Raw genomic sequence first — 72,089 nt, forward strand, 5'->3', positions numbered from 1 at the left:
TTGGGAGAACACCCTCTCAGAGTCAAGGTGGGGAATAGGATAAGAAACTGTGGGCAGGGAGTTGCTGTGAAGGGTGACAAGGGTTGGAATGTATATAAATAAAATTAATAAAAAAGTAAAGAATACTATATAATGAAAAAGCTATGGCTTTTTCCTACCTGCCTTTTCATTGATGGAGAGGGGGTGAATCTACCTCCATCTTGCGTTAAAGTGTCTGCCATTATCTACTGACAGTAAACCCTTGACCCAGGAATTCTGAAGGTCTTTATTGTCAATTTCAAACTGCCAAGGCATACAGCCTTGTGAACAGAGCAGCTACAAATTGCACAACTGTTGGGTAGGGACTCTGTCATCGTTCACACACTCTGTGTCTATCTCTATGAACTTCACCTGAGGGAGCTATGTACTTTCCTTGGTCCTGTGTTTCTAATACTTTCTTGGACCTGGTTTCCCTGATATGGTTTTAATATGTTCATGTGCCCCTATAGTCCAAATTCATCCAAACAGGCTTATAGGTAGGCACCATTTTCACTTCCAGGAATAATAATCTGTGCTACGTGTGCAGAGCTGAATAAATAGTGGCATAGTATTTACTCTGGTGCATGGTTATCCTCCAACTTCAAAATGGCATCACAAGCTGTTTGTAAAATAGTCTCCTAGGACAAGGCACACTCTGCAAAGTTCTACACTACATGGAGCCGCTTGGCAACACCAGAACAAAATATTCTCTTGGATTCAAAAGTCCCCGTGGTTTAAACTGACTCTCCCCCATAGTTAGACCTGTCTCCAAAGGTCTGAGCTTCTCAGAGGTGGCAGCTTGCCCAGACAGTATCATAAGAGGCTTCTGCATTCAAGTTAAGAAGCGTTTTACTTCTAGATCTTCAGGGACCCTAAACAAACCAAATTAGCTTCCCAATTTCCATTTATTATATTACTGCTTATTGAAATTTACTTTTTAAGCTTATAAGGATCTCATTGAAATAATATCTGTAGCAATGAAGTAAAATTTATTTAAAGTTCAATGATTCCTTCATTTTCACCTGTTTATATATTTTATTAAATCCAAGTAAAATAAAATTTGCTACCCTTGCTATAACATGGATTCTTTTAATTTGGTTTAGTTTTATAAAATAAATTCTATCTCTATCTTGTACTTCTATCATTTATAAGGAGAGCAACAATATATTTTAGATGAATAATTTATTTTCTAGAATACCTAGTTTCAAACTCACATTGGTATTAACTATTTGATGCCTTGAACAGTTTACCTAACTGATTTATGCCATTATTTTCTTAAAGAAAGATAAGTATAACACCTACTTTATTCATTCCTTAGAGTGATTAAGTGAGTTGAATTTATTAATTAATGTCTTAAATCAGTAATTACATAGTTCAAAGTTCTGATCATCTCTGTTATACTAAGAATTCCCTCTTTTGTTATTGCATCCTTTGTGGTAGTAGTTTCATGGGGACAAGACAGATCACGTACTCATCATGCTATTTTGGGAATATTTGCAGCATGTTGATTGATAGTCACAACTTAATAAAACTGAAAGAAGTTTATTAGTAAGTGAATACAATGATGCCCACAGTGCTGTTTCTCTAAGCATGAGATGACACTTTCTGCATAATGACAGACTAATTTATGACCACACTATGTTTCAGAAGAGTGTAATTAAACTCTTTTCTTAAATGCAAGGATAAGGGTTTTTAAGGGTGATAAATATGTAAAACGGACATGAACATCTATCATAGTTCCTTAGGAAAAAGCAGTTTGCATATACAGGGTATACAGTGTATTCAATATTCATTTTAAATGCTGTACTTTGTAACTCTTCATTAGACAGACTTTAGAAATAATATTTCCTGTCTAAATCTCTGAGTGCTATTATTCCATCATTCTCCATTGACAGATATATGCAGGAGATCTGTGAACAACTCTACAATTGCTCACTGTGAAAACACCTTTCCTTAGCTTGTGTTTCTTTCGTACAGAAACAATTCATACAATGAATACCTAAGTGCTCTGTGGCTTCCTGTCTATAGAAAACAAGTGCTCACAAACAAATTCAGCTTTGGCAATTTTTTTTCAAATAGGGAGTGCTAAATATCCTCTTCACTTGTCTGAGTCAGACACGTCTTTTCTCTTGTACATTTCTTGTTTTCACACTCTGTACCGGAACATGATATTTTTCAGTGAACTGTCTCTGAATTGATTAAGATCTACTGCATAAATGCCAAGAGCCCTCTTTTCCTTTCCAGGAAATTCTCAAAGCACTTTTTTCATGCTTGAGCCTATCATCAGATTATCAGTTACAGTGTAAAAGCTGGATTATCTGTAATGATACAGTTAAAACTTTACATGTGTCAATGCTTTTATTGTGGTGTAGCTGTGCTAAACACTATAAAGTATTGACAGTTACACAAATGTATGGTCATGGAAATGTTTATAAAACTCAAGTGATCATTTTTCCATTTCTCTATGACTTTGAAAGTCAGGGTTGCTTTGTGTTTATGGACACAGCTCAGAGATACAGTTGACTACAACTGTCTAGTTTTTTTGATTCCTTTGGTATTTTAGGCAGTGTTCCCAAACTATTCTAACTTCAAAACAGTCTTCTCACCACTGTCTCTTCAGTGTGCCATGCACAATGAAGGTTTATTCTTATGAGTTTTCTTTGCTTTATTATTTTTCATTGACTAGATATAATGTAAGACTGGTATATCTGTATCCCATTTTACATAATTATATTTTCATTGAAAACATCCAGTTTGAATAACCCATTTTGAGAATAGTAGACCTGATATGTAAAGCTATCATTTTATTTACCTAGAATATTTGATCCTGTTGATCTACTTCCTCGATCCTTGAGCCTTTCTATTATCCTCTAAGTATATTTCTTCTCTTGGTTCATAAACACATATGCTATTGTTCTCATTCTGACTTCCAGAACATTTTCTATGATATGATTCCTGTGTCTGCTGCAGATCCTCTGCTAATTCAGACAGCATCCCATGGTTAGATGGACATGCCACCCCATTAAACACCCCAGGCTTCACCTCACAGTCACAGTCCTGTGTTTCAGGACTGTGACTCTTTCTTCATTCCTTCCTTAATTCCTTTGTTCATCCCTTCTTCCTTTTCTTCCTTCCTTCCTTCTGTCTATCTTTCTTTCTTCTTCCTTCCTTCCTTCCTTCCTTCCTTCCTTCCTTTCTTTCTTTCTTTCTTTCTTTCTTTCTTTCTTTCTTTCTTTCTTTCTTTCTTTCTTTCTTTCTTTCTTTCTTTCTTTCACTTATTCTTTGGTTATATCCCACTTTAAGCCTTGTTCCCTTCCAATGCCCTCTAAGAATACAACCATTCTTTTACTGCCTTGTTTAAATGTAAAATTAAAACCATGGATTTAGAAACGGAAGGTGCTTCAGAGACCTTGCATTTCCATCCCTCAGTGAGGCCTGAGAAATGTAGTGAGTTCATAGTTTATCCTACCCAGTAGGCTGCAGAGTTGAGACTGAATTTACTGCATTAAGGTTTCGTATCACATGATACAACTTTTCCTTTGGTCCCATGCGGGTCCCATGTTAAGGCTTTGTCATTTACCGTTTATTGTAATGTTAGGTGTTGTTCTCTAAGATCTGGTGTCCAGACTCTGGGACTGGCCCCCAAGTTAATTCTCATTGGTGAATGAAGATGTCAGCAGCTAATGGCTAGGGAGAAGAGCCATAGGCAGAGTTTATTTAGAATTACAGGTCTTGGGACCATGAGAAGGAGGAATGAAGGGAAAAAGAAGAAGCAGCCATGGTCTAGAGAATATGTGCAGGAGAGAGAGGGAAGAGGAAGCTGCTGTGGAAGACATCCAGGAGGGAGGAAAGCCACCATATGCTAAGGGCCTAGAGAATGTGGCCCAGAGGGCTGCTCAGTTGGGTCAAGAGCAACTTAGTAATTATTATGTTAATTAGCAAGTTAGTAAGTAGAGTAGCATCACGCAGTTCTCAGTAGGAAAGTAGATTCTAAGAGCATGGAGGGTAGGCAGTTGCCCAGCTATGGTGCTGCTTAAGGCTTATTAAAATATAAGGCTGTGTGTGTGTGTGTGTGTGTGTGTGTGTGTAAGTGTGTGTTTCATCCGGGGAACACAAATGGTCTAAGGCAGGAAGGAACCCTGAGACGGGATTTCTTAATATTTTTTTACAACACCGTGTAATTTTGTTTTGATATTAACTTCAGTGTGTTACTGAACCATTTTGTGTTTTGTTTCATAAATCTTGTTTCTTAGTTTTGTATCATCTAATCCCCTCACATAGTCTAATCTGTGGAGAGAATCTATCTCTTTTCTCTCTTTCTATCTCTTTTTCCTTCTTCAACCCACAAAAAAAATTACAAAACATAGCTATGAATTGTATAAAAATAACATTGTTTACATAAGCAACACACTATATACAATAACACCCCAGTAAGCTGTGAACATAGGCTGAGGGTGCAGTAAGATTTGTGTAGGTGTCTCTATAAAGTCTTCACAAAAACAAATCACCTAGCTGTTTATTTTCAAAGGACATCACATCATTAATTTACTCGTGATTCTGTGCATGCATGCATGTCTGCAAGTGGTACTCAACTTAAAATTACAAACTTAGCTGAATTCTATTTTTAAGAGTTTAGTAAAGTATCTGTAATCTCAATTTAGGTTCTATTAGTGAACTTTGTGATTCTATAACTCCTTGGTTTAGGAGGAATATTAACTACAAAATGTATTGAATGATTCTATATTTTTCTCTCCCGTTTGCTATCCTAAATTATTATTCCACAGGCCCATTGCTCTCCTTTAGTTTGCTTTCCATTACAATATCAACAGTCACCATCTCTCGGGGACACAATCTTTTGTTTGTCCTCCCCATGGGTGAGGGCCCCAGCTTTATGTAGCAAGGCATTATGGGCATGCTTCAGGGTTTGCACACTGCACTGTATCCCACTTACTAGTTTAGGTTTTGCTTTCACAGGGCTATGAACTGATGTAGACCCTGTGATCATTTGGGCCATTACACTTTTATAGATTCAAATGTTTAAGTCCTCTTTGCCAGTAGTCTTGGCATAAATATGTATAATTATGTTCATAAGCGAGGGAATGTATATATGTTGAGGATGGAGAGGCAAGGCAACGGCTGTTTTGAAATAGTTGTGTAGAAACTGCACGGCTGAGTCATGAAATGTCCTGCCTGGAGTGAGAACAGCTTTGAACACTGGGAAGCCTCCCAGTGAATTGCCCTTTCACAAGAGAGCAGTCCCTCTGGAACGTCAAGTTAGTAATCAAAACTATACTTTACTATTAAAACTGCTCATGCTTATAGTAAGTTGTCTTAGTCAGTAATTAAATCATAAAACCACTGAATAAACTAACTGACATCTTTGTAAAGTGGGGATCTAATTATAAACTTTAATTTTGGCATTGCTACGTGAAACCCAAAACTGTGACCATGAAAGTGTATCCTCAACCAAACTAAGCTCTCCATTCATTAGAAGTGCTTGCTTCACTTAGAGTGTTCTCTTCTCTAGCTGTTGGCACATAGACACCCCTCCTTAACCTGTGGCTCCTTAGGCCTTTTAAACATGTCTTCAAATATGGACCCTGAATTTAATAGCCTCTCAAACAACTGACGATTTGAAAAACTACGGTTAGCCTGAATTTTAACTTGAAGAACTATTTTTTGTTTGTTTGTTTGCCTGATGGGAAGATTTTATTTAGCACCCAAGCTAAAGGGTTCTCCCACAGTCAATTTGTTAAATTTGGGAACGTTAGTTAGTAAAGCATGACAGGAATTGTTGCTCCATCCAGCTCTCAACTGGAAGTGCTAAGTAAAAATACTTTAGGCTTTATTTCCTTTGGTAAGCCATCCGGTACTACTAATTTTAGAACACTATTCTCAGTGAGACACAGATCTCGAAAGATGTTCCAAAATATTTTCAGGAAGTCTAACACTGGTATTTTAGATGATCAGATGTGGAGGAAGACACCTAGATCACTTTAATGTAAATGTGATACAAGAATTATGTATTTGGATCTACTGTAACATTTTTTTATATTAAAACAGATTGATGTAATCATTTAAAATAGCAAAATCATCATCCAATATAATGGATATCCATTATTTTGTATTATGTGAATGCATGTAAGCTATAGTAATGATTTATGTAATTGTTTTTTGATAGTCATGTTACATCATTGATTGTTACATTGATTTATTTTTTCTTTAATTTATTCATTCAATTTACATCTTTTTTCTTTCTTTTTTTTATTTGATATATTCTTTATTTACATTTGAAGTGATTTTTCCTTTCCTGGATCCCCCCTCTATGAAAGTCCCATAAGATCTCTTTCCTCCCACTGTTCCTCAATCCACCCCTTCCCACTTCCCTGTCCTGGTATTCCCTGACACTGCTGCACTGAGCCGTTCCAGGACCAGGGGCCACTCCTTTCTTCTTCTTGGGCATCATTTGATATGTGAATTTTGTCTTGGGTATTCGAAGCTTCTAGGCTAATATCCACTTATTAGTGAGTGCATACCATGAGTGTTCTTTTGAGACTGGGTTACCTCTCTTAGGATGATGTTCTCCAGTTCCATCCGTTTGTCTAAGAATTTCATGAATTCCTTGTTTCTAATGGCTGAATAGTACTCCACTGCATATATAAACCACATTTCGTGTATCCATTTCTTCATTGAGGGACATCTGGGTTCTTTCCAGCTTCTGGCTATTATAAATATGGCTGCTATGAACATAGTGGAGCATGCATCCTTATTACACACTGGGGAATCTTCTAGGTATGTGCTCAGGAGTTGTATAGCGGGGTCCTCTGGAAGTATCATTCCTAGTTTTCTGAGGAACTGCCAGACTGATTTCCAGAGTGGTTGTACTAGCTTGCAACCCCACCAGCAGTGGAGCAGTGTTCCTGTTTCTCCACATTCTCGCCAGCACCTATTTTCTCCTACATGGATGGTTTTTGAGCTTAGCCATTCTGACTGGTGTGAGGTGAAATCTCAGTGTTGTTTTGATTTGCATTTCCCTGATGACTAAGGATGTTGAACATTTTTTTAGGTGCTTCTCAGCCATTTGATATTCCTCAGGTGAAAATTCTTTGTTTAGCTCTGTACCCCATTTTTAAGGGGTTATTTGGCTCTCTGGAGTCCACCTTCTTGAGTTCTTTGTATATCTTTGATATAAGCCCTCTATCAGATGTAGTGTTGGTAAGGATCTTTTCCCAATTTGTTGGTTGCTTTTTTGTCCTTTTGACAATGTCCTTTGCCTTACAGAAACTTTGTAGTTTTAGGAGGTCCCATTTGTCAATTCTTGATCTCAGAGCATAAGCTATTGGTGTTCTGTTGAGGAAAATTTCCCCTGTGCCCATGTCCTCAAGGGTCTTCCCCAGTTTCTTTTCTATTAGTTTCAGTGTGTCTGGTTTTATCTTGAGGTTCTTGATCCACTTGGACTTGAGCTTAGTAAAAGCAGCTAAGAATGGATTAATTTGCATTCTTTTGCATGCTGACCTCCAGTTGAACCAGCACCATTTGTTGAAAATGCTGTCTTTTTTCCACTGGATGGTTGTAGCTCCTTTGTCAAAGATCATGTGACCACAGGTGTGTGGGTTCATTTCCCGGTCTTCAATTCTATTCCATTGATCTACTTGCCTGTCACTATACCAATACCATGCAGGTTTTTTTTTTTTTTTTTTTTTTTTTTTTTTTTTTTTTTTTTAAACACAATTGCTCTGTAGTACTGCTTGAGGTCGGGGATACTAATTTCCCCAGAAGTTCTATTACTGTTGAGGATAGTTTTAGCTATGCTGGGTTGTTATTCCAGATGAATTTGAGAATTGCTCTTTCTAACGCTATGAAAAATTGAGTTGGGATTTTGATGGGGCTTGCATTGAATCTGTAGATTGCTTTTGGCAAGATGGCCATTTTTACTGTATTAATCCTGCCAATCCAAGAGCATAGAAGATTTTTCTATCTTCTGAGGTCTTCTTTGACTTCTGTCTTCAAAGACGTGAAGTTCTTGTCATACAGATCTTTCACTTGTTTGGTTAGAGTCACACTAAGATACTTATATTGTTTGTGGCTATTGTGAAGGATGTCATTTCCCTAACTTCCTTCTCAGCCTGTTTATCCTTTGAGTATAGGAACACTACTGATTTGCTTGAGTTAATTTTATATTCAGCCACTTTTCTGAAGTTGTTTATCAGCTGTAAGAGTTCTCTGGTGGAATTTTTTGGGTCACTTAAGTATACTATCATATCATCTGCAAATAGTGATAGTTTGATTTCTTCCTTTCCAATTTGTATCCATTTGACCTCCTTCTGTTGTGTAATTGCTTTAGTTAGAATTTCAAATTCTATATTGAATAAATATGTAGAAAGAGGGCAGCCATGTCTAGTCCATGATTTTAATGGGATTGCTTCAAGTTTCTCTCCATTTAGTTTGATGTTGGCTATTGGTTTGCTGTATACTGCTTTTATTATATTTAGGTATGGACCTTGATTCCTGTTCTTTCCAAGACCTTTAACATGAAAGGATGCTGAATTTTATCAAATGAGAAGAACTATTATTTATAAACATGATTAAAATTTCCCTGTGATCAAAATTTTACTACAAAACTATGATCTTAAATACTTTTAGTAGAGTTAAATTAGAAAGAAACTATGCTTGCTTGATGCAAAATAACTTTCCATGTAAGGGTGTTTATTCCCTCTGGTAAATGAATTGACTTAAGAGATGTACTTTTCATTGAAGGCACGTGAATCCAAAGCAAAGTTTATAGTCATTTCCTTGATATCTTTGAATGTGGGAAGTTGTAGAAGAATTCCTTCCACAATTCAATCAAATCTAGGATTTGGCTGAAATTAGTAATAATTAATCTAACCACTTTAGCAATGTTCCTGCAAATTATTGCTTAATGGAACGTTTCTTGCTATTGCTTAAGAGAAATTCCCTTCCAGGGAAGTGCCTGGTCTCAAGCCCTTTCTAACTGTCATGAACACCCTGGGATCAGTGGTAGTGAGCTTCTGTAGAGATGTTTCTGAGAATATCTTTTGCACCATGGTCCTGGATGGAATGAGAAGAATGTTTGTTGAAGATAATGTGTGGTACATTGCCGTGGAACTATGTCTATGGTATGTCATTCATACCACATTCATACCAACTATGCATGCCATTCATTGCCCATGGATGGAAATCAAGTGGTTACCAGTAAGTAAAAGGCAATGACCTGCTATGTTCTTACCATGAAGACACACTTGCACTGACCACTGGCTGTTTCTACCATGTCTTTTGCAACTGCCCCCATTCTTCAATGGTATAAGAAAGGGATAGCTTATCCTTAGCTAACACATAACAAGAAAACCATCGACCTCAGAGTACAGATCTAGTTGGAGAATTTCCTATTTTTCAGTTCCTGATTTTCATCATTCAAATTTCATCATTCAAAGTCAGTCATATGTAACACATAAACATATATGTGGGTATAATATACAGCATATTTTTACATGTGTGGCCTCATTTTCTGATGTCAGAGTCACATGTTTCCCAAGCTTGTCTTTTATCATAACTTTCTTTATTATTTTAATAATACCTTAGAGCATCAATGTCTAGAATGAATCTCTTGGGTATCAAAATACATTGGTGAAAACTTTTTTAATTTTGGAAAAGCTGTGTTGAAAAAAAATCACACTCCATGTCCATGTGATGCAAATGAATAGTATTAGAATGAAAGAAATACTCAAAGATCACTGTTTTTCCTAGTCATGACTTTTGTTCAATTCCTCTTGCTTTTCATAATCCCTGACCTTGTCATTCAATTTAACTTTGGGAGAGAAGAGAGTGTTAAAACCTTTTCTTTCTTTCTTTCTTTCTTTTTTTTTGTATTGAATATCGTCTTCATTTACATTGCCAATGGTAAAACCTTTCCCGATATCCCCCTCCCCTAAGAATCCCAACCCCTCTCCCTCCTCCTTCCCTGCCTCCATGTACATGCCTCTCCACCTAACACACTCCCTCCTCCCCCCACCTCGGTTTCCCTTTGTTCAGGCCTCTGTTGGGCCTTTACCTGACCAAAGACCATTCCTCCCACTGATGTCCCTCAACAGGAATGGATATAGAAACTATGGTATATATACACAATGGAGTACTATTCAGCTATTAAAAACAATGAATTCATGAAATTTTTAGGCAAATGGATGGAACTAGAAAGGGTCATCCTGACCGGGGGCAACCCAATCACAAAAATGTGGCAGAGAGTGTTAAATCTTAAAAGCAGAATATCTGTCTTCTGCTAGCACAGGGCATCTATTGTATTGAGATGATGGCATTTATCAGGTGCCCTGTTCTCTGTTCCTGCCTCCCTGCTGTCAGGAAATGTACATTTTTCAGTTGAGGCACTCAGTCTCTTCTTGTTATCATACCCATTACCTGTCCCTAAGAGCTGATGTTCCTAGGCTGTGTCACATTAGAGAACATCTGACTCATTGCCAACCTCTCTTCTGGTATTTTCAACAACTGATGACTCTTTGAAGAAATGGAGGCTAAAACAAAGAAAAATTTCGTTAGAAATTACAACCAGAAGTTTTCCAGGACAACAAGGATGAGTAGTCGCTCTTTCAGATTTCAGATCCTGAAGAGCAGTTGGGCACCACTGACACCACAAGATCTTACACGAGCTCATTTCTCCTCAGGACAAGCAGTCATCTGTTAATTGCCCCAAGGCTCAGAAGACATCATTTTTCTGCATTTCTGCATCAGAATAGGAATGGTTTTGAAAATGCAAGCCCTTGAGTTCCACCTAACATATGCCTTCACATCACAGATGACAAGGCCTGGAAAGCCACATTTGTAGCAAATACCTGTATTTGTGTATTTGTGTTAGAAACAAATACACTGAAGAACAATAAAATTAGGGGCCTATGTCTTTCACGAGTACACTTATAGAGTATCAAGAGAGAACAACTATATTTTTTTTCAACTGTCTGGATAACATTTAGGAAACTGCAGCATTTAGCAAAAGCCTCACTCTTCTGCAATGCACAAAACTTTAGAAAAGGCAAGCTTGTCTTCACAGAAAGGTGTGAATTGTATGTGTGCCCCAGAGGCTTAAGACACTGCTCCCTTAAGTAGGTGTCTTAGACGTCTGGCTACCTTGTGTTCCCAACATTTTTGTCTTCTTGTACAACTTCTCTCCTGCTCTGGGTCAATGATTATTGTCCTCAAAGCCACGGGAAGTTTCTTTCTTTTGTTCATTCTTAACAATAATTTTAAAATTCTTCACTGCACTTACATCTGTACCATGTCCTGAGCCCTTTGACCAAAGTGGAACTCTTTCATTTCACTCCTGGTCATTTGTCATTTCTTCTGCCTCGTATTTACGCCATGACAGCTTCGGCCCACTGAGAAAACTGCATGTTCAGATAACCTCCTCAGTCTCTGTCAGCTACTCTGTGCAGGACTTCCAAGACATGGCAGCCTCCACATTTCCTTTTAGAGAGAGGGGGTTTCGTAAAAGAAGGGGGAAGTAACAGTGGCTATAATTGCCTTCTGCTTATGACTCCATGTTTAAAGTACTTCATTTAATTTCCAGGTATTAGCGCGGACATACCATTTTCTAGACAGAACACTCCTCCTATTTTAATGTCTGTTTTACTTTTAAGAAAAGCCTGATGGAAATGTCTCGTTTTACTAAAACTAGAAATTTCCACTAGGTGGCACTACTGAGTCAGTTAAGTTTTCCATTTCCAGCAGTGCAGGGCTAGTGCACTAAACTGTGAGCAGGGAAGAGACACGTTTTACTTTTCTCACATATCCATCACCTATATGTAAGTGTGTGTGTGTGTGTGTGTGTGTGTGTGTGTGTGTGTGTGAGACATTTGGAAGAAGTAAGAGTCTTAAAGGAAGTGAAAAGAGTGTGTAGTGCGGTCTGGTGTGTGTGTGTGTGTGTGTGTGTGTGTGTGTGTGTGTCTTGAGGGAGAAGAAAGATTTAAGGGAAGTGAAAAATTGAAGGAAAAGGAATAGCTGTAATAGGAGAACATCACTTTGGAGAAACTGAAAGAAAGAAGGAAAACTGAAAGAAGGTAGATGGGGCTAAAAAAGTAAATCAAACAACCATTAAAACCCATGTATGAAATCCATTATTTTATATAAGTGTATATATCTGCATCTGCATCTGCATATGTATATGTATATGTATATGTGATAAAAATAAAATCATATATATATGATTTTTTATTTTTAAAGCTTTTTAAATTTATTCACTTTTAATATTTTGAGAATTTTATACATGAGTACACAATATTTACATTATTTTCATCCCCTCTATTTCTTAACCCTTTTGTGTCCTCATATCCTCCCCCACCCCTAGAATTTATGACCTCTTTCATAGATATGTGAAACATACTGAGTCCAGTTCCTGTTCTTGTTGCCTGAATATTCTAATGGTTAGGGCTGACCACTTAGCTTTAAATAACCTATTAAAGGGTTTGTCTGTGGAGAAGACCAATTCTTTGTTAGCAGCCCTGATTGCCAGTCGTTTTTATTTTTATCTTTGTGTGCTTACCGCCTTGCATGTAGTGACCTGTAACAGCCAGTAGAGGTAATCAAGTTACCTGGAAATGGAGTTACAGGTGGTTATGACATGCTTGATGGGAGCCAAACTAAGTTCACTCAGAACTAGAGCAAGAACTGTTAACCACTGAGACATCTTTCCAGATAAAATATTTAAATTAAGCAGACTGTACTGGCTGGTTTTGTGTCAACTTGACACAGGCTGGAGTTATCAAAGAGAAAGGAGCTTCAGTTGGGGAAGGGCCTCCATGAGATCCAGTTGTGGGGGCATTTTCTCAATCAGTGATCAAGGGGAGAGGGCCCCTTGTGGGTGGAGCCATCCCTGGGCTGGTAGTCTCAGGTTCTATAGGAGAGCAGGCTGAGCAAGCCAGGGGAAACAAGCCATGCAGAGAGGCAGATGCTAGCCCCCAACCATAGGACTGGGCGTGGGGTCCCCAATGGAGGAGTTGGAGGGGGTTACAGCACCAAGGGAAGAACAATGAAGTCGGCCACCGAGACGTCTAGGACTCCCAGGGACTAAACCTTCAACCAAGGGGTACACCTGGTTCCAGCCAAAACTGTGGCAGAGGAATTCCTTGTGGGGCATCAGAGGAAGGAGGGGCCCTTGGTCCTGTGAAGGCTCAATAGATGCCCCAACCAAGGGAAATGGGGGGAGAATGGGAGTGGCTCAGGTGGAGGGGCATATACTTGGAGGCAGGGGGTAGGAGTAGGGGTTGAGGGTTTTCAGGGAGGGGGAAAAGAGGAAAGGTTTTAGCATTTAAACTGTAAATGAATTGTAACTTGTTTATTTTGAGCTTTTGGGCTAATACCCACTTATCAGTGAGTGCATACCATGTGTGTTCTTTTGTGATTGGGTTACCTCACTCAGGATGACACTTTCGAGTTCCATCCATTTGCCTAAGAATTTCATGAATACATTGTTTTTAATAGATGAATAGTACTCCATTGTGTATATATACCACAGTTTCTATATCCATTCCTCTGTTGAGGGACATCTGGGTTCTTTCCAGCTTCTGGCTCTTATGAATAAGGCAGCTATGAACGTAGTGGAGCATGTGTCATTATTACATGTAGGAGCATCTTCTGGGTATATGACCAGGAGTGGTATATCTGGGTCCTCAGGTAGTACCATGTCTAATTTTCTGAGGAATCACCAAACTGATTTCCAGAGTGGTTTTACCAGCTTGCAATCCCACCAACAATGGAGAAGTGTTCCTTCCCCCCCGCACCCCCCCCCGCCCCAATCATCTCCAGCATCTGCTGTACCCTGAGTTTTTCATCTTAGGGATTCTGACTGGTGTGAGGTGGAATCTCAGTGTTGTTTTGATTTGCATTTCCCTGATAGCTAAGGATGCTAAACATTTCTTTAGGTGCTTTAGAGCCATTTGAGTTTCCTCAGTTGAGAATTCCATTTAGCTCTGTACCCCATTTTTAATAGGGTTATTTGACTCTCTGGAGACTAACTTCTTGAGTTCTTTGTATACATTGGATATTAGCCTTCTATTGGATATAGAATTAGTAAAGATCCTTTCTCAATCTGTTGGTTGCTGTTTTGTTCTATTTACTGTGTCCTTTGCCTTACAGAAACTTTGCAGTTTTATGAACTCCCATTTGTTGATTCTTGTTCTTTGAGCACAAGCCATTGATGTTCTATTCAGGAACTTTTTCCCTGTGCCCATGTGTTCAAGATTTATCCTCGCTTTCTCCTCCATAATTTTCAGTGTATCTGGTTTTATGTGTAGATCCTTGATCCACTTGGACTTGAGCTTTGTACAAGGAGATAAGAATGAGTCTATTTGCATTTTTCTGCATGCTGACCACCAGTTGATCCAGCACTATTTGATAAAAATGCTGTCTTTTCTCCACTGGATGTTTTTAGATCCTTTGTCACATATCAAGTGACAGTATGTGTATGGGTTCTTTTCTGGGTCAAAATAAACAAGTTACAATTCACCCAGCACAGGAAACTCAAGAAGAAGGAGGACTTAAGTGAGGGTGCTTTGGTTCACCTGAGAAAGGGGACAAAATACTCACAGAAGCAAAAAAGGAGACAAAATGTGGAGCAGAGACTGAAGTAAAGGCCACCTAGAAACTGCCCTACCTGGTGATTCATCTTATAAACAGTCACCAAATCCTGACACTACTATGGATGACAAGAAGTATATAACAAAAGGAGCATGCCATGGCTGTCTCTGGAGGGTCCTTGCCAGAACCTTACAAATACAGAGGCAGATGCTAGCAGCCAACCATTGATCTGGGCATGGGGTCCCCAATGGAGGAGTTGGAGGGTGATAAGAAGGAGCTGAAGGGGTTTACAGCCCCATTGGAAGGACAATGATGTAGACCACCCAGATGTTCCAGGACTCCTAGGGACTGAACCATCACCCAAGGGGTACACATGGTTCCAGCCAAAAATGTGGCAGAGGAATGCCTTGTTGAGCATCAGTGGGAGGAGTGGTCCTTGGTCAGGAGAAGGCTCAATAGATGACCCAACAAAGGGAAATCGAGGGGGGTAGGTGGGAGTGGGTTGGGTGGAGGGGTATATACATGGAGACAAGGGGTGGAAGGAGGGGGTGGGGGTTTTTGGGGAGGAGGGAAATCCGGAAAGGCTTTACCATTGGCAATGGAAATGAAGATGATATTCAATAAAAAAAAAAACTAAAAAAATAAAGTGTAAATGAAGATTATATTAAAAAAAAATAAGAATCATCCCTCCATGACCTCTGCATCAGGTCCTGCTTCCTGCCCTGTGTGAGTTCCTGTCCTGACTTCCTTTAGTGATGAACAGCAGTGTGGAAGTGTAAACTTAATAAACCCTTTTCTCCCCAACTTGCTTCTTGGTCATGTTGTTTTGTGCAGGAGTAGAAACCCTGACTGATAAACAGACAAAAGACAGTGGTGATTTTTCCAGCTGCTGACTACCTCATGTTTCTATGTTTTATGTATTTTTGTGTTGAGAAAATGGTCTTTCACACATTGATTATTTATAGCTGTATGATATTTGAATAGCACTGATCCTATTCCCTTTTCCAATTCCCAGACTAACTCTTTTATAGAAAACTACATATGTTGAATACTAAATTTTCTAAATTCAATTACACAGCTAGTTTTGATAGGGTCCATAGATTTTTTTTAAACATGTATAATCATATCGTTTCCAAATAAAGAGTTTAACTTTATTTTCAGGATTGCTTTGGGTTGTTAAAATACTGTTTTTCCCCCAAAAAATTGTTTCTGAAAATAAAACTTGTGTTTTATTGTTGAATCAGAGCTAACTATGTTGCATTTCATGTGAGTGATCATTGTAAATCACGCACACAGAAGTAAACAGCTAATTACTTCCACTGGGTTCCTCAACTCTATATTGTTGAATAATAATGAGTGCAGCCAAACACTGTCCCCAGAATATCACCTTGGTCTTGCTGTTAGTCCCATTGTCACATCCCTGATCAACTATAGCTTTTCCTCCATTCCACGGTTAGTTTCCATCTGATATCACAGCTTGGTTTTACATCTGATTTCACAGGTTGGTCACTCATCTGATGTCTCAGGTGGGTCCCCGATCTGCTGTCAAAGATTGGTCTTCTGTCTGATGTCACAGGTTTGTTCTCTAATTGATGTCAAAGATTGGTTCCCCCATGTGATTTCAAAAGTTGGACTTCCATCTGATGTCATAGGTTGGTCACCTGTTTGGCTATCACAGAGTAGTCTTCTTTATTGCTTGTGGTCCAAAGCAGTGTTGGCTCAAGTCAGTTAATTCCTGAACTATATTTCCTCCCCCTCTACCCTACGTTTTAAATGGGTGTTAGTGAAAGCTAGAATTGGTGTCATAGTATTACCAGGTTATCCAACTTAAGAACTGTTATTTACGAAATTGAAAGCAAATTACACCAACTCCAAACATGCCCATCACCATTAAAGAAATGGGTAGCCATGGAAGCTTGGGACCAAACAATATGACTCTTTTTCTTTTTCTAAGTCTCAACTTGGCAAATTGTGGCAAATTGAGCACAATGTTCTTTAAGTCATTGGGGATTTTCTGACTGAGGTCAAAGAATGAAATAATGTTTCATCCATGGAAGCCAAAGTATTAATAAGTTATATTCTTTTATAAAATACTGGAAACCAAAACCCAGATAAAAATTTCAAAGAGAATGCTGCAAGAGAGAGCATAAGACAGAAGTAAGAGATTTGCAGGGAGAAAATTAAAACCGATTCAAGCAGGCAAAGGCATGGTCATGGAGACCTATCTCTGAAGTGGAAGTTCTGGGTTCCTTTGGAAACTCAGTTGTATCATCTGATGTTTTACTGGAAGCTATCTTGTAAGAGGATGTTTTGCTGAAGCAGAGCTTGAGAGGGCCTGTAATGTTTGGGAAGAAATGCACTAAAGAACTTTTTGTCCAGTTAATTCTTACCACTTCCACTGACTCTTGTGGATTCAAAAGAATCTTACAGTGCTGACTGGATCAAGCTGCTGCTACTCATTCCTGTTTGGTGTTCCCTCTTAGACTGTACTGCTGGTATTCTGGCAATGAAGAGTGGACTCATCTACCCAATACTTTTAAATAAGCCCACAACCACTTTTCCTAGAAACCTTTTCTGCCTACCTCTGGTCGGTGGGCTAAAAGGGAGGTTAAAACATTCAAGAATCCTAAATAAAGTAGGTAGAGGAAAATCTCAGCCTACACATCTATTCTTAACAGTTAATATATTCATACCTATTTGCCTAGGCAAAAGGTGAGGTAACTATAAATATTGCTGATATAAAGAAGACCAATGAGAAACTGTTCCCCTCCAGAGGTGGATCTGGGCTTTCATCTTGAGTAAATAAGCAAGTGGAAAAGGAATGAATGTATTTGGGACCCTTTTAGACTAACACTAGAGTTGACACCACACTTTAGAATACCTACTTCTCTGCTCCAGTTTTGCAACTTAAAATATATTTTTATAGTAAAAGGGAGGATAGACAGTAGATGCAGCAAAATAAAATTTAGCAAAACTACAGAAACAAATGCATACATTATGCTTACATTCAGAAATTTTGCATTATTAAGAATTAGTAGGCATTCTTATAATACATTCGTTATTAAGAATTAAATTCACTAGCAATATTATTAACCCTGCCAGCAAAACAGCTTGCACTTGTTAGAAAGAGTACTCATTGATTAATTATTCATTTTTTAAAAGGTCTTTGATTGCTACTTTATATGGGGCTTCAGACTGAGAATTCTAATGGTAAATTATGTTTCCATACCCATTCCTATGAAGGAAACAGTCAATGTTTAGTACCCTTTGATTAGAAGCGTAAAAAGTCCAGCCACTCATGTTTGCTTCTCCAAAGCGACTTGCATTTTCTTTTGCTTCCACTTCTGCTTTATACAGTAATACCATTTTAAAAATAGAAAATATATTTTAATATAGTATATTCTGATTATAGATCTTCATTTTCATAAAATAAAAAACCACAAATTCCTTTTTCATCAGTAAGACGCAATAAATAAAAAAATAAGAATCAACATGAAAATAATTTTTGATTTACATAAATTTGATTTACATAAATTCTCAGTGCTGGAAAATAAGACTGTCAAATGATTTTTCGTAGGCAACAATGTTTGAGAAAATGTAACACAGCAGTCTAGTAATTCTTCATGGATCACAGCATAAAATAATTCCTAGTTGAAGTTGTAAGAGACTGGTGTGACTGTCAAGCACTCTTAATAAGAGTTTCCTGTTAATAAGTGTCAGAATGTCATGCTGTGATCACTTACCATGAATGAACCTGAGATACCTTCACTGAACACTGGTCTGGGGCTTGGAGCTGATGATTGACTCACTCCAGTGATGCAGCTCGCAAGCTCAGGCTCTAAAAGAAAAATGAGGAATAATTACAGTTCTTGCATCAACATTCACAGTAAGTTCCTCATGTACTCACTTCCAAAGCAAACCCCAAATTGAGATGTGATGTGGGTATTGAGAGATTTACAATGTTCCTCTCATTCGTTTTAAATGGCAAATTTAATTTTATCTGTCACTTGGATTTGAAAGAAATTTATACTGAATAACTCATGGAACAGTATACTAGAAATAATAGCTTTGGACACACTGCACTTTGTAGGTTAATTGTTCCCTTCTATAACTTCAATAATAGCCAGAAATCTCAAAAATATGTAAGTGGGCCTAAAGGGATAGCTCAGCTATAAAAGACTAGGCTGTAAAACACTAGGCTCACAATGACCAAAACTTCAAAACTAGGTAACAAATAACACTGTAATTGACATAATAGTCGATTAAATTCAGATGAAAATGATCAGTCTGGTAAATACACATGGCTAGAAAATTTGCTATTCACAAATATTTCCTTCTAATGAGCTTCTATCTCTCTAGTGTAATCTTTTAATACATGTCTTCAGAGTATAAAAGATCAATTTGTTGTATGCAGTTATTAAACCTGAAATATGATTATTGATATCTTGCTATGTAGATGAGTGTATTAGACAACAAAATTTCCCAAATACGTGTGGTCTGGTTTCTATTCTTATCTTGGCCATAGTCTGTCTGGATTTAACAAGATGGCTCTGTCTGTAATTGAATGAGCTCTCCCTCTGTGCACCATATGTGATTTATAACTATAACCTTTCCTGAAATGCTCTGTAAAGGCAGCATAGGAATTATAAATCTTTACATGATGTTTTAATCATGTCTTGTTATTGGCATAGTGAATAAAAGTGTACTGTAATTTCCTTCTGCTTCTTAGTGCTAAATCATGACTCTGCTTTCTACAGTGGCTGTACCTTTAAACACAGAGTTTGCAGGAAGAGGCTTGAGAGTCTGGGCATCCTTTCTGTCTACTCACTGGTTCTCAGTCCAGAATGGACTTTGCAATTACTTGGGGCATTGACAAAAATGAAGCTTAATCTTCACAGCCAGTCTGTATACAGTAACAGTGATTTCTACTGTATAAATAGAAAATCCTTGTCTGAAAAATGAAACTAAAAAAATATGAATCTAATGAGAAACTATAATGAATTAGTATCCATATTTCCTAGGCAGAAATGCATCTTAATTAGACATTTGCTTATCCAGAAAATGGTAGGTGCTTCTAATTTAAGCCTTCATGAACTGAGGTAAGACAATTGTAAGTTTAATGATCAGCATTAGTTACATAGTAACATACTAAGATCTTGTCCTCTTTAAAAATTTAATCAAATCCGGGGAACAGGAGAGTGCCTTGTTATAGCACAATTATTTGGCTCTTATTCTAGATATCTCTTCTTTCCTTCATAGACATGTAAACTAACTATATAAACATGAAGAAGAGCCTCCTTCAGTACATTTGTGTGCTTTTAACCTCAAGATCATTTAGTCTAAACTGTCATAAAATGGCAGCAATATATCATTGACAGTTTTTACAGCTGCCTGTGCAATAACAGTTCACCAGGACTCAAAAGAACCTATGACTTTGGTGGACTTTAGTCATCAGGAAACTCTGCTGAAGCTAAATATCTTTGCTTATTGTTTCATCTACTATTCCAGCATCACTGTTCTTAGTTGGGCCCATAAGTCATCACCTCCGTTTCCTTGGTTACACTTTAGATAATTGGAGAAACTCACAGGTTCTTCTGCTTCTTATAGATGACACAGTCTTAATCACTTCAATGGTTCTGCCTTCAATGCCTGGTGGTTTAAGAAGATGAATGGAAATTATTTCCTCTTTTATGCCTCAGGAGGTGAATTACCTATGTGGCTCTGTATGGGCTTGCAGCTAAAAGTACAACTCTAGTGGTGCTATGTGAATTTCAAGGCTAAGTCTTCTAAAGGCATGCAGCTCTTGCTGTGTTCCCTAAACATTCCTTGTTGGAATCATGAGATTAAGAATTTAAGTCACATGCAGTGAACTCCTCATCTCACTTTCCTCACAAAGTCCCTTCTTGAGCAGCTGACTCTTCTGAGTTTTCATCATTAGCACCCAGAACTCAACAATTGCTTCCCCATAATTCTATGTCTAAGTGTCCACTCACAATACTAAAAGTTCTGTTTCTATCTCCAAAATTTTGTGTTCAAGTTTTCACTCACAAATAAAAATAGTATGCAATGATATTTACAGCTTCACCTAATAAGTTTTGGGATAGTTGCTCAGAAGCAACTACTAACCGAATCTTGAATTTGCTATAGATGTTTGGCTACAATGTATATTCTTATTCACCACATTGGTACAAAACATCTCAAAGTATTCCTGCTGTTATTTATAAATTAGTGTAGAGGAATTTTAATCCAGCATCATGGGATAACATCCAAAGACCTTCTAGGTCTATGTTATCTGGCTAGAACACAGACACATATTTCATCCCTCCATTGGAATACAGACACACCATTAGTGCACATCTTTAATTTCTAAAAGGGGAGGGCAGTTGAGGTAGTAGAATTCAGCAGAGTTCATGCAATGGAATGGAGTCAGTTGAGTTCAGTTCAGTCTAGTTCTGAGCAGTTCAGCTGAGTTCAGTGAGTGTAGTGGGGTTGAGTTTGTTAGGATAAAAAGTTCAGGAAGTCATAGAAACCATAAAAGAGGAAATGTACAAATAAAAGGGACAGGGCAAGGAGAAGAAATCCAGGTGAAAGGTACAGAAAATATTTTCAATAGCATCACAGAAGAAATTTTCCCTAACATAAAGAGTAAGGTCTCTATTAAGGTATAGGAAGCATACAGAGCAGCAAACAGACTAGATAAGAAAAAAATTCTCCTCAGTATATAATAATCAAAGCACTAAGTTTACAGAACAAAGAATATTAAAAGGTACAAGAGAAAATCATCAAATAACATGTAGAAGAAGACCCCTAGAATAACATCTGATATCTATTTAGAGACTCTAAAAGCCAGAGATATTCTGAACAAATGTTCTATAAATTCCAAGAGACCTCAAATGCTAGCCCAGACTACTATACCAATCAGAACAGTTGGTTACAATAGGTGGGGAAATAAAGAAATTCAACAATAAAACCAAATCTAGATCTATAGAACGGCCTAAAGCATAAAATGTCAACCTGAAGAGTTTAACAACACCCAAGAAAACACAAGGAATAGATAATCCAAGACCAGCAAAGCAAAAGAGCTGGCAGGAAAAATGCATGAATAAAATATCACAAATGAAGAAACAATGCTCACTGATAACTTTCAAGACCAAGGGTCTCAATCCCCCAATAAAAAAGACACAGAATAACAGAACGGATGGAAAAAAGGTTCCATCATTCTGCTGAATCCAAGAAATCCATCTAAACATGAAGGATAGATATCTATCCTCAGGGCAAAAGGATGAAAATAGATATCCCAAGCAAATAGATATAAGAAGAAAATAGGTGTAGTAATTTTAAAATGGAACCAAATGAAAGCTAAGCAGAAAAGATAGAGAAGGACACTACACATTCATCAATGAAAAAAAAAAAACAAAACACAAAGAGGACATTGTATTAACATACATGCACCAAACTCAATGCACAATGAAGTTCATAAAAGAAACACTACCAGAGATTAAATCACTTAAATTGATCTTCAAACACAGGTAGTGGTTACCTTCAGTACTTCACTCTAGCCTATAGATATGCTATCCAGAAAATACTAACTGATGGAGATAACTGGCATTATAATCCAAATGGAACAAACAGATATTTACAGAACATTTGACCCCAAGCTCAAAAGGATATGCCATCATCTCAGTAACTAGTAACTAGTGGAAATTTCTTCCTTTTTTTTTTTTAATAGTATAGAATACAGTTTATTCAGGGCATGGGTAGGGGAGCTAGGAGAAAAGGAGGGAGGGAGACAGAGAGAGGGGGGAAGGGAATGGGGAAAGACTGGAGAGGGGAAATAGAGACAGAGCAAAAGAGTAAGAGGTGCAAGAGATCCTGAAATTTCTTCTAAACTGATCACATACTTTGACATAAAGCAAGTCTCAGCAGATTAAAAGGAAAAGAAAATAAAAAATGTAACAACAGTCTAGATCCTCACTGACCACTACAGATTATAGCTCGATATCAACAACAGAAAAACAAACAAACAAACAAAAAAACCTTACAAACTCCTGGACACCAAACAACTTACTGAATGGATAAAAAAGTGGGTCAAGATAAAAATTAAGAAATAAAGTAAAAAGTGTCTAGAATTAAATAAAATGAAAATATCACATCCCAAACTTATGGGATATAATGAAGACATTTACTAGAAATGAGTTCGTTGTACTAAGTGGCTACATAATTTTTTTGGAGAGATTTTATATTAGTAACTGAGCAGAATACCTGTGTGCTCTAGAAAAAAAGGAGACAGCAAGCAGATTCAAAAGCAGATAACAAGAAATAATAAAACTCAGGGCTGAAATCAATAGAAACAGACAGCAGCAAGTACATGCAATATAAGGAATCAACAAAACAGAGTGGTTCTTTGAGAAAATCAGTACATTGGAGAAACCTTTAGCTAAACGAAGTAAAAAGCACAAAGGGAAGATTCAAACAAACAAAATTAAATATAAAAATGGTAACATAGCAACAGAAACCAAAAAATAAATTTCAAGGATCGTTAGTACATACTTTAAAAACCTAGACTCTCCCTAGTTGGAGAAATCTGAACATCTGATAATTTTCTCATTACAAGCCTCCTCCAAATGTTAAATTAAGATCAGATAAAGAATTTTTGTAGACCCATAACCAACGAGGTATACAAACATCAATTAAAAGTCTTCCAGCCAAGAAAAATGTTGCCAGATAGCTGAGGCACAGAAATCTGCCAGACTTCCAAAATGAGTTAGCATCAATATCCCTCAAAGCATTCTACCAAATAGGAATAGAATTAATATTTTGAGGTTAATTTTATAAGGATGCATTTACCCTGATATCTAAACCTCATAGACGCCAATATCTCTTATGAACATAGATGCAAAAATTCTCCTTAAAATATCATGCTCCAGAATGAGTTTATAGATAGCACAATTTGAATATTTTCTATTTAAAAGGTGAATGGAAGTACTGGGAAGTGAGGGTGGTTGGGGTGTATGATGTGAAAGTCCCAAAGAATCAATAAAAATACTATGCTAAGATATTTTAAATCGAATTCAATAAATATCAAAAGACCATTCACCTAGGTCAAATAGGCTTTCTGATAAACGTGTACTGATGATTCAGTATACATAATTCAATTGATTTAATCTGCCATACAAACAAACAAACAAACAAACAAAAGACCAAGTCACATGATGATCTCAAAAGGTGTAGAAAAATTCCTTGGACAAAATCCTATACCCCTTTATGATTAAAGTCCTAGAGAGTTTAAGGATACAAGGAACATACTTATACATATTAAAGCCAATTTACAGGAAGCCAATAGCCAATTTAATTGAAGAGAACCTCAATACATTTGCACTAAAATCAGGAACAAGACAATGTTGTCTACTCTTTCCATACCTAGTCAATAAACTTAAAATACTTAAAGTCTTAGCTAGATCATTAAAACAATTGAAAGAGATCAGGAGATACAAAAAGAAGGGAAGAGGTAAAATTATCTTTATTTGCTGATTTTATGATAATATAAATAAGTGACCTTAAAATCTCTATTGGAAAATTTCTTCAGCTGATTAAAAGTTTCAGCAAAATAGCTCGATATAAAAGTAAGTCACGAAAATCAGCAGTCCTTCTATATACAAATAACAAATGAACTAAGAGTACCAGGACAGGGAAATGGGAGAGGGGTGATTGGGAATTGGGCGGAGGGAAGAGGGCTTATGAGACCGATGGGAGAGGGGAACCAGGAAAGGGGAAAGCATTCAGACTGTAAACAAAGAATATAGAAAATAAGAAAATAAATAAAAATTAAAAAAGTAAACAACAACAACAACAAAAACAACAAATGGACTAAGAAAGAATTCAGGGAAACAACATTTTTCACAATAGTCACAAATACTATACAGTATCTTGGGGGTAACCATATCAAAGCAAATGTAAGATTTATAGGATAAAGAAATTGAGAAGATATATCTGACGATAGAAAATTCTCCTAATCACAGGTGTCAGTAGGATTAACATGGTAAAAATGCTCATCCTTCCAAAAGAGATCTACAGATTCAATGCAGTCCCTTCAAAATTCCAACACAATTCAGAAGGAACCTTAATGGCATTTTTCAGCTTCATATGAAACATAACGATTACTGAATAGATAAACAATCCTAAATAATAAAAGAAATGGTGGTATCATTATTCCCAAACTCAATTTGTACCACATAGCTAGGGTAATAAAAAATATAATACTGGCAGAAAACCAGACACACTGTTGTTCAATGAAATTTATTTGAAGACCCAGACATGAATCCTCCCACCTATAGACACCTGATATTTATAGGGAAGCAAGAAATACACACCAAGAAGAGAAAAAAAAAAGCAGCATCTTCAACAAATGGTGTTGGTTAAACCCCACGTCTAAATTTTGAAGCTTCAAGTGACACCTCATGCTTGGGAGGAACACTGCTCCATTGCTAATGAGGGTGCCATCTTTTGTAGCTACTTTGGAAATGAGTATGTGAATACTTCTTTAGGAAGGTAGAACTAATCAATGTACTTCAAGATCCAGGTATACTCTGGCTGATACCCAATGGATGCTTCATCCTACCACTGAGACATTTGCTTAACTATGTTAGAGACTGTTAAACACTTAGATGTCCCTTAACAGATGAATGGGTATAGAAAATGTAATAATTTACATAATATAATATTACTCAGCTAATTAAAATTATTGCATAATAAAATTCTTGTGTAATGGAGAAAACTAGAAAAAAATCATTCTGAGTTAGGTAGTAACCCAGACATAAAAAGGTAAATATTGTATGCATTTACTTACATACACATATTAGATATTTTCTATTAAAGATTTACTTATTATATGTAAGTACACTGTAGCTGTCTTCAGATGCACCAGAAGAGGGCATCAGATCTTGTTATGGGTGGCTGTGAGCCACCATGTGGTTGCTGGGAATTAAACTCAGGACCTTTGGAAGAACGGTCAGTGCTCTTAACCGCTGATCCATCTCTCCAGGCCCCACATATTAGATTTAAAGTTAGGATTACCTACAGTCCATTGTCCCACAGTACTTAGGTATAAAGTGACTAGTGGGGATAAAAAGGTGTCTTTAGAAAGCAAAATAGAGTAAGCAGATGACTAATGGGGTGAAATAGGAGGATCAAAGTGGTAATGAAAAGGAACAGGGGGACAACTAATGGTCAGCTAAAAGTAAGGGCCATTTGAGCTGCAGTATGGAAACTTAATGCAGTGAAATCTTCCATATATGTATATATATATACATATATGGAAGGTGATCTAAATGAATTCATAAATAATGGAGAGACAGAGCCCCAAATGGACATCGCTCCTCACCAAAAGAAACTTCTAGTACCGGGACTTGATTTTATCTAATGTGAGTGTCAGTCTAAATGGGGTCCCTTTTTAAGCTCCAAACAACCTATGATGTTGTCAAGGATCTTCATAAACCGAAATCATTGTTCTATTACTGAAGGCAACAGCTACACAACTCACTGAGCATGAAGAAGTTGAGTTAATGTCTACAGAGAGCTTGCACTTCTACTGGCTAATGTTCATGGCACTGCAAGGGACTTTGCATTATACCTTGAATGCAAAAGGTAGAAAAATGCATACTCTTCAGTTTACCATGCTGTCCTCTTTGCATTTTATGATCATGCAATGGTGACACAGACAGGTGTGAGTAACCAAGCAATGTCTGATTTGATTTTACGGCCCACTCTTTGATGGAAAATCCATACCCTACTCTTGCATGTGTGACCAAGAATCTGATACTTCTGTCCTATTAAAGAAATGGCAGTAAAATTACCTCTAATAACATTCTGCTATATTCACAAATGAGTACCATGCTCAGCCATCAACAGAGACACTTTCTCCTGCAGCAGATGGGAGAAAACACAGAGACCCACAACCAGACGACATTTAGAGTGAGAGACCTTGGAACATTCAGCCCTAATGGGATATCTCCATCAAATCTCTCCTAGGGCTCCAGGAACCCTGCAGCAGATGAGGCTGAAGGAGTAAAAGTGCCAGAGGTGGTGGAAGACCGATGACACAAGGCTTTCTGAACACAGCAGGCCTGCTAAACATATGAACTCATAGAAACTGAAGCAGCATGTGCACGACCAGCACCAGATGGGACAAGATGATGTCCTATAGCTGAAAGAAATAGAAACAAGCTCCAACCTACCTAACCCAGAGCCATCTTCAATTGATAGCTACTTGTTTAAAGAAAATTTATTTTTCTCCCAGAGAAGCTTAACAAGGGAAACAAACTACTCTTAGAGGTAGGTGGCATGCCCAGTTGTCCCTTCCCCTACAGCATTGAGCTGGGCTTCACAGCCCATTCGATCAGTCTGCACATTCCTGGCCGCCACCCCCAGCCTTCCCTTGTGTTATCCCTGGCCTTTGTTCTTCTGAGAACCATACAGCTGCTTTCACCTGGAAATCAAGGCTGCCTCAGGGCAGTCTCACCTGGAAACCTCTTGGGACCGGTAAGACAGGAAGTCCTTTAATCCCAGCAGGCGACCTGCTGAGAAGAGGAGCCAACAATTTCTTAGTCTGGGGAGAAGGGTTTACCCAAACTGTTAAAAGGTCTGACTGACATTAAAGTTTTGGCCTTGATCAGTGAAGCATTGTCCTGGGCTTCTTTCTTTTCACCCCTTCCCTATCTATCCCTCAGCTTCTGTTCCAGTAACCCAGTTCGTAATAGCTGCAGGCAGCTATGGAATACAACACCCAGTGATAGATGGCCAACAGAAAGTATGAATGGCAAATTTGGAGGTTCTCTGTCTTACAATGTCGTGTTTGCCATCCATGCTCTTTGCTTATATATTATAGCCTCCAGGTTTGTATTTTTAGTGCATTCCTAAGTATGTAATCAAGTGAGTCTCTGTATCTATATCTATTTCTTGTGCCTCTTGGTTCCTTTTCTTTGGTTTGTTTTAGTTTATTCTAATTTGGTTGTTTTTGTTTCATGCCATTATATTATATTATACTCCCTTAGAAGCTTTTAGTTTTCTCACAATGGACAGAAATGTGATTGGATCCAGATGGGAGGGGAGGTTGGATGAAACAGGGAGGTCGTGTGGGGAGAGAGAGCTATAATCAGAATATATTGTATGAAAAAAAATTCCATTTTCAATAAAATTTAAAAATGTGAAACTTATCATTTAACTTTGCAGTGGTAAACATAGAATAGTTTCTTTTGCTTATATCTCCCAGTCTCTTTGATTTAATTATATTTTATATTTTCTTTTATAGGGTTGAGTTCTGTAGCTGCTTGTCTTCTCATGCTAATTATGTTACCCTAAAATCTGTTTGGAGTGTCCAGCATGTAGGCTAAAGGAAGCCTGCCCCTGGTTGGCTCTGATTGATAAATAAAGTTGCCAGCAGCTAGTGGCTAGGCAGGGAGTCAGAGGTGGGACTTTTAAGATTCCTGGGCAAGAAAACAAGGGAGAAAGAAAGGGATTCCACCTTGAGACAGGCTAGGCTACAGGCATAGGAGACAGACCACACTGGGTAGGTGCAGGAGGGAGAGATGGCTGAAATGTAGGTACAGAGGGGAAGGCTGCCCAGAAAGAGCCATGGCAGCAAAGATAAAATATAGAATTAGTAAGTATTAACTCAGGAATATCAGAGGGGAGATCAGGATTGGTCCAGCCATTAATCTAGCTAAGGCATATTAAAATTAAAATATAAAGGCTGTGTGTGTGTGTGTGTGTGTGTGTGTGTGTCCAGGATCCAGAGAATCTGGGTCTGGCAGATTCGGGAGTTCAGAGTGGTTTAAAGACTTACTGCTTCAGAGTTCAGTCTTAGAAAAAGCAGAAGGTATGGACATGTGATGTAGGACACCTTTGTGGTTCTACTCTAGAAGATTTCTATTCTCAGTTATTGTCTCAGTTAAGTTCAAAATCAAATGTCTCTTCTTGTTAAAAATATCCATTAATTTTATGTTCTTGTCTTGCATATTGCTAAGTGTGGCACCTATATAATTGGTTATAACAAATAACTAAAACATAATTGAACAAAATATAAAATTTTGTGAATTCTTAAATTTTGTAAACTTTTAAATGTGTAATTGTTTAGTAAGGGTGATTTATAATTTGTGAAATATTATGAATGCATACACATGTGTTTAAAATACTTAACACAAAAATCTGTTAGCAGTAATTTTAATGAAAAATCTTTCTTGATATATCTCTAATTGTACCACTAGATGGCACACCTTGATAGAGAGAACTAGTGAAAAGTTGGAGGTAATATTTTCTAACATACATTTCTTTGACTTATGAATAAAATAAATTAACTCTCAAAGTATAAATAAGACATATAATAAAATTTCCTGCAGAGCTCATTAGTATTAATAAGTTTCAGAAAATGTTTTTCATTTCTCTTAAATGAAATCTATGTATAAATACTCAAAACTGTAGTCAGAATAAAAGTCTGGTTCCTTAGAACACACATTTCTTAATATTGTATAAGAATATTGTCATAAATATTCAGAGCACATACACTCTGTTTTAGCAAGAACATAGTTTGAAAATTACAAATTGAAGTAGTAAGTCATTAAAAACTAGATAGGTGCTTTCCTAGGACATTTATCAAAAGCACAAAGAGATGATTGTCACCTATTTTAACCGTACAATTCCTGTTGTTAAAAGCAATGAACAATCTGGAAGACACACAAACATGTTGACCACTGGTCTGGCTATTTGTATATAGTTATTGCTTTTATCATGTGATCAACATATGCAATTCAAAATAAAACATAATAAAAAGAGATATGAATCAAATCAGGCTTTGTGCTTAGGGAGCTAGTTTTGAGTATGCCTATGCTAATTCAGCATTTGGTTATAGGTCATAATGTTCTCACTTGTTCATTAAGAGTAATTCTAAGCCTAACATAGTGGGGGGAAAGGTCTCTCTAGCCAATTATCTTTTTATCCATTCAATTTTGCAATCCTATAAAGAGTATTCAGCAAAGGTCTACTAAAGTCAGGTCCTAATATCAGCTCATGGATGCCAACAAAGAATATTCATCACATGAAGTTTGAATGTCATCTGATGAACCACAGAGCTGAATCGGAAAAGAGAACTGGATTAGTAATAAAAGGTCTTTTTCAGAAAGTGGTACTCAAAAAAGTATACTGAACAGGGAGGAGGAAGGAGTCAGAAGAACAGGAATGTGGTTACACTGAACCACATACAGATAACAAGTTTTATTAAAGTGTGCAGTAAAGTTAAATCTCACAGCTTAGGCATCAATTGCTCTTTCCTGAAGTCACAACCTCAGTACAAGTAGGAAGAGAGGCTAGGATGCTGAGAGGTCTAAAGTGAGCGCTCTAATGACTGTCATTCATTGAGCTGGTATATAGTCTTCATGAGTGCCCAGGACTACAGCCTAGAAATCTAGGATGATTTTCTCACAAGTACCAAGCTCCCAACAACAGAATTTGTAGTTTAACATATGAAAATTATTTGAGACCAGATACCCCCTGACAAACTGGAAGGATGGATATGAGTGGGTCTGCTATAGTGATTAGGAGAAATGATGATTATTTTCTTGCCTTTGGAAACACAGGTCAGAGAGCAGCCAGGTCAGGAGCAGCTCTCCTAGTCTCTTATCAGACAGAACACAATGATATTTAACAAATTAGTAACTTAACTGACCTGATTTGAAATATTGATTTATTTTTATTAATGATAGAAAACAGATTATCAAGAGTTTCTAATGGGGTTATTCTCTGAGCTGGAAGCTAATATGTATGCCAGGGAGCTTCTTTTGTCCCCTGTATTGCCATGAGTGACTACAGTTCCCAACTCCTGGATGATGAGGGAATGTCTAGAAAAGGCTGAGACGAGAGAAAGAAACAGAAAGCAATACTCAGAGCAAAATGAGAGCAGAACAGGAGCTTGTACAGCTTCATATCTTCCCTCTCAATGTTTGCTTTAAGCACAATTAAATATCATAACATACTTGGCCTTTGCAGCTCCAAAATTAATAATCTGCTTTATTACGCTGGGCAGGAGAAAGCACAATTCCAACTAAATGAAGAGAAAGAACAAAGGTATGTGTTTAATGTATTGTATTGGCACAAAGTCTGATTATGTCATTATTTCAGGTTGGAACAACAAAATATTCGGCATAAAGCTAAGCCTTTTGGCTTTCATCTTGTTGATGTTCTCCAGATAATTGTTAAGTTGTCATAATCAGCTATTTCTCAATGTTCTTTTATGCCTGAAGTCAACTTCGTGGGGCACACAGACTGGTCAGGCTTCCCTTAGCTGGAGATAATTCCAAAAATGGGTTACCTATGTGTTGTCTACAGGATGCACATAGACTCCTCCAGGATTTATTGTCTTGTGTTAAATCCTCATATTCCAGTGTTCTCAAGTGAAGGGCCTAGAGTCTGCAGTGTCCATAATCATGTGTGATCTTTCTTAACCATCCCTGTACAACAATGAAAATGTTATTGGAATGAGTATCTTGGGAAAAAATATCAAAAACTACTTTAAAATACTTCTAGTTATATTTCTTAAGAGAAAAATATTACTTTGTAGTTGTGCTTGTTTAAGTTTGTGGGGTGGGGTTTCTTGTTTGTTCCCCAAACTTTCTTCTCTACCAATAAAACATAAATGTGGGAGATTTCTTGATTGAATTTATGCTATATGAGGTAAGACAATCCAACTTTTGTAGGAGGACTTGGGGTTTGAGGCTATATCTTGGTTGGTAGAATGCTTTCCTATGATTTGTGAGGACCAAGAGTCAATCTCCGTATGCATAAATTAGATTTGGTGGTTCAAACTTACAAACACTGGACATAGCTCAGAGAAGAAGTCCTGCTGGCAAAGGGAGAAGGACTTTTTGTGCTGAGTTCAGAAGGCTATCTGGATAATGGTAGACTTCAACCTTAATTAGCATGGTTTCTCCACAAGCATGCATCTCAGGATCTGCAGCGATGGGGTATTAAAGGTAGAAGTAGAGTATACATGTATTAGGTGATAGAAAACTTTCTATCACTTACAAACTCATCATGGTAACAACTTCTAGAGAATCTGCTTATTAGTATTAATATCATTTGACTCAGGTGTTAAATTCATAAAACCAATCAGCCACCTATGTATGGGAAACATGAAAAATGAGATGTTATTTTCTTGCCATTTTCAATAACATTTGAAGCCACCAATGTTAAATTGAATATCAGAATTAAAACACATTTGAAAATGTGTTTAAAAGAGCTGCAGGCAAAGAGGAAATGACAGCATAGGATGAAAACCAGTGTATGACTGCTACATGAAGTTGAGAAGTGCCACCCTTAATATCAAGAAAAGACATGCAAAATATATTCCTTAAAGATAGCTGAAAGAAATTATTTACCTTGGAAACCTTATCTTATTTCATACTTGTACTATTCAGGATTCTTTAGAGTCACAGAACTTATGCAATGTCTCCATATATTAAGGGGATGTTTTGTAAAGACTTACAGTCTGCAGTCCAACTAACCCAACAATGGGCAGCTGTGCATGGCATGGGAAGTTCAAAAATATAGTTGTTTCTTAGTCTCACAAGTCTAGTTGTTTCAGTTGGTCCTCTCTATAAGCTGGAATCCTGAAGCTTCGACTGATATGCTGGCTGGTAAATGCAATCATGCAAAGAAGAGTGAGTCTTCCTTCTTCTGATGTACTTCTGCAGGCCCCCAGCAGAAGGTGTGTCTTAGATTAAAGTTGTGTACCACTATGCCTGGATCTCAAACTTGCTTTGTTCCAGGCTGGCCTTGAACTCAGAGATGTTCTTGCCATATCTCCTGTGATTAAAGGCATGTACTACCTTTCCTAGGCCTAAGCTTTTAAGGCCACCATGCCTCAAGATCTTCATGTCAAGTTCCAGATCAGAAACCTGTGTCTTCCAGCCTCAAGATCTGAATCACAAGTGTGATCCAGATCTATTTATGGATCACATAAGTATTTGTGGATATTTATGTAATTTCATGTTTTCTATATAAGGGGGACTATGAAAAATGAGATGTTATTTTCTTGCCATTTTCAATACCATTTGAAGCAACCAAAGTTAAATTGAATATCAGAATTAAAACACATTTTGAAAATGACAAGCACATCTCTGAGTTCAAGGCCAGCCTGGAACAAAGCAAGTTTGAGATCCAGGCATGGTAGTACACAACTTTAATCTAAGATACACCTTCTGCTGGAGGTACAGCATAAGTACATCAGAAGGAGGAAGACTCACTCTTCTTTCTAATTATGGTTTGTAGTAGCTGTTGAGCAGCCATGGGAACTGCGTTTACCTGAAGGGAGGCTGGAAATGAAGGTAGGGGGCAAGAGAAGAATGAAGAGAAGAAGAAGAGAAGAGGTACTGGTCAAGGCTCCAAGTTTAATAACAAGCTTTGGGTTTATACAGGGAAAAAAAACCATTTTCTTCTTCAGCTGCAGTATGTTGTAGAGCAACACCAGCACAGGCAATCAAAATAGCTCAGTTCCCATGGGAACCTGCAACTGCAGTTAAGATAGATCTCTCTGTCCAGGTTGGTAAGACCTATCCTGGCAAATGTTCAAGGTCTTCTTACCTTGCTCAAGAGTCAGGAAACTTCTCAGCCTGATCAAGGGTGGGAAAGGCCGACTCAAAACTGGAATGTCACAGGTTGTAGTTCCTTCCAGATGTGGTCAAGCTGACAACCAGGAATAGACATCAAGACTTATGTACATATGTTGGGATTATAGTGAGAAAATATAGTAAATTGCAATTCTTCCAATTCTTTGTAAATGTAGAAGAGATCATATGACTATGACCATTCCTTACTACAATTTGAGCAGTTGTAATTTATTATGCAGTAAACACTGTGATAAAAAGCTCTAGATTTGTAATAGTTCTCAGCAGATAACACTGGTACCAAAAACATACAAAGATCCAACAAAGAAAGAGAACTTCAGGCCAATTTCCCTTATGAATATCGATGCAAAAATACTAAATAAAATTCTTGCTAACCGAATCCAAGAACCCATCAATATGATCATTCAACATGATCAAGTAGGCGTCATCCTAGGGATGCAGGGATGGTTTAAATATAAGGACATCCATCAATGCAATCCACTATATAAACAAACTCAAAGGAAAAAAAATATGATCATTTCATTAGATGCTGAAACAGCCTTTGACAAAATTCAGCATCCTTTCATGTTAAAAGTCTTGGAAAGAACAGGAATTAAAGGCCCATACCTAAACATAGTTAAAGTAATATACAGCAAACCAGTAGCCAACATCAAACTAGAGAGAATCTTGAAGCAATCCCACTAAAATCAGGGACTAGACAAGGCTGTCCTCTCTCTCCATATCTTTTCAATATAGTGCTTGAAGTTCTAGCTAGAGCAATTAGACAACATAAGGAGGTCAAAGGGATACAAATTGGAAAGGAAGAAGTCAAACTATCACTATTTTCAGATGATATGATAGTATACTTAAGTGATCCAAAAAACTCCACCAGAGAATTCCTACAGCTGATAAGCAACTTCAGCAAGGTGACTGGTTATAAAATCAACTCAAGCAAATCAGTTGCCTTCCTATACTCAAAAGGATAAGCAGGCTTAGAAAGAAGTTAGGGAAATGACACCCTTCACAATAGCCACAAACAATATAAAGTATCTTGGTGTGAATCTAACCAAACAAGTGAAAGACCTATACGACAAGAACTTCAGGTCTCTGAAGAAGGAAATCAAAGAAGACCTCAGAAAATGGAAAAATCTTCCATGCTCGACGATTGGCAGGATTAATATAATTAAAATGGCCATCTTGCCAAAAGCAATATATAGATTCAACACAATTCCCATCAAAATCCCAACTCAGCTCTTCACAGAGTTAGAAAAAGCAATTCTCAAATTCATCTGGAATAACAAAAAACCAAGGATACCTAAAACTATTCTTAGCAGTAAAAGAACTTCTCAGAGAATCAGTATTCCAGACCTCAAGCAATACTACAGAGCAATAGTGTTAAAAACTGCATGGTATTGGCACAGTGACAGGCAAGTGGACCAATGGAAAAGAATTGAAGATGCAGAAATGAATCAACACACCTATGGTCACTTGATCTTCGACAAAGGAGCTGAAAACATCCCGTGGAAAAAAGATAGTCTTTTCAACAAATGGTGCTGGATCAATTGGAGGTCAGCATGCAGAAGAATTCGAATTGATCCATTCTAATCTCCGTGTACTAAGCTCAACTCCCAGGGGATCACGGTCCTCCACGTAAAACCAGACACACTGAAACTAATAGAAAAGAAACTGGGGAAGACCCTTCAGGACATGGGCACTGGAGAAAAGTTCCTGAACAGAAGACCAGTAGCTTATGCTCTAAAATCAAGAATTGACAAATGGGACCTCATAAAATTACAAAGTTTTTGTAAGGCAAAGAACACTGTCAAAAGGACAAAACAGCAACCAACAAATTGGGAAAATATCTTCACCAACCCTACATCCGATAGAGGCCTAATATCCAATATAAACAAAGAGCTCAAGAAGTTAGATCCCAGGGAATCAAATAACCCTATTAAAAAATGGGGTACAGATCTAAACAAAGAATTTTCACCTAAAGAAATTCGGATGGCCGAGAAGTGCCTTAAGAAATGCTCAACATCATTAGTCATTAGGGAAATGCAAATCAAAACAACCCTGAGATTTTACCTTACTCCAGTCAGAATGGCTAAGGTTAAAAACTCAGGAGACAGCAGGTGTTGGCGAGGATGTGGAGAAAGAGGAGCACTTCTCCACTGCTGGTGGGGTTGTAAGATGGTACAACCACTCTGGAAATCAGTCTGGCGGTTCCTCAGAAAACTGGACATGACACTTCTGGAGGACCCTGCTATACCTCTCCCGGGTATATACCCAAAGGATTACCTGGCATGCAATAAGGAGACATGCTTCCTTATGTCATAGCAGCCTTATTTATAATAGCCAGAAGCTGCAATGAACCCAGTTGTCTCTCAGTGGAGGAATGGATACAGAAAATGTGGTATATTTACACAATGGAATACTACTCAGCAATTAAAAACAATGAATTCATTAAATTTTTAGCAAATAGTTGGAACTGGAAAATATCATCCTAAGTGAGGTAACCCAATGACAATAGAATACACATGGAATGCAATCTCTGATAAGTGGATATTACTTAGCCCAGAAGCTCTGAATACCCAAGGCACAATTAGCATAACAAATGACTCCCATTAAGAAGTAAGGAGAGGGTCCTGATCTTGGAAAGGCTTGATCTAGCATTGTAGGGGAGTACCAGAACATAGAAAAAGGAGGGAGGTGATTGGAGAATGCATGGAGAGAAGAAGGCTTATGGAACATATGGGGAGGGGGGGCCTGGGAAGGGAGAAATCATTTGGAATTTAAACAAAGAATATAGAAAAAAATTTTAAAAAGGCAAATAAAATGACCTAAGATTAAAAACCTAAAAGAAAAAAAAAGAGATATGGTGCTTTTAACTTGCCAATAGATTAAGTAATGAACTTACATGGTGGTGGATTTCCTTAGAGTAAGGAGATAGTTGTCTGTTCTCTAGTTGTCAAGCTGTATTCAGCTTAGCTGTTGATGTGATTGAAACCTGAGAAGGATAAATTATAATCTAAATATGGTTTCTTTCTCTCTCTTTTTCCTCTCCTATCTCTTCTTTCTGTTAGTGACTTCCCAGGCCTTGGTCTTGGGGCCAGTGAACTAACAGAAGAGCAGCTTCCCACTAAACTGCATTTAATATAATATAATCTGGCTTGAATTTGTCCATCACACTGGCAGGGAAATAGCTTATCATTAATGATATTTTTTAAGAAGACCCAACACTACACTCTGTTATCAATTATTATAGTGTCTTCACCTTATTCACCAGCTGGGCTGATGGCCCATGTTCTGGTATGAATATGTGACAGAAAAGAGTGAGCCTGCCCATTTAAACACAATTAAACAATATATGCAACATATCTTTCCCCTGTAAAAGATTACAAATTTTAAATGTTAATCCTATATGCAACTGAATCTAGGCTTCTTTCTTTCTTTCTTTCTTTCTTTCTTTCTTTCTTTCTTTCTTTCTTTCTTTCTTTCTTTCCTTCTTTCTTTCTTTCTTTCTTTCTTTCTTTCTTTCTTTCTTTCTTTCTTTCTTTCTTTCTTTCTTTCTTTCTTTCTTTCTTTCATGTGTGTGTTGATTTATTTATGTAGAAAGTGCATGCACATGTTGTCCTGAGCATTCTCTGGGCTTTTGCCTAGCATTTCCTAGCTTTATAATAACATCTTAAAATGAAGCCCACCCAGACCCAGGTCTGTGCAGGAATCTTGAATCTAAACATAAAACTTATAAGTGCCAACTGATACAGGCTTTCCTATCATTACCCATCTACCCTTTTGCTGAGTCCTCAAGGATTTTTTTCCCATTCAACACCCAGAATTATAACACTGAGCTTCTTACAGCTGTAGGATGTCTTTTGTATATTGTCTTCTCTAATTTTCTATTACCTTGACAAATCATCATGACCAAGACAACTTATATAATAAGCACTTGATTGAGGAATTATGCATAATTACAGAATGCAGTAGAATCCATGACCATCATGGAAAGGAGCCACAGTGCTAGAGCAGTAGCTGATAACTTATATATTATTTGAAATTTGGAAGCAGAGAGAGGGGGTGACTAACAGACTGGAAATGGTATAAGATTTTGGAAACTTCAAAGCCCCACCCTAATGACACATCTTCAACAAGATCATACCTCCCAGTCCTTTTCAAGTAGTTCAACTAGAGACAAAACATTCAAACACATGATCCTAGGGAGCTATTTCAAAACACCACACCGCTATGGAACCATTTAGGCTAAACCCTCCTTGAGAAAACTGAAAAGCGTTTACCCGCATACACCAGGTCTTGATGTCTTTTTTTAGCTACACCAGCAGTTTAGGAAAAATAATGACACCTTTTCCAATTGTGCTTGTTGGCCTAGGGAATTCTAAATGTTACCAAAAATATCTGCATGCACAGTTACTGTGTCTTAGGTATTCTTGACATCTTTGTTCTTCAGTTCTTGGTGTGCTTTATGTAAAACCTGTGAAGAATGCCAAATGAAGATGGAAAAGATCTAGGTTTTTTCATGTCCTGGACAAAATCTAACATGATTTTCTCAGAAGCCATCTAGGAAAGGCTAAAGGCATGAAATGAGGTTTCTGCAGATGGTCCACCCTTTTACTTAGGCTACATTGGGTGAGCCCTAAGAATGCAGGGTCCTTAGGGATTGTATCCCAGAATTGCTTCTTGCTACTGGTATGCCTTTCCCATCACTATTACATAGCCCAGTGATTCTTGGGCATCAGCATACCTTCTTGGGCAAAGTATCTGCAGATCAACATGAAGGTGAACTTTCATGAACTAATGCTGTTTAGATGAATTAATGACTTTCTAGAGTCCCTGATTTGATTCAAATAATTTTTTAATTTTTATTTGTTTATTTATTTAGATTTATTTACATTTCAAGTGTTATCCCCTTACCTGGTTTCCCCCCTGCCAGAAAGCCCCTATCCCTTCGCCCTTCCCCCTGCTTCTATGAAGATGTTCCTGCCACAGGGCCCCATACCCAAATAGTGCCAGAAGAGATCTAGCCTCCCAAGAATGGGGACAAGCATGTGAGTGCAGGTAAAACTATCACTGCTGCTCAGTGGGACCCACCTGAGGAACCCTCAGGACACAGGAACTTAGGAGCAGCCTGGGACAGGAGGCTTCCAATTTCCATCTGATTCAAATAATTTTAAAGGAAAAAAACTTAAGGAAATGGTTTTAGTTGTTTTGCTAGAAAGATGTAATAAAGTTAAAATCAAGAATAGAATGTACCCCTTCCTCATAGAAAGTAAGTAAAGGCTGCAAAAGCACCTTCACAATTGCACCAAGGCTGCAAAAGCACCTTCACGATTACACTAAGAAGAGAAATAGGCTTGGGACAAATTGTGATCAAAGAAAAAATATTCATTCTAGGACAGATCCAAGATGAAGCCTCTGATATGTACTATGTTAAGATGTCATGTAAAAGTGTTGCTTTGAACTTATAATGAGCTTATAGAATGACACACTGAATTTTCTATGGGTAACCTCTGTAACTCCTCTTTTGTATAACATTTTGTCTATGAGGTAATTTTCTAAAGAACTTTTGTCTACAAAGGTATAAAAGGCCAGAGAGAAGAAATAAAGTGGTGATGTGTGGGCTCTGCTCCATCCAGCCAAATGTTTGTGTATGATATTTGAGGCTCAGTCCAATCTACCAATTGTGTGTGTTTGTGTGTGTGTGTATGTGTGTGCCTATGTAAATTACTTTTTTTCTTTTTTCTCTTGTTCATGAATAGCTAATGAATTCCAAGCCCCGGGCAAGGGCAGAAAGAGGTTCTTGGGAGGAGAGAAAAGAGCCCTAGCAATTGAGCCTTTTTTCCTCTTAATTCCCTGCTGCTGCCAGCAGAAGTTTATTACCAGAAGCCAATAGCTTTTGGCCTTAGAATAACAAAGAGTTTTGGACAAAATTGCCAATGATTAAAAAACTTTGGTTCTAATTACTGACTTCATATTCCTTCAAAGCCATTCTGGGGACCTTGTGATGCTGGCCTGATCACTGGCTCGTTTTATCCTCTCCTTCACTTCTTTCCTTTGTGTTTCCTCTGAAGATGGGAGTTGAGGTTCCATAGTGAATTTCAGGGAAATATATTGCAACCAAATCTAATGATAAGTCTGAGATAATTACCTTTTAAGGGAAAAAAACATTCAAAGCTGAACTGATATCTAACATTTGTAACTTCCAGAAGCTGTGCTATCCTTTGAAAACACTATTGAACAGGTTATTGAATTTCCTAGTATTGGAAATTTATTGAAGAGCAAATGTTGTAAGCTGTTGACATTTCCTTTTGGGGATTTTGCCCGGGGCTCAGTAAAATAAATGAAGCATGTGAGAAAAATTAACAGTCAGTGTCATCGAATTATAGAAACATAACTGTGCCTTATCTAGCACAATGGCACAGTATATTTTAGAAGGTGAATATAATATTCAGAAATATAATCTGAATATAGCATCAAGGGCAGTAAAACATGCTACAGAACTTAGTATTGGGTGAGAAGCAGAATGATGAGTGACTCCTCTGAGAGGGAAAAGTGGGCCATTATTGTCACTTAGCTCTGCTCCTATGTCACCATTTGTCTCCCAGCTTCTGCTTTTCTCTCCCTATGGTTGAACCGGAATTGAGAGTTATTTTTCTGGGAATGTAAGAGTGTACAGTAATTCTTCTACAGGGTCAGATCTTTGTAAAAGGTTTTTCTGCTACACTTTTTGAGACATTGATCATGTCCTTAACTCTGGCCTGCCTCTGGGAGAGCTTTTGAGAATGATGGAATGAGAGCCCATCGTTAGGCACTTTTTGCATCTCACAATGTGCTATGGAGATTTGAGGTTTTTCTTTTTTCTTTTTTTCTTTTTTTAAGAAAGTATGCTGAACATTTCTTAAGGTGCTTCTCAGCCATTCTAAATTCTTCAGGTGAAAATTCTTTGTTTAGTTCTGTACCCCATTTTTAATAGGGTTATTTGGCTCTCTGGGGTCTACGTTCTTGAATTCTTGGTATATATTGGATATTAGCCCTCTGTCAGATGTAGGGTTGGTGAAAATCTTTTCCCAATTTGTTGGTTGCTGTTTTGTCTGATTGACAGTGTCCTTTGCCTTACAGAAACTTTGTAATTTTATGAGGTCCCTTTTGCGAATTCTTGATCTTAGAGTATATTTGGTGTTCTGTTCAGGAACTTTTCCCCTGTGCCCATGTCCTCAAGAGTATTCCCCAGTTTCTTTTCTATCAGTGTGTCTGGTTTTATGTGGATGTCTTTGATCCACTTGGAGTTGAGCTTAGTACAAGGAGATAAGAATGGATCGATTTGCATTCTTCTGCATGTTGACCTCCAGCTGACCCAGCACCATTTGTTGAAAAGGCTATCTTTCATCCATTGGATGGTTTTAGCTCCTTTGTTCAAGATCAAGTGACCACAGGTGTAATCACTATGGAAATGCAAATCAAAACAACCCTGAGATTTCACCTCACACCAGTCAGAATGGCTAAAATTAAAAACTCAAGAGACAGCAGGTTTTGGTGAGGATCTGGAGAAAGAGGAACACTCCTCCACTACTGGTGGGATTGCAAGCTGGTACAACCACTCTGGAAATCAGTTTGGCCGGTCCTCAGAAAACTGAGCATGACACTTCCAGAGGACCCTGTTATACCACTCCTGGGCATATACCCAGAGTATTTCCCAGCATGCAATAAGGACACATGCTCCACTATGTTCATAGCAGTCTTATTTATAATACCTAGAAGCTGTAAAGAACTCAGATGTCCTTCAATGCAGGAATGGATACAGAAAATATGGTATATTTACACTATGGAATACTACTCAGCTATTAAAATTAATGAATTCATGAAATTCTTAGGCAAATTCTTAGGAACTGGAAAATATTATCCTAAGTGAGGAAACCCAATGACAATAGAATACACATATATGCAGCTACTGACAAGCGGATATTAATTAGCCCAGAAGTTCTGAATACTCAAGACACAATTAATATTAAATGATTCCCTATAAGAAGGGAGGAGAGGGCCCTGGTCCTGGAAAGGCTTGTAGGGGATTACTAGGACAGAGAAATGGGAGAGGGTGATTAGAGAAATGGGAGTAGTGAAAAGGGCTTATGGGACTTATGGGGAGGGGGGAACCTGGAAAGTGGAAATCATTTGGAATGTAAACAAAGAATGTAGAAAAAAAAGAAAGTAGTTCCTAGAACTAAACTAAGGAGTACCACTACTATTTCTTGTTATATTTCTTCAGGGTCTCACTTCTGAAGCTTAAATGCAAGCCTGAAGGAATGAGAATGATCCTTATGATTTTTTTTTATTTTAAGCATAATTTTGATTACAATAAATATATTCTTTGTATAATAATTAATATTAGTAGTAAAATATTTTGTTTTGGGTTTTTGTAGTTGTGTTACATTGAGCTACACAAATTGTTGGTCTTACCATTCTGGAAATCCTGTATTGACTATTAAATCAGTTGTTATAAAGTCCTTGTATTTATTTACTTACTTTCAGTTTTACCAAAACTCTTTATTTTCAGTTTTCGGCATCAAAATATCCATGATTGGAAATCATCCGCATTCAGCTCACAAGACAATCTCTATGGCTATGAAAAGATGATTTAAACATAATGTATGAGGTACTGAAGCCCAAAGACATTGATATATCTATTTATTCTACTAGTTTTTAAAGTAGACCCAAGGAGACAGATTATTTAGTATTGGTCTGCTTTTATAAAATATACAACAATAGTGATATGTTTTAGAATGGAAAAGATAACATCTCAATTTTTACTGCTTTTATTGGAATTTAATTTTATGTAACAAGGTATGTTTATAGTTGCTTACTTTACCTGATGAGATGAAATATAAAGCACTTATGAACTAGTTCTCTGGCCCTGGGACAATAGTAGAAAAATAGAGATAATGGCTGTTTTTTATTTTATTTTACTCTGAGCTACTGCAAACTACATGTGATTATTAAACTATGTTCAAATGCAAATGACAAGTAATAATTGTTTTTGGGAAGCCAGCAGGTAAAAATTATTTGAAAATGTATTTTTTTTTTAAAATTGGGGATTCCCCATCACAAATGTAAATAAATGAATTTGAAAGTACAATGAGTATTTGCATAGCTGCATAGCCACCTATTATCTAGAGCATTTAATAATGTATTTCCATTGTTTTGCCTAAATGGGAACCAACCGAATGTGTGACAGTTACAAAAATACTTGACTATGAGTTATGGAAAACAAAAGCTGTTTATGCCGTTGGCCTGTACAATTAAAAGCAAAAGGATGAGCAACCATTAATTTAGAAAATAGACAGTAAGATACTCTATAATTAAATGAAAAGTGAAACTTGCTTCTCCTTATATACTCAAAAAGTCACATAAATGAATTTAATGTTCTGAGTACTGGAACTTAGTCTGTTACTAGCTTAGCTCACATATATTTGTAAGATTATTCCATGGTACCTTAAGCACATGGCTTTTAGGTAAAAACAAAATCATCATCTATATTTAGAGAAGCTATGACATCATGGCTTGATTTATGTCTTTTGGTAAGTTTACATTTTCCTAAATTATAGTTTACAATGTTTATGTATTAATAAGGATACCTCATTAGGCAGTTTGGTGTGCCTAGTATGTGCTATGACTAATACTGTTATTGCATTCAAAGTTAAACACAAAACACTGGGAGATATTTATCTAAATTGACTTAATCATAATTTAATTACTATATACTAAGGCACACCCATTACAAAATTCAGAATCATATTGGCCAAATAATAGATTTCAAACACAGTGTGATCATATAACAGTGGATTGTAAATTCATTTATCAGATTCCTGAGAGATGATTTTAAGACTCATTCTTAGGTTAATTGTGAAGAAGAAAAATTTCAAATGTTCGAGAAGGTAAGTTTCTAGACTCTTATCTTCATGGTTTGACCAACAATTCAGAACACTCTGTAGTACTACTATTCAAAATGCCAACCAACTCTGAAAGCACATATACAAGTAACATTCTATGGACCGTGTATGTTATATTTAGGAATATATATGCACACATGTTTAAATTCATTTACATATATACATATGTATATATACACACATATATATGCACATAACACAAAACAATAAAAATATATCACACATGTGAAGATAAACAAAGTGGGATGATTTCAAGGGAAGGGGGAAATGAAATAATGTGATCTTAAAAATTAAAGAAAAATTGTATCTATTTGGACTGAACTCTGTAACTCTGATTTTTGATTGGCTATGCTTTTCTGTAGTGGTCTCCATCTGTTGCAAAGAGAAATTTCCTTGATGACAGGTGAGGATTACATTTGCCAGTGGGTATGAAGACAAGTGCTTAAAGGATTAACATTCCCCAACATAAGATGCAGAGTACACTGTAGATAAGACAGTTGGAAATAGTAAGACCTAAAAGATCAGTGAATTCGCAATGAGATTATGTATGCTAGTGATGTTGCAAGCCACACCATTAAGTCTCACCAACATGCCTACTCAAACATAAGCTGCACAAGAAGGACACCAATAGACATACTAGAGTAGACTTGGAAAAACCTATCTTCAGCCCTACAGGTAGCTAAGCAATGCTGAAATGGGAATAAATAGTCTTCCCCAGGGAAAAACACACCAATTGGTTATTTTATATATGGAAACATACACAAAAATTATACAAAATAATGTTTTTGTTTAGGAATTATATGTATATATATATATATATATATAGTTATATATATATTATAGTTATATATAGTTTTATATATATATATATGTATATATATATATATATATATATATAGTTATTGTAACAATAAAAAAAGAGGCCTTGACTTTGAAAAGAAGGAAGATAGAATTTTGAAGGAGGAAATGGAAAGAAGAATAATTTAATTATAATCACAAAAAATAGCTGTAATGAAAAAAGGAAGAAAGGGAAAATACTACCCAAAATTTAGAATAGTGAATATGAGCAGTTTGTTCCTAAGTGATCCTTCTAGTGACATCAAAGTAATAAAAATAGACAAAATATTGTTATCAATCAATATTTTAAAGAAATTTCTCATGAAATGGTAACTATGGAATGAAAGTTATTCCTCTTTTGTCAAAGTCATATGATAATATTCCTGAGACAGTTGCACTGTGGGCTAACAAGCTATTGTTTACAACATGTTTTATATATACATATAAACTTGGTGTCTTATACCTAAAATATCTGCTCTTTTGAGATCAGTTTGAAGTATATCTGACTAAAGTTATAGTTTCGATTTAGCTGAAACTGTTTTTAGAGAGAATTTATGTATTTCTTTGTTCTCTCATACAATATATCCCAACCACAGTTCCCCTCCTCCACTCCTCCCAATACTCTCTTCTTCCTTTCCTCTCCCCCCATATCCACTGATCCTTCATTTTTTCTTCAGAAAAGAGCAGAGCTCCAGGTATTCATAAACATAAGGCAAGGGAATAAAATCAGCCTGAGATGCACTCTGGGCCTATGACACTTTTGTCTGAGTCCTTTCCATAAAAGAAAATGATTTTTGTATGAGAGTGAAAGTGACCACATGCTTAAGCAGAAAGAAAATTTCCTATGTACAACCTCTAGAACAATGCTCCAATACTCCACATTGCCCGCTATACATAAGAGGAGTTTGTACCGTGAAATATAAGCTATTCGGAGCTTAGTTCTTCCATCACAAACAAGTTTGACCTCCATTATACAGCTAACCATCCTTTTCTTTTCTTCCTGATTATGCTCTATAAATTCTTTAGGTTTATCAAGTGCTTTATATGCCTGTTTATACTTGTTATTGGAAAAATCATGTCTTAATATTCAGATAAGTTGAAAAGTATTTGGAAACATTCATTTCCTAAGGAAAAGTTGCCCCATTTTCTAAATGTCCATGGCTTCTTGCTTATATAACTGAAACTATCTAGTCACATTATTTTGTGGCATAAAAGTATATAATCTGTGCTCTCTAGATAGTGTATTTAGGCATAGATACTACATTGCTCCTAATTTATGTATTCTCTTGCCCTTTCTGACATGATAGATATATTCCTTTATTACTTGCTGGCTAAAATTGTCATTGATCCTCAGCATCTGGTAAGATATTTGGCATACAAGATGGAATCCCCATATTGGTTGATGTATTTGTAAGTGCGTTCATGAGCAATCTTAGGATTTTTATTTTAATTCTTTTTTTGAATTTTCATTAGATATTTGCTTTATTTACATTTCAAATGTTATCTCCTTTCCTTGGTCTTTCTTAGAAGGGAGCTCAAAATACCCTTGGCTCACAGCCAACCAATGGACTGAGCATAGGGTCCCCAATGGAGGAACTAGAGTAAGGACCCAAGGAGCTGAAGAGGTTTGCAGCTCCATAGGAGGAACAATAATATGTATCAACCAATAACTCCAGATCTCCCAGGGACTACACCATCAACTAAAGAGTACACATTTAAGGACTCATGACTCTAGCTATATATGTAGCAGAGAATGGCCTTTTCGGACATCAATGAGAGGAGAGGCCATTGGTCCTGTGAAGGCTCGATGCCCCAGTATAGAGGAATACCAGGTCAGGAAAGTGGGAGGGGTGTTGGTAAGCAGGGGGAATGGGATGGGGGATTTTGGAAGAGGAAAGGAGGAAAGGGGATAACATAGGATCCTTTTAGTTCCCTGATTTAAAGTTTGTGACAGAATGATTATATATGTGCATATTTTAGAAAAATCTGTTATCTGCACTTTACAAACATAAGATTATAAAGCTTTCGCTATGCACTGGGATCCAGTTTCTCTCATAGTAAACTGTGTATTAACTACGATGCCAAAAGTGAGGTACATAGTTTAGAAATCTCTTATCCAAGGCTGTATAACTAGTTATCTATGTTGGATACAGCTTTTCAAGATGATATATGATAAAACACTGAGTATGAAATGACTCATAGATAATCTCTTAAGGTAGTAATTTAGGAAGAAGGCTTGATAGTGTTGAATGGGTTGGTCATCATTTCTCATCTTCTGGATTTTGGTTCTTCTCCAAGTTGTGTTGTCACTTCAGTTCTTCTTAAGAAATCCAAAGTGACTATTTTCTCTTCTTTTGCCCCAAATGCAAGGAAATTCATTGTCTTCCCAAACTCCTCTCGATACCATTTTCCCATTCCTTTCCACGAAAATGTAGAGATTTTCTTGTTGTTATTTTTCTTCTTTCCTCATAGAGTGCATTGTCTAGCTACTCTTGAAAGTGGAGCCTGCCCTGGTGTGTGGTCAACCTGTAAAGACCACACCCTTAAAGAAAGCAGACTTGTTTTTCTTGTAGCCACTTTCAAATGCCGTTACATTCCAGCAAGATTTGTGTCCACCTTTCTACTTCTATAGTCGGAAAGATTAAATATTCTAATGAATATTTTAAACCTACTTATTTTCAATGTTAAAAGATGCTAGACAGACACAAACCTTGACTAATTTTTGTAATTTGAATTTATTTTTCATTTGTAGAAATAAGGACATACTATTTCTGTCCCTAAATAGTTTCTATGTTTTGTTATTGTTGGGAATGAATTACCATAGTGTATCAGTTGAAACCAACTACTATTTCCATTCCGTTCTTTTATTTTTCAGGATATTCTTTTTCTTATATTTTAACCCTCTCCTTTTCTATTTTTTAAGAGCCAACAGCAACTTGAAGGAGAAAGATATTAAGAGATGGCTCAGTCTTTAACCCTTCTTGTTTTTCATTCAGGGGACAAAGGTAAGTTGCCAGTACTTAGATCAGAAGGGTTACAATCATTTGTCACTCCACTTCCAGGGCATGCAGTGCTTCTAGACTCTGAAAGCATGCCACACATGTACAAACCCACAGTTAGACAAACACAGAAACATAATTCAAAACAAAATATTTTTGTTGAAAAAGGATATAGTTTTTCTTTTAAAAACAATTCATACTTTTTTATTTGAAGATTTTTATACAATATGTTTTGATCATGTTTTCCCCTTCCTCCATCTTTGCCCAGATACTTCCTATCTCCCTTCCCACCAATTTTCCTTTCTGGTTCTCTCTTTCAAACACCAAGAATAAGAAAAGAGAACAAAAAATCAAGCAAGCAAGCAACAAACAAACAAACAAACAATAACGGATTCTCACAAAAAGAGAAATCAAAACAAATGACCAATGAAAATGCCCAAACAATGAACAAAGCACTAAAAGTTCCACAGAAAAGAATTCATTTTGACAGATGATTTTTGGGTAGTATCTTTCATTGGCTGGGATGCCCTGGTAGATGATTGTGTTGATCCTCACTGTGGTAATGTGAGCTTGTTCATCTGGACAAAGAAACAGAGGAATAATAATTCTGGTACTCAACTTGCTCTTTTAGTTCAATCCAGGATCCTGTCATATAAGTTGGTGCTACCCTGACTGAAGGAGTGTTTTTCCCTCAGTTAGTTCTCTTTGGAAAAGCCCTCAAAGACACACTCAAAAATATGCCTCATTAATGTCCTGATGCTCATAATCCAATCAAGTTGAAAACTGAAATTAGCCACCATGTCCACCACATGGTAGCCACCATAGTTCAGAGGTTTCTATGACAACATTCCACTTAGATATGTAAGCTGTTTCCCTCAGGATATGACAGAGCCAAATCCAGGTGACACCCATATTGAGAACAGATAAAGAAGAAGTAGGGGAGTTCTTGTTCAGATTTCATTAAGTGAATTGGCACATTTTGATTTCTGGCAGAAACGGGCCCTAGCTATCTTTCTAACAAAGTTGCTGCTGTTTTCAAACCAGTAATGTCATCATCTAGGTTTCTTCTCTTTTGTAATTTCCAATTCTGCAAACATCAAGATACCACCTTATGCATAGAAAGATCCCAATTGATTGTTGAAAACAACCTGGATGATAGCCTTGTCTAAATCTATTGTGCCACATAATATAACTAATCCTGATAGTAAACCCCATCCTGTTTACTGTCTTGAGGGTCTATGCAGGGTTTATACACAGTAGAAAAATATTAGAGAATGTTTAATGTGTAGTGCTTGCAGTACCAAATTTAGAAAAGGTGTTCTTCCAAACTGATATCCTATAAATGACTGAAAATCATCTTGTATATATTTTCATATGATACATTGTAGACATATACTGACTGCTTCTAAAACAATAAAAATTGAAGTAATAGATAATGCTGAATTACAAACATACAAGTACATGCACACATGCATACACCACACAGACATACACACACACACACAGAGGAAGAGAGTTATTATTGCTGGGAAAGACAAAGGTTTAATTTTCCCTTGGAGGCTCTAGAAGGAATTAGCTGTGCTGACATGTTATCATCTCAAATGAATGTAATTGAGACAAAGAGAGACTCTGAGTTTGCAGAAGTGTCTGCCTGGATTGTTTAAGATCTCTAAATTTATGATGGTTTGTTAAAATAGCAAGAAAGAACAATTATAACTGAATATGTAGATGTAGGTATAGATATAGATATAGACAGGGACAGAGACAGATATTGATATAGCATATGTATAATAATTGCTGCACTGATTTTGGACACATTTAAGGTAGGACAAACTGATCCAGATATTTTCTCAACTGAGACTCTCTTCCCAGGTGTCTCTACTTTGTGGGAAGTTAACATTTAAAACTAATCCCTCACAAGCCACACTTTGTCAAGTTGACACACAAACATACCATTTTAAAATCATTATCTTTCATGTCTTGTCTTCAAAGTCTCATGTTAATATCGTAATATAAAATAAAGCCCATCCTTAAATAATCATCAAGGTCTCTAAAATTTTTAACTCTTCACAAGTTCAAAGTGTCATTAAAAGTCCAAAATCTCTTTAACTGTGGGATCTTATAAAAAGAAAAGTTACATTCTTAAACAGTCTTATACCCAAAAGAAAGACCTGAGGCATTAAAAAAAAATCGCATCAAGACAGACACAAAATCTAACAGGGATGGTTCAAATCTTAGAGCTTGGTATCTGGCATAGGAGACTCCCAGTCATCTACTGAGTTCCTAAGGACTTAGGCAGTCTCTTTATTCACAGCTCTACCATCCAGAGCATACATAGCATCTCTGGTCTCAAAGGCCAGCTCCTCTCCACAAGATACTCTCTTCAGAATGAGTGTCCATGTGGTCTAACATCTCCAATATCCTGGGACCTCCATTGCACCATCACCAATAGCTTGTCCAATGCATCACTGCTCGGTGGCTCTCCATGAACCCCTCAGTCTTCCACCTTTCATAACTTTAAAAGAAGAAACTACATAGGCAATGCTTACAAATTGCAAGGTCCTTTTGGAAGCTTGAGACGTGCCTTTTTCTCTTGGACAACTTCCTTTGTTCTGAACCTGGAGAAATATGTTCTTGTGTTCCCAAATGAAGCATAGGTTTCACTTCACTGTTACTGATCACTGTTTATCACAGCTGATTGTTTAGCTTCAGCCTGTCCACCTCTTGTTACTTCAGTGGTTCTAATGTCCTAGTAACCACAGCTGATGCTTCAGTCCCACCCTGACAAGCTCACGCAAATTCTTAGTTGAAGTGTCATAGGATTAGACTCTGGCCAAATTCAGATAGAAACCTCACAAGCTGAGCCTATTCAAAGTAGTTTTTCTCAGCATTGCTGTCTTCCAACCTCCCACAAGAATGACCCACCAAGCGCTCCACTTTCTCCAAGCCACAGTAGCAAACACTTCCACATTCCTCCCTCCAGAGCAATGTGGTTAAGCTCATTAAAGTGGCAAACCCACTTCTCTGCTCCCAAGGTCTGTTTTAGTTTCATTTCTGCTACTGTGTTAAAACACCCTGACAAAAAGCAAGCCTGAAGAGGATGGCATTTATTCTGCTTGCATTTCCGGGTAAATCTATCATCGAGGGGGACTAGTCACAGCACACTCATCCTCAGGGGCTTAGAGAGATGAATGGACTCATTCTTCCTTTCTTTTGCTTATACTTAAGTAGCCTTATTCACATTTATACACTTCATGGCTCATTCCATGGAATGGCACAAGACCAGAAACTGTTTATATTGGCACTTTTATGGCCTCAACAATCATATGTAAACTTATCAGAATGTGCTGTGGCACACAATTTAAGAAGCTAAGTCTAATTTATGCTATAGTAGTATCCATCCATAGACATGTAAAATATACATACATTATACAAAAGGTGAGTGTGTACACAAAATAATGGACAATTGATTGACTAAAAGGTGGATGAATGAGTATATAAATAAGAAGATTTCAGATGAAAACTGGGCAGAATATATTGAATTTGAAGAAAAATATTGTAAATATTTTAGCAAGACAGGTGTCATTTGTACAATGATATTTTAATTGAATAAACTTTTACAAGGATGGATTCAGTATGGCTTTTCCTTTCAACTCTACACTTTTCTGCAAGAAATCTAACAATATGTGACTCTCCTGTAAGGCTTACTTCTGAACATAGAGAAAAGTCATGAGTGTCATGTCATCAGTCTTTATTTTTTATAGCATTTTTTATAGACTATGGGTTGAATAGTCTCCTTGGTTTCAATATCTAGGAATATTTCCAACAATGACCACTAGTTTATATTTTTGTACATAATTCACTTTTAATGAAATGTTTTGGGACATGGTAGAATTATGAAACAAGAAAAATATGTCAGATAAACCATTTTATAGAAGCCTAATTGCTTCTTGTTCCAAGAAGTTTTATGCTCTTCTTTCCCTCCATAGTTTTAGTTCTTCCACTTCTTTATAAGTTCTTCTTTTAGCTTTCTCTCTCCTTCAGACCTTCTTTGGTAGCTTATTAAAATGTAAACCAGTTGCCCATTGTATTATTCAGAGAAGTCACAAACATGTTCGCTTTATTTATTTTTTCTTTTCTATCTGTGGTACACAGAGTTACTTCATTTTCTCAAACAATAAATATGCAGCTCAAACACCAAACTCAATATTAACTCAAACACCAAACTGTAATCTTCTCCTAGAGAATATTACCACCATTTCTAGTTTGTCTTTCATCAGTCATTTTTTTTTTAACCTAAGAAAGTACAAACTGAAAAATTTGCTGGGAATTATATGCATGTTCCTTCAAAAGGGTGATTTTTCTAGCAGAGACTTCCTAGTTATAATCTGTACTGGACTTGCTTCATTCTGTAGTGGGAAAAAACCTCAGATATTTTATTGACTCTATAAAGAGACACTGAATTTGCTATGAGGGTTTAATGGCAGGTTGCTATTCTGACACAGTGGCTTTGGCTAACTGGAGAGCTGTTTATCTGTTTGCAACAGAGAGACCTGGTGGTCAGTTCTGTACAACTTGAATCTGAGACATCTGGATGCCATTTGAGAGAAATGAGAGAGAAATTGTAGAGGAATTTTAATTCAGCAACATGGCAGCTCTGGGTAGAATACAGACATACCCTTAGTACACACCTTTAATCCTTAACGATGAACCTACTTTGTAGAAGGAAAGGACCTTGTTCGAAAGTAATGCCTAGTTGAAAGGCAGACAAAGAGATGTGTCAGAGTAAGATGTGACAGACTGAGTCAGAGATAGGATATACCTATCTCTCGAGAGAAGACACAAGAAGCAATACAGGGCAAGTTAGGCATTTCTATTCAGTTAGTTTTGCTCAGTGTAGTGGGGTTAAGTCAGTGAGTACAGTCACTGCAGTGAGTGAAATGCAGGGGAGTTGAGTTCATTTGTGAGTTTCTGATGTTCAGTACCAGTCAGTAGTGGCAGTTGAAGACAAAGAACAAGACAGAGATATAAAAAAACATCAATTCATCAATGGAGAATGATAAGGTAACAGACAAGTCAGTGAGTGCTGAAAATAGACCATGTTTACACTTTGTAGTAGGAAAAGGGAGGAACCAGTACAGCTTTTGTTTTAAGGTTATGAAGAAGGTAAAAATTTATGCATTGATGAATTACTGAATTAAAGATTAGTGAAATAAAAAATTAAAGGCACACTTGTTGTAGACATGCATTATACATAAACGTTGATCAAATGGAGGGAGAGGAAACAAGATATATATCTAACTGGAGAGGCAGTTTCATGTTACAATAACAGTTTGTGTCAGTTAGGTGAATCGGTTCATCACTGTTTACCAGGAGTTCATCAGAAAATGGGCTTGTGTAGTTTGGAAATTAGAGAGATGACTCAATTAGACTCCAAACCTATCACAACATTCTTCAAATGTGTCTCATGTTTGCAATGTTTCCCCATTTCTTTGTCCTATGACTTTTACACTCCCTGTGCCTGATGTGCATTCACTTAATAAATTTCTTTAATCAAGAACACCTTCTCCAATCCTGCTATTGTATGTCAGTTATTCTTTAGATAAGTTGAACTGTACAAATGTTATAGTGACTTGAATCTATGACTTATTAGAAATGATCAAACAAGGACAGAAATCTTAGATAAACAACTCCAATACCCCAAAAAGAATGAATATAGCATGGGATGCTTTAAGGTATTTTTTTCAATTGAATATAATCTACAATTACATTGCCAATGGTAAAACCATTCCCAGTTTCCCCTCTCCCCCAAAATCCCCCAAATCTCCTCCTACCCCTGCTTCCAAGTATATGTCGCTCCACCCGACCCACTCCCACCTCACCCCCACCTTCATTTCCCTTTGTTGGGGCATCTTTTGAGCCTTCAACTGACCAAGCACCACTCCTCCCACTGATGCCCCACAAGGCATTCCTCTGCCACATTTTTGACTGTAAACATATGAACCCTATGGTTGACAGTTTAGTCCCTCGGAGTCCTGGGCCATCTGGTTGGTCAACATCGTTGTTCTTCCCATGGAACTGTAAACCCCTTCAGCTCCTCCTTACCACTCTCCAACTCCTCTATTGGGGACCCAATGCCCAGACCAATTGTTGGCTGCTAGCATCTGCCTCTGTATTTGTAAGGTTCTGGCAAGGCTCCTCCAGAGACATGCTCCTTTTGGTATGCACTTCTTGTCATCCATAGTAGTGTTGGGATTTGGTGATTGTTTATAGGATGAATCCCCAGGTAGGGCAGTCTCTGGGTGACCTTTACTTCAGTCTCTGCTCCATGCGTTGTGTCCTTTATTGATCCTGTAAATATTTTGTTCTCTTTCTCAAAGGAACCTAAGCACCCCCACTTCAGTCCTCTTTCTTCTTGAGTTTCTTGTGGTCTGTGAATTGTAACTTGTTTATTTTGAGCTTTTAGGCTAGCATCCACTTAGCAGTGAGTGCATACCATGTGCATTCTTTTGTGATTGGGTTACCTTTCTCAGGATGACACTTTCTAGTGTCATTTGCCTAAGAATTTCATGAATTCATTGTTTTTAATAGCTGAATAGTACTCCATTGTGTATATATACCACAGTTTCTGTATCCATTCCTCTGTTGAAGGTTCTTTCTGGGTTCTTTCCAGCTTCTGGCTATTGTGAATAAGGCAGCTATGAACATAGTGGAGCATTTGTCCTTATTATAAGTAGGAGCATCTTCTGGGTATATGCCCAGGAGTGATATAGCTGGGTCCTCAGGTAGTACTATGTCTAATTTTCTGAGGAACTGCAAAACTGATTTCCAGAGTGGTTTTACCAGCTTGCAATCCCACCAACAGTGGAGAAGTGTTCCTCTTTCTCCACATCCTCTCTAGCATGTGTTGTCCTCTGAGTTTTTCATCTTAGTCATTCTGAGTGGTGTGAGATGGAATCTCAGTGTTGTTTTGATTTGCATTTCCCTGATAACTAAAGATGCTGAACATTAATTTAGGTGCTTTAAGCCATTTGAGTTTCCACAGTTGAGTATTCCCTGTTTAACTCTGTAACCCATTTTTTTTTAATAGGGTTATTTGACTCTCTTGGGCGTACCTTCTTGAGTTCTTTGTAGATATTGGATATTAGCCCTTTATCGGATGTAGGATTAGTAAAGATCTTTTCCCAATTTGTTGATTGTCATTTTGTCCTGTTGAAAGTGTCCTTTGCTTTACAGAAGCTTTGCAGTTCCATGAGGTCCCATTTGACCATTCTTGATATTAGAGCACAAGCCATTGGTGGTCTGTTCAGGAATGTTTCCCCTGTGTCCATGTGTTCAAGATTCTTCCCCACTCTCTCCTCTATAAGTTTCAGTGTGTCTGGTTTTATATGTAGGTCCTTGATCCACTTGGACTTGAGCTTTGTACAAGGAGATAAGAATGGATGATTTGCATTTTTCTGAATGCTGGCCTCCAGTTGATCCAGCATCATTTGTTAAAGGCTATCCTTTTTCCACTGAATGTTTTCAGCTCCTTTATCAAATATCAAGTGACTGTACATGTGTGGGTTCTTTTTTGGGTCTTGAATTCTATTCCAATGCCTGTCTCCATACCAATACCAAACAGTTTTTTATCACTATTGCTCTGTAGTAAAGCTTGAGGTTAGGGATGGTAATTTCTCCCAGGAGATCTTTTGTTGTGAAAAATAGTTTTTGTTATCCTGGGCTTTTTATTATTCAAAATGAATTTGTAAATCAAATCTCTTTCTAGATCTTTGAAGATTTGATTTGGGATTTTGTAGGGATTGCATTGAATCTGTTGATTGCTTTTAACAAGATGGCCATTTTTGCTATATTAATCCTGCAAATCCATGAGTATGGGAGATCTTTCAGTCTTCTGAGATTTTCTTTGATTCCAATTTGTATACCTTTGACCTCCTTTTGTTGTCTGATTGCTCTGGTTAGGACTTCAAGTACTATATTGAATAGAATAGTGGGCAGCCTTGCCAGGTCCCTGATTTTAGTGGTATTGTTTCAAGTTTCTCTCCCTTTAATTTGATGTTGGCTACCAGTTTGCAGTATATAGCTTTCATTATGTTTAGGTATGGGCCTTGGATTCCCAATCTCTCCAAGACTCTTATCTTGAGGGTATGCTGGATTTTGTTAAAAGCCTTTTCAGCATCTAATGAAATGACCATGTTTTTCCCCCTTTAGTTTGTTCATATTATAGATTACATTAATGGATTTCCATATATTGAAACATTCCTGAATCCCTGGGATGAAGCCTACCTGATCATGGTGAATTATAGTTTTGATGCTTTCTTGGATTTGGTTGGCTAGAATTTTGTTCAATACTTTTGCATTAATGTTCGTGAGGGAGATTGGTGTTAAGTTCTCCTTCCTTCTTTGGTCTTTGTTTGGTTTAAGCATTCTTGTTGGGTAGTATTCCTTGAATTTCTATTTCATGGAATATTTTGGAGTGAATAGGTATTAGCTCTTCTTTGAAGATCTGTTAGAATTCCCCACTAAGCCTATCTGGACCTGGGCTTTTTTTTTTTTTTTTGATGGGAGACAATTAATGACTGCTTCTGCTTCTATTTCCTCAGGACTTATGGGACTATTTAGATGGTTTTATCTAAACCATCCTGTTTTAACTTTGGCACCTGGTATGTATCTAAAAAGTTGTTCATTTCGTCCAGATTTTCAAACTTTGATGAGTATAAGCTCTTGTAGTAGGATTTGATGATTTTTTTTGAATTTCCACAGTTTCTGTTGTTATGTTTCCCTTTTCATTTCAGATTTTATTAATTTGGGTAGTGCCTCTGTGCCCTCTGGTTAGTCTGGCAAAGGGTTTATCTATCTTGTTGATTTTCTCAAAGACCCATATCCTGGTTTTCTTGATTCTTTGTGTAGTTCTTTTTGTTTCTATTTGGTTGATTTGAGCCCTGATTTTGATTATTTCCTTTGGTCTACTCCTCTTTGGTGTATTTGCCTCTTTTTGTTCTAGAGCTTTCAAGTGCACTGTCAAGCTGTTAGTGTAAGATCTCTCCATTTTCCTTTTGGAGGCACTCAGAGATAAGAGTTTTTCTCTTAGCACTGCTTTCATTATGTCCCATAAGTTTTGGTATGATATGTCTTCATTTTCATTAAATTCTAAAAAGTCTTTAATTTCTTTCTTTATTGCTTCCTTGACCAAGCTATCATTGAGAAGAGCATTGTTCAAAGTCCACATGTATTTTCCATTGTTTTTGTTTGAGCTTAAGACCAACCTTAGCCCATGGTGATCTGATAAGGTACATGGAATAATTTAAATATTTCTGTATCTGTTGAAGCCTGTTTTGTGACCAATTATATGGTCAATTTTGGAGAAGGTACCAGGAGGTGCTGAGAAGAAGGTATGTTCTTTTCCTTTAGGGTGGAATGTTCTATAAATATCTGTTAGATCCATTTGGTCCATAACTTCAGTTAGTTTTACTGTGTCTCTGTTTAGTTTCTTTTCCATGATTGTTGAGAATGGGGTTTTGAAGTTTCCCACTATTATTGTGTGGGGTGCAATGTGTGCTTTGAGCTTTGGTAAGGTTTCTTTTATGAATGTGGTGCCCTTGGGTTGGGAGCATATATGTTCAGAATTGAGAGTTCATCTTGTTAGACTTTTCCTTTGATCACTATAAAATGTCCCTCCTTATCCTTTTTTGACCACTTTTGGTTGAATATCAATTTTATCCAATATAAGAGTGGCTACTCCAGCTTTTTACTTGGGGCCATTTGCTTGTAACATTGTTTTCCAACCTGTGACTTTGAAATAGTGACTGCCTTTGTCACTGAAATGAGTTTCTTATATGCAGCAAAACGTTGGGTCCTGTTTAAGTATCCACTCTATTAGTCTATGTCTTTTTATAGGGGAATTGAGGCCATTGACAAATAATTCAAGAAGATAGACTCCAGATATCTAAATAATCCTATTAAAAATGGGGTTCAGAGCTCAACAAAAAAATTCTCAACTGAGGAATACTAAATGACTGAGAAGAACTTAAAGAGATCAACATCCTTAGTCATCAGTGAAATGCAAACCAAAACAACCCTGAGATTTATCTCATACCAGTCCGAATGTCTAAGATAAAAAACTCAGGTGACAGCAGATTCTGGCGAGGATGTGGAGAAAGAGGAACACTTCTCCATTGTTGGTGGGATTTCAAGCTGGTACAACCACTGTGAAAATTAGTTTGGCAGCTCCTCAGAAAATTGGACATATTATACTACCTGAGGACCCAGCTATACCACTCCTGGCCATATACCCAGAAGATGCTCCAACATAATACAAGGACACAGGTTCTTAACAGTCTTATTTATAACAGCCAGAAACTGGAAAAAGCTCAGATGTCCTTCAACAGAGGAATGGATACAGAAAATGTGGTACATCTTCTCTATCTTTGTTCCTGTAGTTTTGCTTTTTAGACAGGAACACATCTATGTCAGAAGTTTTGAATGTAGGTTGGTAGCACCATCCCTCCTCTTGAGGCCCCGTCTGTCTACTGGAGGTGGATTCATTGAGTTTGACTAGTAAGTTGACTAGTAAGTAGTTCATTGAACTTAATTTTTAGTATCCATTCTTCTGTGGGACATTTGTCTTGTTTCCAGCTTCTGGCTATTACAAATAAGGCTACTATGAACATCACAGAGTACATGTCCCTCTGGTATGGTGAGGGCATCTTTTGGGTAACATACATTGATTTTTACATTTCATATATCTTTATCACCAGTTTTAAAGTAACATATTTACTCTGAAGAATTCTTTTACAAGAAACGATCACTGGATTGAAAATGAGATCAGAATTGTGAATTCTAGGTATTCTTGATTCTGTTGGAAGAAACATCTCTCATCTGTTACACAAGTTACATTCTTCCAACAAAAACATAATCAGGTTGTAGAGTGAGTTTCATAATATAGATTATAGTTTATTAGGTGCTGAATCAAAAGCACTGCTGCTTTATTACTAAGCAGTTGTTTCTTTGTAATAATATTTATTCTCTCAAGAAGCAGAGCTGAAGCTTGAGTCACCTTGGAGGTGTTCACTAATGATCTCCTGAATCACCTACTCCTCCATAACCTTTATTCTTCTACATTAAAAACCGTATAACATATTGCCAAATTTTCACTAATGATGCATAAAATGTAATGAGTTATATGAGCTTATAGACTATTATATGAATGGACTGCAGTCTGATGTCTCACTGTGTACTGTAAACTCATAATGCATAATTGCATGGAGATCAGCTTTTTAGATTTTATGTCTCAGTGGAATAGTGTACTGAAATTGCACTACCTGCTATTGCAACTTGAGTAATAAATTTTTAGAAACATGTGATCACACATACTTTTAAGCTGCATATTACAAAAATAGGAGGAATGAGTCAATTTAGTTCAGTTAACATGTAAAACTTATGAAAATAAACCCTAAAAAACAAAGTAGACTGTTAGTGAAAATAAACTACAACAACACAGGTGGATATGTTTACCCTTTCAACTCATTTCCTTCTTTGTAGGTTTTCTAATTTTAGGTTATATTCTTCATAGATAGTAATATGTTCTGAAATGATGGTCTGGCTTGTTTGCTGGCTTGTTTGCTTGTTTGCTAACTTCTGTTACTCAACTGAATTATTAACTTTCTAGTTCATGGGCTTATTTTGTTATTATTAGAAACAACATGAGGAGACTGGATTCTGTTCTTAAAATGGTTTGTAGGGATTTGAATATGCTTGAACCATTGAAAGTGCTACTATTAGTTTTGGAGTAGGTGGAGCCTTGTTGGGGAAGTGTATTGAGTGGGTTTGAGGTACTATGCTCAAGATCCTCACAGTGTGGACCCACTTCCTGGCTGCTTGAGAAAGACTTTTCATCTGGCTGTTGTAAGATCAAGATGTTACAACAAGATCTCAGCTCCTTCTCCTGCACTGTGTCTTCCTGCACCCTGGCATGCTTCCCACCATAATGATAATGGATTGAACATGTGAAACTGTAAAGATGTTATTTCAAGACCTGTTTGAAATAAATGAAAATTGAGACATAAAAAAGGAGGAAGAACAAAAACAAAATAAAAAATAAACCAAACTAATTAAATGAACTTTCTGACGCCTCAGGGAGAATGGGAGATGGAAAAGACTTGCTACAAGTATAAACTTAAGAAAGGGTGCTGCACTGCCTGGTTTTGTGAGTCAACTTGACACAAGCTGGAGTTATCACAGAGAAAGCAGCTTCAGTTGAGGAAATGCCTCTATGAGATCCAGCTGTGGGGCATTTTCTCAATTAGTGATCAAGGAGAGAGGGCCCCTTGTGAGTGGTGTGACCCCTGGACTTGGGTTCTATAAGAAAGCAAGCTTAGCAAGCCAGGGGAAGCAAGCCAGTAAAAGCATCCCTAGATGGCCTCTGCGTCAGCTCCTATATCTTGACCAGCTTGAGTTCCAGTCCTGACCTCCTTTGGTGATGAACAGCAATTTTGAAGTGTAAGCTAAATAAACTCTTTGCTCTCCAACTTGCTTCTTGGTCATGATGTTTGTGCAGGAACAGAAACCCTGACTAAGACAAATTGGTACCAGCATAGTGGGGTATTTCTGTAATAACCTGACCGTATTTTGGGGAGGACTGTGGAAGGACTTTGGAACTTTGGGCTAGAAGATCCATTCAGTGTTAAGAGCTCTGTGGGATGTTGTGTAGGAGCTTGGAAGATACTGTTGAAGAACAGTGCAGAAGTTGGAGACCTGGCTTGTTAAATTTCAGAGGGAAGATTAAAGACACTTATTAGGGCTGTTGCTGTTCTGATTGTGAAGATTCTGTAGTTTGGGCTAGCTGGGTCTAAAGAATCAGCTGTGATTAACCAGATACTAGAACTAGTGTTTCGGGGACTATTGATGCTCATTAGTTGGAGCTAGGAAATTGGTGGTGATTAAGAAGAGATCATCATTAGTGATGTATAATCTTCTGGGAAGTTTTTTGCTTGTTTGTTTGTTTTTTGTTTGTTTGTTTGTTTTTAAGAGCACAGAGAAGATGTGTTCCAGAGACAGCCAAGGTTGTACCTCATGCTGTAGCAGGACTTCATAATGTGTAAGAGTCACCCAGATAGTCCTGGTTTTGAAGGCATGAAGGGGTCATGGTGAACAGCTGGGGCTCAGCACTGTGAGAGGCCATGGAAGCCCATTGGTGATGGTACAGCCTCAGTTGCAATTGATGGCCCTGGACTGAAGAGGGGTCATGCAAAAGTGTTGAGGCTTGGCACCATGAAAAGAGACTGTAAGAGGGTATTGGTGAAAGCTAGTTACAGTAGAAGACAGCAGTATTTTGGAGATGCCAGTGACATGAGATGACCACCCAAAACAGCAGCAGCAGCAGCAGAGGAGCACAGGCATCTGGATCCTATAAGAGAAGTTGTATGCTACAAAAGGCAGACCTGGAGAAGTGATCTAAGTAAGCCCTTGGAAGAATCCAGAAGATCGTGAGTGGATCCCAGGCATTGGGCAGGTAGAGTTTGATTTTGCTTTTAATTGTGACTGCCCTGATACATTTCCCCCTTGCAATAAGAAGGTATTTTAGTGGAGCCCACAGCTGAGATTTTAATTGTAAAAAGACTTTGATTTTTAAAAGAGATTAAATATTTTAAAGGGATTAAAGTTTTAATATGTAAGAATTTGCAAAGACTGTGGACTTTTAAAGTTATTTAAATCTTGGGGATGAATAAGAAAGTAAGGGTTAAGGTTTAGTGGTGATGTGTTTGTGTTTCAAGTTGGTAAGGCTTCAATTGTAGTGGCTGGTTTTGTGTGTCAACTTGACACAAGTTAGAGTTATCACAGAGAAAGGAGCTTCAGTTGAGGAAATGCTTCCATGAGATCCGGCTGTGGGGAATTTTCCCAATTAGTGATAAAGGGGGGAGGGCCCCTTGTGGAGGGAGCCATTCATGGTCTGTTAGTCTTGGGTTCTGTAAGAAAGCAAGGTGAGCAAGCCAGGGGAAGCAAACCAGTAAACCATCCCTAGATGGCCTCCGCATCAGCTCCTGAATCCTTACCTGCTTGAGTTCCAATCCTGACCTCCTTTAGTGACCAATAACAATTTGGAAGTGTAAGCTGAATAAACTCTTTCCTCTCAAACTTGCTTCTTGGTCATGATGATTATGCAGAAATAGAAACCCTGCCTAAGACAGGTGGAAAGAGCAGGAATGAAGGATCTTGGTAGGTAATACACTTTCGATGAAGAATGCAGGTGTTTTGTGTAGAATCAGTGATGCAGCTGAGGGCAAGATCTGGAAAATAATGCTTAATGCTTTAAAACTTAGTGAATGAAGAAAGTGCAAGATCTTGTAAAGTAATGTATTCCACTTTATGCTTGATGTTTGTAAAGAAAATATATGAAGTTAAGGTTGAGAGGGAATTTCATGAAATAAAATTCTTCATGAAGAGTTCCTTTAGGCTTGGACTAGTGGTTAGTAGTGAAAATGAAAAGAAATAGTCAACTGAGTGAAACTCTAGATGTTATATGGTGCTTCAAAGATGGAATTAAATACCACTGTTGAATTTATCAAAAAGTGGTCATTGAGAGGTATTTTGTTAAAATGGTGGTACTCAGTATCATTTGGGATGATCCAAAGGAAAGGAATAAGTAGTGTTTCTACCAAAAAGAATGACTTAAAGCAGATCTGCTTCTTGAGGTCAAAATGAATATTGCATGGTATGCCTATCAGACAGCATACATTCTTTCTGGTATTTCCTCTAAGCTCACATGGATATGGTACAATTAACTTCTTTGTGACTGTGGGACCAAATTCTTAAATGTACATGTCCTTGACTGGATTCAAAGCCAACAATCAAATTCCTTCATCCTTTCAAATCTCTCTTAAACTATGAATTTTGAATTTACTTTATAGTTAGCACCTGCAATAAATACTGTATTTAAAGATAGAGTTCATGTACTTAGGAAGAAATAAAGAAAGACTTTTTAGAATTTAATGAAAATGAAGACACATCATACCAAAATTTATGAGACAAAATGAAAGCAGTGCTAAGAGGCAAACTCATAGCTCTGAGTGCCTCCAAAAGGAGAATGGGGAGAGCTTACACTAACAGCTTGATAGTACACTTGAAAGCTCTAGAACAAAAAGAAGAAAATACATCCAAGGGTAGTAGACTGCAGGAAATAATCAAACTCAGGGCCAAAATCAACCAAACAGAAACAAAAAGAACTATACAACAAATCAACAAAACAAGGAGCTTGTTCTTCGAGAAATTCAACAAGATAGAAAAACCCTTAGACAGACTAACCAGAGGGCACAGAAACAGCATCCAAATTAATAAAATCAGAAATGAAAAGGGAGACATAACAATAGAAACTGTGAAAATTCAAAAAATCATCAGATCCTACTACAAGAGTTTATACTCATCACAGTTTGAAAACCTGGACAAAATGGACAACTTTCTAGATACATACCAGGTGCCAACGTTAAAACGGGATCAGATAAACTGTCTAAATAGTCCCATAAGTCCTGAGGAAATAGAAACAGTCATTAATAGTCTCCCATAAAAAAAAACCAGGATCAGATGGGTTTAGTGGAGAATTCTGTCAGATATTCAAAGAAGAACTAATACAGATACTCTCCAAACTATTCCACAAAACAGAAACTCAAGGAGCACTACCCAACTTATTCTATGAAGGCACAATAACACTTATACCTAAACAAAACAAAGAGCAAACAAGAAAGGAGAACTTCATACCAATCTCCCTCATGAACATCGATGCAAAAATAGTGAACAAAATCCTGGCCAAATAAATCCAAGAATGGATCAAAACTATAATTCACCCCAATCAAGTTGCCATCATCCCAGGGATGCAGGGATATTTCAATATACAGAATGCATCAATGTAATTCACTATATAAACAAACTAAAGGAAAAAAACACATGGTTGTTTCATTAGATAGTGAAAAAGCTTTTGACAAAATCCAGCATCCCTTCATGATAAAAGTCTTGGAGAGATTGGGAGACCAATAACTAAATATAGTGAAAGTTATATACTGAAAATCAGTAGCCAACATCAAGTTAAGCAGAGAGAAACTTGAAGCAATCCCACTAAAATCAGAGACCAGACAAGGCCAACCACTCTCTCTCCCTATCTATTCAATATAGTACTTGAAGTCCTAGCCAGAGAAATCAGACAACAAAAGGAAGTCAAAGGTATACAAATTGGAAAGGAAGAAGTCAAAATATCACTATTTGCAGATGATATGATCATATATTTAATCAACCCCAAGACTTCCAACAGAAAACTCCTAAAGCTGAGAAACAACTTCAGCAATGTGGTCAGATATAAAATTAACTCAAGAAAATCAATAGCCTTCCTCTACTCAAAAGATAAACAAGCTGAGAAAGAAATTAGGGAAATGACACTCTTCACAATAGTCCCAAATAATACTTCATACCTAGGTATGACCCTAACAAAGCATGTGAAAGATCTATATGACAAGAACTTCAACCCTCTGAAGAAAAATCGAAGAAGGCTCAGAAGATGAAAAGATCTCCCATGTTCATGGATTGGAGGATCAATAGAGTAAAAATGGCCATCTTGCAGAAACCAATCTACAGATTCAGTGCACTCTTCATCAAAATCCCAAGTAAATCCTTCATAAATCTAGAAAGAGCAATTCTCAAATTCATGTGGAATAACAAAAACCCAGGATAGCTAAAAGTATTCTTCATAACACAAGATCTTCTGGGGGAAATCACCATCCCTGACCTCAAGCTCTACTACAGATCAATAGTGATAAAAACTGTTTGGTATTGGTATGGAGACAGGCAGGATGATCAATGGAATAGAATTCAGGACCCAGACAAGAACCCACACACGTCCGGTCACTTGATATTTGACAAAGGAACTGAAAACATTCAGTGGAAAAAAAGGTAGCATTTTTAACAAATGATGCTGGATCAACTGGAGGTCAGCATGCAGAAAAATGCAAATCGATCCATTCTTATCTCCTTGTACAAAGCTCAAGTCCAAGAGCATCAATGATCTATACATAAAACCAGATACACTGAAACTTATAGAGGAGAAAGATGGAAAGAATCTTGAACACATGGGCACAGGGGAAATGTTCCTGAACAGACCACCAATGGCTTATGCTCTAATATGAAGAATGGACAAACGGGACCTCATAAAACTGCAAAGCACACTTTCCATTGGACAAAACAACAACCAACAAATTGGGAAAAGATCTTTACTAATTCTACATCCAATAGAGGGCTAATATCTAAGGTATACAAAGAATTCAAGAAGTTAGGTTCAAGAGAGTCAAATAACCCTATTAAAAACGGCTTACAGAGCTAAACAGGGAATTCTCAACTGGGGAAACTTGAATGGCTCTAAAGCACCTAAAGAAACATTCAACATCCTTAGTTATCAGGAAAATGCAAATGAAAACAATACAGATTCCACCTCACACTGGTCAGAATGACTAAGATGAAAAACTCAGGGGACAGCAGATGCTGGAGAGGATATGGGGAAAGAGGAATACTTCTCCATTGTTGGTGGGATTGCAAGCTGGTAAAACTACTCTGGAAATCAGTTTGGCGGTTCCTCAGAAAATTAGACATAAGGACCCATCTATACCATTCCTGGGCATATACCCAGAAGATACTCCTACATGTAATAAGGACACATGCTCCACTATGTTCATAGTTGCCTTATTTGTAATAGCCAGAAGATGGAAAGAACCCAGGTGTCTTTCAACAGAGGAATGGATACAGAAACTGTGGTACATACACACAATGGAGTACTATTCAGCTATTAAAACAATGATTTCATGAAATTCTTAGGCAAATGGATGGAACTAGAAAGTGTCATCCTGAGCCAGGAAGGTAACCCAATCACAAAAGAACACACATGGTATGCACTCACTGATAAGTGGATGTTAGCCCAAAAGCTCAAAATAATCAAGTCACAATTAACAGGCCACAGGAAGCTCAAGAGGAAAGAGGACTGAAGTGGGGGTGCTTGGGTTCCTCTGAGAAAGAGAACAAAATACTCACAGGAGCAATAAAGGAGACAAAGTGTGGACCAAAGACTGAAGTAAAGGCCACCGAGAGACTGCCCTACCTGGGGATTTATCCTATAAACAGTCACTAAACCCAACACTACTATGGACAATAAGAAGTGTATACCAAAAGGAGCATGCCATGGATGTGTCTGGAGGGTCCCTGGCAGAGCCTTACAAATACAGAGGCAGATGCTAGCAGCCAACCATTGTTCTGGGCATGGAGTCCCCAATGGATGAGTTGAAGGGTAGTATGGACTAGCTGAAGGGGTTTATAGCCCTATGGGAAGAACATTGATTTCAGCCACCCAGATACCCCAGGACTCCCAGGGACTCAATCAAGGGTTATACATGGTTCCAGCCAAAAATGTGGCAGAGTAATGCCTCGTGGAGTTATCAGTGGGAGGAGTGGTCCTTGGTCAGGTGAAGGCTCGATAGATGCCCCAACAAAGGGAAATCAAGGTGGGTGGCAGTGGGCTGAGTGGAGGAGCATATATGTGGAGACAGGGCGTGGGAGGATGGGTTGAACTATTTTGGGAGGGGAGATTTTGGTAAAACCACTGGCAATGTAAATGAAGAAGATATTCAATAAATAAAAAAAAATAAAGTAATACAAGGGTTAAGAAACTATGGATTCAGGGGAAATAGTCATAGTGGATAAACATGTGTTTAAAATGTTGAGAGGGGAATTAGAAAAAAAATTTATGAATATAGTAGCCATTTAAAGATAGTGTTTTATCAGTGTAGGAGATAGGCTTGAATGCCGCGAAATCATATTTTCCTATCTGAGAAGTTTTTGTTTTATTCTGAACTGCATTATTGTAGTTCTTCTCATCCTCCTCTTACTCTGTGTGAACCTCTGGGAACAATGTAAATCAGAGACTGTGGATAAGTGTTTATGTTTTGGGTGCTTCCCATGATGAGCAATCTATTATTGCTTTTATACACCCCTTTGTGCAATGACAAAGTGTGATTAAAATACAGCAGTGTTCCAAGAATATGACATTACGAATGAAGTCTTTTATGTTAACAGCATATTTTGTCTGAGTTGACCACATCTTACAAATGGTATATTGCATTTGGTAATGTACAATGGTATATGCACATTTGGTATATACAATGGTATATACATGGTATATACAAGAACTAGAATATGTTCTTCTAACTTGGATTGAGAATTTTTCTCATTCATATTTATTTTTGTTTTGTAAAATAACATCAAACTATTGTTTTCCAATGGAATGCTGAAATCTCAGGTAGACTTTCAGAAGAAAATCTATGGTACTATATCTCTAATCCAGTTATATCTTCTCTAAGAATTTGGAATTAATTATCAATCCAAAAGGAAGAACATTGCTGATATTAAATGGTAGTTAATGGCTGAGTAGTACTCCATTGTGTATATATACCACAATTTTTGTATCCATTCCTCCTTTGAGCATCATCCTAAGTGAGGTAACCCAGTCTATCCAGAAGCTGGAAAGAACCCAGATACCCCTCAAAGGTGGAATGGATACAGAAAATGTGGTATATTTACACAATGGAATACTACTCAGCAATTAGAAACAATGAATTCACAAAATTTTTAGGCAAATGGTTTGATCTGGAAAATATCATCCTAAGTGAGGTAACCCAGTCACAAAAGAATACACATGGAATGCAATCTCTGATAAGTGGATATTAATTAGCCCAGAAGCCCTGAATACCCAAGGCACAAATCGCATAACAAATGACTCCCATGAAGAAGTATGGAGAAGGTCCTGATCCTGGAAAGGATTGATCTAGCATTGGAGGGGAATATAAGGACAGAGAAAAAGGAGGGTGGTGATTGGAGAATGGATGGAGAGAAGAAGGTTTATGGGACATATGGGGAGGGGGGATCCAGGAAAGGTGAAATCATTTGGAATGTAAACAAAGAATATAGAAAATAAAAATATTAAAAAAAAGAACATTCACTGATAAGCGGATATTAGCCTAGAAGCTTGGAATACCCAAGACACAATCCACATATCAAATGATGTCCAAGAAGAAGGATGGAGTGGCCCCTGGTTCTGGAAAGGCTCAGTGCAGCAGTAGGGGAATATCAGAATAGGGAAGTGGGAAGTGGCTTATGTAGGAACAGTGGGAGGAAAGCGGGCTTTTGGAACTTTGGGGTGGGAGGGGGATCCAGGAAAGGGGAAATCATTTGAAATGTAAATAAAGAATATATCGAATAAAAAGAGTTAAATGGTAGTTAATATATAGAGTGTGCTTCCTGTGACTTTTACAAATGTTCAACTTTTCAACAAACCTATGAAATTGTTCACCTTTCCTTATCATAATATACTTCATTATACTGAGCACAGTATATTACAATTTCAGTCTCTGTCACACCATGAATACCATCCCAACTCCAGCAGGAGTTCTATAAATGCTTCCATTTTATAGAAGAGCAAAGTGAGAATCAGATATGCTAAAATAAAAAAATAATAAATAAATGTTCCAAATGTACATAAGTTGCTTATGGAAAAGGATTCCTGTGTAAGTCTATCTCACTTCAAATTCTGAGTTCTGTGATATACTAACACATCTCAGAATTATTCATAAAATGTTTTAACATTTTCTCACTTCTGTAGAGTTCATGGGTTTCATTAGCCTTTTCAGGCTAATATGTTAATATTTAATATGCTAAGCTTGTCTCTCAATTCTTCATTTTCTGTTTTGAACAATTGGTGCTATAGGTCAAACTGCATTTCTTATTAGTCCTGTATGCTTATGAACCAAACAAATTACTTCCATTTCCAGGCAAAATATGTCAGTTCATGTCTGTGTTAGCTAGAATACAGAGCTTCCCATCTTCCAATATTTAATCTTTTATGTATATGGCTGATAACCTAGTTTCTTTTGTGTGATTTTTTTGGGCCTTCATAAATTAATACAAAGAATGGTTTAAGTAAACAAACACAATTTTTAGTACTCAAGAATCCTGAGTTATGAAATACAGATAATACTACATTGTGCTCTACCACACATTATGCCTGTGCCTCCCTCTAGGTACAGAATCTAGTGGATGGATTCTGAACATGGTAGAAATGTCTTTCCAAACATTGCCTTTGCTTTTCTTAGTCCTCATTTCTGTGCCCTGTGTGTCCTATATTCCCTTTAAATTAATTTTTTACAACTTTATTTGTATGTGTATTTTCTCTTTACTACATGTCAGATATCCACAAAAGCCAGAAGAGTGCATTGAATTCCCTGTAACTAAAGTTACAAAAGTTTGTGAACCAGATGGGTGCTGGAAACCAGGTCCTCTGGAAGAGCAGCCAGTATTATTAACTACTGAGCTAACTCTCTAGACCTCTTTTATTCTTTTAATTACATAATTTATTGGATTCAGGGGCCTATTCTTATCCAGTATGATCTTGCTTTAGTTTAGTTACATCTGCTAGAACCCTGTGTTCTAAAATGTAAGGTCAGTTTCTCTGGTGCTTGGTGGACATGAATTTTAGAAGACACTATCATACTTCTTGGATATCCCCTCCAGCTTCATTGATAAGCTAATTATTTTCTTATCCCTTTAGTCAGTTAAGCTAAATGTACAATGTAACACATTGTACTGGCTGGTTTTGTGTGTCAATATGACACAGGCTGGAGTTATTACAGAGAAAGGAGCTTCAGTTGGGGGAAATGCCTCCATGAGATCCAACTGTGGGGCATTTTCTCAATTAGTGATCAAGGGGGGAGGTCCCCTTGTGGGTGGTGCCATTCCTGGGCTGGTGGTCTTGGGTTCTATAAAAGAGCAGGCTGAGCAAGCCAGAGGAAGCAAGCCAGTAAGGAACATCCCTCCATGGCCTCTGCATCAGCTCCTGCTTCCTGACCTGCTTGAGTTCCAGTCCTGACTTCCTTTGGTGATGAACAGCTATGTGGAAGTATAAGCATAATAAACCCTTTCCTCCCCAACTTGCTTCTTGGTCATGATGTTTGTGCAGGAATAGAAACCCTGACTAAGACACATGTCTTTGGTTTAAAGTATTGCTCAAGGATCATTGTAAGTTCTTGTTGGATTTCCAATATTATCCTTGTCTATTTTGTTGTCATTTTTTCCCAAACAGTGCTATGAGTTTATGATGAACTCTTGGACATTCTGACTCAGTAAATCTATACTTCCCCAGTACTCACTGACTCTGTAATGCCTTTGAACAATAGCTTAATGAAGCTTTGCTGGACCTTTACACTTAAAAGTCTGACTTGAATCTCCAGTTTGGCAACCTTCAAGTGCAGTCATTCTTGAAAGTATGTCTTTCATTTATAGTATACATTGCAATTCTTCCTTCAGTACACTAGCTGACTTATTCATTTACTGGTATCCTTACATTTAAGTTCCAGAATCTATGAGCAGTGCTTAAGAAAAAAATCTGTTTTACCTGTACTTAAGAGACTCTTAAGCATATATTGAATCATTTAACATATTAATATTAAAGCTACCATGAAATCATGAGGATCAAGTTTAATGAAACATGAGCCTCTCCTCCTTTCTCTTTCTATGCTCCTTTTAAGTCTGGTTAATCCAATCTTGGGAAAAAAGAGTAAAATTGTTTTGTATAGTTTCTGCATTTACAGAAGAAACATATTTCTATAATTATGTAAATATCTATGTAGTAGAAAATTCTATTTAGGAATTCAAATACCCATACCAACAAGGCTTAGAGAATGTTTGTTTGTACATTTGGAAATATATTAGAAAATTATAAGAACATATTAATAAAATGCAACTATTATGTGAATTCTTCATGTTTTTATGAGTTTGCTTAATTATGACTCCCGATTTTGCATAGAATGGAACCTTATAAACCTTATAAAGTAACCTTATAAATGTTGTTTTATATTTTATATTAAATGTTACTGAATAATATGAGATGATGGGCAATAACCAAGTTTGTAGGCAAATGGATGGAACTAGAAACTATCATCCTGAGTGAGGTAACCTATACTCAAAAGGATATACATGGTATATACTCACTGAAAAGTGGATATTAGCCCAGAAAGCTCAGAATACCCATGGTACAACTCACAGACTATATTAAGTTTAACACGAAGGAAGGCCAAAGTGTGAATGTTTCAATCCCACTTAGAAATGTGAACAAAATAATCATGGGAGGCAGAGGGAAGGAGAGACCTGGTTGGAAGAGCAAAAGGGAGAAAGAGGGGCAGGATTAGGCATGGAAAGAGACAGGAGAGAAGTTGAGAGGGCCAGGAGAATGAATAGAAATATGTAGCAGTGGGAAGTGGGAGCAGGGGGAACCACTAGAAAATCTCAGACACTAGGGAGGTGAGAGGATCCCAGAATCCTATGGGGACGAAAATAACCTACAGAGGGAGGATAGATACCCAAAGATACAACCTCTGGCTAATAGGCATGGCCCCCACTGGAGGGATGGGGTCATCTACCCACCTCAAAACCTTTAACCAAAACTTTTTCCTGTCTAAAGGAAACACAGGGACAAAAACTGGAGCAGAGACTAAAAGAAAGGCCACCCATAGACCACACCACCTTGGAATCCATCCCATTTGCCAAAACCAAACCCTGACACTATTGCTGCTGTCAAGAAGTCCTTGAAGACAGGAACCTGATTAGCTGTCCTCTGAGAGGCAGCTCTTTTGTCTTAATAAGCTTAATAAGCTCTGACAGAGCTTATTAAGACAAATTCATATCTTCACAGCCATGCATTGGACAGAGTTAGGGAAGAACTAAAGGAGCTGAAGGGGATTGCAGCCCCATAGGAAGAACAACAATATCAACTATAATATAACTGGATCCCTCAGAGCTCCCAGGGACTAAACCACCAACCAAAGAGTACACAGGAGTCGGTCAATGGCTCCTGCTATGTATTTTACAGAGGACTGCCTTTTCTGTCATCAATGGGAGGGCAGGCGCTTGATTCTGTGGAGTTGATACTTGTTGCCCCAGCAAAGGCAGATGCTGGAGGTGTGAGGCTGCAGTAGGTGGGTAAGGATGAGTATCTTCTTAAAGGCAAAGGGAAGGGGTGAGGCGGTGGGCCAACATTTGAAATGTAAATAAATAAAATAATTTAAGAAATCAAAGTTAGATTTTCAGCTCCTTTGGTCAATTTTACTCTTGTGTAGATTTTCAGATTGTGCTGAGTTTAAAATTTTATTTGTGTTTCAGTTCTCTGAAGGAAACATGCCTCCTTTGGCTTCCATAAGGAATATAGTAGGGCACATCATTTGTATTGGACCCACAAAGAGAGTCACGTCCCTCATCTGTGATTACTTGATTGCTTAACTTCTCAAGGGCTCAAAGATTATTTTCCTTGGGTATAAAATGTATTCTAACCATAAAATCTAATACTTATTTACCTTCTACAGTATTTCTGTGTGATTAGATGTAACAGAGAGAAGGTACCTACTACTGTATTCAATGTCTTTAACTTCAAGTGGTATTGTAGCATAAATACAGCTGTCATGTAGAAGTGAATTTCAGAAAGAGAGTGTTAAATAGTATAAAGCCTGATATTGACAGGAAAATTCACATATATTTATTGCCAACTATTTCACTCCAGACTTTCAGGAAAAGGTCAGTTAGTTGAATAGAAACTTATTTCAGAGAGTGGCCCTGACAAAGTGATGTGCTAGTTATCATTTTTTAGCTAAAGAAAGTCTAATAAGGAACATGGTTAAAGGAGAAAATAGTTAGCCATGACTTCTAAGACAATAAAAATGTTATTCTCTATGAACAAGAATCAGTCTGGAATTGAATCCAATTTCCCCCTGAAATTTCTACCAATAGGATAATTTGTCTTAAAAATTTGAATTTCTGTTAAATGTGAGTGTTGCTAAAAATTTAGAAAACTCAACATTTTTGTAAGTACTTGGTAAATGTAAAAACTTTATTTCTCTTAAATAAACACATTTTTTTCACAGTATCATTTCAAATATTTTGCTGGGATTCTGTGCCTGGTAAAA

This window comes from Apodemus sylvaticus, chromosome 20 (assembly GCF_947179515.1).
Source record: "Apodemus sylvaticus chromosome 20, mApoSyl1.1, whole genome shotgun sequence".
NCBI classification, from domain to species: domain Eukaryota; kingdom Metazoa; phylum Chordata; class Mammalia; order Rodentia; family Muridae; genus Apodemus; species Apodemus sylvaticus.